At 32.6% G+C, this 60,948-nt stretch overlaps 2 protein-coding genes across 2 annotated transcripts; one reads left to right on the plus strand and one right to left on the minus strand.

The window, feature by feature from the left end:
* Window positions 1-15,826: 15,826 nt before the first annotated feature.
* LOC127717821 (uncharacterized) lies at window positions 15,827-60,388 on the minus strand. The gene is made up of 20 exons (XM_052223663.1): window positions 60,268-60,388; window positions 53,502-53,962; window positions 50,848-50,943; window positions 50,344-50,494; window positions 47,281-48,987; window positions 43,694-43,771; window positions 41,882-42,469; window positions 40,253-40,516; window positions 37,205-37,289; window positions 35,822-35,900; window positions 34,793-34,867; window positions 33,708-33,844; window positions 31,159-31,193; window positions 30,412-30,517; window positions 28,855-29,019; window positions 25,482-25,620; window positions 24,976-25,095; window positions 23,381-23,435; window positions 21,065-21,214; window positions 15,827-15,952 (listed from the first exon to the last, which is right to left on the minus strand). Exons 3-20 carry the CDS (start codon window positions 50,884-50,886, stop codon window positions 15,849-15,851), a joined length of 4,077 nt encoding a protein of 1,358 aa, XP_052079623.1. The 5' UTR covers window positions 50,887-50,943; window positions 53,502-53,962; window positions 60,268-60,388; the 3' UTR covers window positions 15,827-15,848.
* LOC127717836 (whirlin-like) lies at window positions 17,101-20,681 on the plus strand. The gene is made up of 3 exons (XM_052223703.1): window positions 17,101-17,549; window positions 18,380-18,529; window positions 19,697-20,681. The coding sequence occupies exons 1-3, from the start codon at window positions 17,457-17,459 to the stop codon at window positions 19,880-19,882; spliced, it is 429 nt and encodes a 142-aa protein (XP_052079663.1). The 5' UTR covers window positions 17,101-17,456; the 3' UTR covers window positions 19,883-20,681.
* Window positions 60,389-60,948: the final 560 nt, after the last annotated feature.

The raw sequence follows: 60,948 nt of genomic DNA on the forward strand, positions 1-60,948 counted from the left end.
TCGCTGGAATATTTATTAAAGGAGCTAAAGTTTTATAAAAATCAAAAGGGAGCTCATGTCGAATTTTAGATTTTACATTTCCGAGTTATGGGGTTTTATTCATTAAAATAGGGGGGATTTTCCAGTTTTTGGACAACTAAAAACAATTTCACCAATTTGCAAGAAACTTTGGTGAATTGTTTATTTCTATCGATATGAGCTCCCTTTTGACTTTTTTAAATTTTAGACTATATGTTTCCGATTTATGGGGGTTTTATTCATTACAAAAAGGGGGATTTTCCAGTTTTCGGACAATAACTCAAAAATGCTTTCAGCATCTTTTATGAAACTTTGGTAAATTGTTTATATCTATTGTTGTAAGCTCCCTTTTGATTTTTATAAATTGAAGATTTTACGTTTCCGAGTTATAAGATTTTATTCATAAAAAAAAGGGTTGATTTTTAAGTTTTTGGACAATATCCTTAAAGTGCTTAAAGCAGTTTTCATTAAACTTTGATGACTGATTTATATCTATTAAGATAACCTCCCTTTAGTTTTTTTTATAAATTTTTGATGTAACATTGAGAAATTATTGTTTGTTTATAGTCTGACAGCAGATTTACTAAGTATTGAGCAACAGCACTGTGTATTGCACAACAGCAAGAAATTTTTAATTGAATATAAATTCAATTCATATAACCAATTTCAAGTTCTTTGACTACATTTATTCAGAAACCTATAATATGTCAAATATTTAATTACAATCCAAATTCAGACCTGTATCAAGCTTGAATATTATTTCCATTTTTGCCCCAACTGTTCAGAGTTGGACCTCTGCGGGCGTATTCAGCTGCGCTCAGCGAAGCATTTTATTCAGATATTGTCTCATATATATTTGGTGTTAGCATAATAATTAATCATAAATTTGGCAAAAATGAAGTATCTACAAAAAATCTTTTTTTTTGGATTGTGAAAGATGTACCCAATGACAGTCGTGCATTAAGTCATTTGTGGAGACTTTGTCTCATTGGCAATCATATCAAGTCATCTTATTTTTAAGAAAAAAATTAATTTAAAAATACCATACCTGAATCTCTTTTTGTACAATCACATTTCCCATTATTGTCCTCAACGAGTTTAAGTTGGTATTGAAGACCGTACTGTGACCTATAATGGTTTACTTTTATAAATTTTGACTTGGATGGAGAGTTGTCTCATTGGCACTCATACCACATCTTCTTATATCTATTTGATACTCTTCATAAGACCCGCATTTCTGGAGCAGGATTTATGTCCATTTACCATAAGTGTCATAACACATGTCAGTAGGATAACTTGGAATAAACTGAAAACGAGGCTTGATGTTAATTTGTGTGTCACATTCATAACAAATTTGTGCTCATTATTGCAATTCTTGTATTTGAATTCAGTCTTTGTCAACCAAAAGTTGTTTGTATAATATTCAGGTAGTAAAATTATGAACTATCAAAGACATAGTTTTAATCAAACCAAGTCGTTTGTCATGTGTTGATTTCTAACAAACTTTATTAATAACGCGTTCTGACGTTTGCTATCTGTTTCAAAATAACATGCCTGTCAAAAGAATAGTATAAATTGATACAATATAAATAACGGAAATAAAAAAGCAGAAAAAAATTAAGGTTCCGTGGCCTTTTTTTTTAAATTTTAGATAGGTCTATGAGCCATTGAAAATTTGGAGGGAAATGATTCTCTCTAGATTATTCTTAAAAATACATTGGCACCATCTTTCTTTCAAAAACTATGAAAAAAGAACAATGTGTTTATTAGATTTCAAATATGTCTTTTTAAACTTCATGTTATAAATTTAGGAAAAGAAAAGTAAGGGTTAGCGGGCATAATATTTAATAACTTAAGATTTGTAGTATTTAATTCTATATAATTTACAACATGGCTTTTGCGACTAGTGGAGAAAGACCTGAGCACCCTTCAGAGGCACCATTAGATCCCATAATATATCAGTGACCGCTGTGGAATCATAGTTAACTTGGAATTGATAGTAAATAGCAAATACAAATCATTTCTAGTATATGTATGTTTATATTATACAGTAAAACGCGAAAATAATTGAAATTAATGGAAAACCAAAAAAATTACGGATTTTGGAAAAAAAGAGGGAGGTATAAAAACAATTGTCATGTCCCTTTGTACCTATGCTTAGGCATACTTTATGCTTATAAAAAGTGACATTTACCTTCAGTTACACTAGTGCAGGAACCAGGGGTGGGGAGGGGAGAAGGGAGGCAATCCCATCACAGTTGAAACTCGTACAATACCGATATTAGATTATAATAGATTTTTTCCCCTTCAATTTTAAAAGTTTGCTCCCCCTGTTTCCAGTCCACCCCTACACCATTGTGCTACATGAATACATTTAGTATTATGAAAATTGACCGAGGAAAAATTTCTTTGGAAAAAAAAATAAAAAACAAACTATCATACCTCATTTCGATCTGTTGATTCGGTACCTGGACTAGTTCTGATCAGTTTCTGTACATCTGTTTTGATGATATTTGGGCAATATATCAAGTTTGTTTATCACTATTGCCACGTATGCTCCTATGTTAACACGCAACCCTATCATTTTGGTAATGTAAGTTGAAATCAATCCGAAAAAGGAGAAAGTGAAAAAAAACAACATTAAAATAGCAACCTCGTTAAATTCTAGTATGTCCTCATATATATATACTGTCGAGATATGTATTTGAATGGCCAAAGAGAAAATAAGAATAAAGTCTAACAAATATATTTCACGTTGAAAGGACTTTTGGAATACTCCTAGCCGATCTAGCCGTTAGGCATCTGCGCACGAAGACAGTTCCGGCAGAAACAAATAATCAGACAGTCACACGAGGCAAACATATGCATCTTGAAGAGACTAATGCATATGATATAAAATAAATACCTGATCAACCATTTTTCACGGTTGGGTGGCTATAAAATATAAGTTTACTTTTCATAAACCATATATGGCATATTAAATTTTACGACCGAGTTCTGTTGAATTTAGCATATATACGCTAAAATCCATTTAAACTAAGCTAAACTAGAATAAAGCTTATGCTTAAATAAATACAACTTAAGGCAAACTATGAAAAATGATACTTTGGATTCATTTATGTGTGTGTCCTGTCCGCTCTACGTTGTTCCTATCATATTGGATGAAACATGTTCGCAACAACTGAAAATAGAACCGCGTGACTGTTATAAAACTGCCGGTTTTGGTCAATGTCTTGAAAACTCAGAAGCAGTTAGAGTAAAATCAGTGTTACCATTGTCAGTAGATCAAGATCTATAGATCTACCCATTAAGAAATTTTTGCCACATATATAGTTCTTATTCTAAAATGACGTTTATAATACATTTTTTGCGCTTTTCGCTTCAGATGATAATTTTATATGTCAAGCATCTCTAACTAGTTTGAATTTCGAATTGTTCTATATTATTTAAAATATGCCGTTTATTATACGACCGCAAAAAAATTTGCGGTCGTATATTGGTATCACGTCGTCGTCGGCGTCAGCGTCGTCCGAAGACATTTGGTTTCCGGACAATAACTTTAGTATCAGTAAATAGAAATCTATGAAATTTAGACACCAGGTTAGAAACCACAAAAGGAAGGTTGGGATTGATTTTGGGGGTTATGGTCCCAACAGTTTAGGAATTAGGGGCCAAAAAGGGGCCCAAAAAGCATTTTCCTAGTTTCCAGACAATAATTTGTGGAACAGTGTATGGATCTCTCTGAAATTATACCACAAGTTTCCATACCACAAAGGGATGATTAGGATTGACTTTGGGGGGTTATGGCTCAAACTGTTTAGGAATTACGGGCAAAAAGGGGGGGGGACAAGGGTTTCCTGGGTTATGGACAATTACTTAAGAATTGGTCTTTGGATCTCTATGAAATAGATAGTTGACCACTTAGCATTATATAAGGGATAGCAATCGATTGATTCATGATATTTTACAGTATATAGAAAGAGAACAATATTTTTGGATTTTGATTTTGAGAAAGCTTTGATTCTATATGTTGGGATTTTTTGCTACAAGTATTACAATTTTTCATGCTATAAGAATTACATTTTTTCTTATGCTGAATCTAACTGTGTATTTGGTTGTTGGGCCCATTTTCTAATTGGTCCAAATTTTGTTCCTAAGGCTATAACATTTGTTTTGTTTGATTTAATAAACATTAAATAACATTTAAAAGATAATAATTACAATGTTATATTTGAATTACCTCCCTTACATTGCTTTTAAATTATGTAAAGTCATGAAAGTTTTACCTCCCTTACAATGGTTTTGTTATAAAGAAATGTTGTATTGTCTTGAGGTGATTAGCTGTCAATTTATTTTTAGAAGTTACTATTAAATGCTGATGAAGGTATATTAATTTTAGCCATGGTTATGTATGTCATTTTCTATTTTAATACTTTTATAATGTATTTAAATGGGTTTTTATGGTTGCAAACTCCATTGGAAATTTGAATTGAGATTATGACCATATCTTGAGGGAAAGAATTTTTTTTTTGGAAAAAAAGGGGGAGAGGTTAAAAAAATTAATTTGGGGTGGGGGTGGGGGTGGGGGGGGGGGTATGAAAAATTGGGGGGATGGGGACAAATATCCTCAAGATTTCAAAAATTAAAAAGAAAATTTCTTTAAATATTTTTTTATTGGCAAAAAGGGGGTGGGGGTAAACAAAATAATTTTTTTTTGGGGGGGGGGGGGGTCAATATTTCATCAAGATTTAAGAAATTGTCAATTTTCCACAGAAAAATTGTGTGTCACAATTGCTAATTCTTTGTATATCCTCTAAAACAGATTTACTGAGTATTGTGCAACAACACAGTGTATTGCACAAAAGCAAGAATTGAATAAAATTCAAATCATATAACCAATTCTAAGTTCTTTGACAACAGTTATTCTGTGTCAGAAGCCTATTATGTGTCAAATATTTAATTACAATCCAAATTCAGACCTGTATCAAGCGCGGATATTGTGTTCATTTTTGCCCAAACTGTTCAGGCTTGGACCTCTGCGGTCGTATCCAGCTGCGCTTGGCGAAGCAATTGATATATAAATATAAAGAAACTCATGTTTCAACTCCCTCGGGCAAAGTTTCCCTTAGATGGATTTTGCTATTTTTAATGTCCCTTTTGGCCATACACCTCTTTAATTGTTTCGGTTCTTATATTCACTTGACTTTCAAATATTCAGCTTTGAGCGTTCCGGATGTAGGTAAATACAGAATAGCGCGTCGGACGTATGCAGTCAAGTGTTGTTTAAATTTTCATTGGATATTCCATTCACTTCAAATGTTATTGTCAGTGGGAAATAGTACATGGGCGGATTAGGGCTTTTTTACTGTAATCTTATTTATTGCGGGGAGTTCTCTTTTAGTAGAAAATTTGTTTTCATAATATGTTTTCCGATTTTTCATTGCTATTCCTTAGTTTTCTTATCCCTATTTTCAAAACTCATGAGTTCGCCTCTGTAATATGTATCAATCATTTTATTATTGACTGCAAATACAAAGTTAGCACGGGATGGAACAAATGGGCCGTTTTTTTAAAAGAAAATGTGAATACGAAAGAAGGCATTCTTTGCATTAAAAACTGTTTTTTTTTCTAGATTACAACTGTTATCTATAGTGAAGAACAAGATATTATATATTCCCATGAAGTCACAACACATATTTCAATATTGATCAAATTTAACCTTTTTCGATTTAATGTTAATTTTCTGTTCTGAAAATATTTTACAATAACCTTGAAGTGTTAAGATATATAAGAATCCTCTGGGTTCTTTTTAAAACATTCTTTAGAACCGAAGACAGGGGACTCCTAATCTTTTCAATTCTATCTCATGCTACCTTTGTTTTTACAGTCAATGATATTTCATGATTGATAAATTTTACAGTGGTGAACTTCTGAGTTTAAAAAAAAGGTGAAAGAAAACTAAGGAATAGCAGTTAAAAATTAGAAAAATTTAATATAAACACAAATATTCTACTTAAAGAGAACTCACCGCAAAAAATAAAATGACAGTAACAGAAACCTTAATCCGCCCATGTACTATTTCCCATTGACAATAACATTTGAATTGAATGGAATATCCAATAAAAAATTTAAACAACACTTGACTGCATGCGTCCGAAGCGCTTTTCTGTATTTACCTACATCCGGAACACTCAAAGCTGAATATTTGAAAGCCAAGTATATATTAAAACAGAAACAATTGAAGAGGTGTATGGCCAAAAGGGACAATACAATAGCAAAATCCATCTCAGTTCAACTTTGCCTGAGGGAATTGAAACCTAGGATTCTTAATAACTTATATATAAATGGCCTATTTTAAATGATTGATTATTGGTTACTAAACGTCCAGTTGCAAATATTTCATGCATGTTCAGGACGATAACAAATTAACAATAAATACAATAAGGTCCTGTAACAGAGTCCGTTCAGGATGAAAGTCGGCAAATTTTACATCACCACTGGAAAATGAGGGTATTTTTGATAGGGAAAGAAATTTTGACTTGCAACAGGCAACCAACGAGTTGTTACAGGGGGTTCTTAACGTGCAGAGAGCGTGGTACTCTCTATCTACACGCCCCATTCTGACTGGGCGTAGCTGCGTAATGGTACTTTGTTCAGAGTTGATTGTCGCAAAGATAACTTACAAATGCGCCAATAACAAATACGGAACTATCCCTTAATACAAAAATCAAATATCCCGTTTCCTTTTATTCGCTATTGAAAAACAGGCATATTTAGGGGGCAGGTGGGCCCTCCTTTATGGAGCTACATATATGATAAATTTATATCTTTTTTACAAGCATCAGTCCAAACGTTAGGTAACTAGGCCCCACCTTTTCAAATTCCTGGATCTGCACCTGAAAAATGTATCATTATTGAAGCTCCTTGTGGAGGTATCCAAGTCTAATATACAGACATACAAAAATGTATACTATTAATAACCACATTTAGAGCAGTAATCACAAAGTTGACAAGTAATTTCTACATTTTGTTCATTTATTTAGAGAATCAGCGTATGTCAAAATCAGGTCTTACTAATTAATTTTTCCGACTTAAAGAAACATATTTCTCATTTCCACCCTGTAGTTCCAACAAGTTAGCTTCTTGTTTTATATAAATTATATTTTGGTTTAGATAATATTGTTTTCGTTTTGATTTGTTTGGGAAATTTGATTTCGTTTCTTCCGTTCTTATTCCGTTTCGCACTTGTACATTTGTGTAACAGGTATCCACTTTTTAGTCCTTTCCCATTTCCTATGTTTTAATCAAAAATCAAAAAAATCAAACTTTCAAAAAGCGAAATGATCAAACTGTACGTTCAGTTTAGTAGTTTTAAAGTTTGCTTAAATCTCTAAACCATCAAATTTTAAATCAAAGTTTATAATTTTAAAATTTTAATTATTTGGTGAAATTTTCAAAATTTAAAAAAAAATAAAAAATTTGGAATTTTGATATTTTAAAACTTTGATCAAAAATCAAAAAAACTAAAATTTTAAAACTTTTTGAAATTTTGAATTGATAAGTGTTACACGGACCGAAAAATCCCCCTTTGTTATGAATAAAACCCTGCAATTCGGAAACGTAAAATCTAAAATTAATAAAAACCGAAAGGGAGCTCATGTCAATAGATCTAAACAATTCATCAAAATTTCTTGCAAGTTGGTGAAAGAGTTCTTGAGTTATTGTCCGAAAACTTGAAAATCCCACTTTTTCTAATGAACAAAACCCCATAACTCGGAAACGTAAAATCTAAAATTTATAAAAAACGAAAGGAAGCTCGCGGTCAACAGATATAAACAATTCACCAAAGTTTTATGCAAATTGGTTAAAGAGTTTTTGAATTAACGTCCGACATTTTGACGACGGACAGACGGACAGACGGACTGACCTACGGACAACGGTATACCATGATACATCCCGTAAACGGGCGTATACAAATGAATTTTCAACAATGTTTATTGTCATAAATAAATATATATTCAAATGTATTGCTAATATTACTGTATGTATGTTTGATGTGTTGTATTTCTTGTAATTCTTGAAAATAATAAAAATAAAAAAAAAATATTCACTCATATAATTGTGTACGCAGCAAAGCTTAATTTGTTCCTTTATTTTCTTACTGAGTCAATTTTAACTTGTTATCTTTGAGATACTGTATAGTAAGGGGTGATAAAATGCTACTACTTTAGTACTTATACATTAACTAGCTTGCCCACCTGTTTCAACGAAGGACTGATTGATTGATTAATGATGTTTTAACGCCACTTTTAAGCGCCACTTTTGGGCTATTTTGTGGCGGTCAGTTTTTATTGGTGGAGGAAGCCAAGAGAAAACCACCAACATCGGATAGGAAAACTGACAATCCTAGTCAATTAATATTGGAGTCAAGTACACCCACACCAGCGGGGTTCGAACTCACAACCTCAGTGTTAACTGGCTAGTGATTACCATGATTACAGTAGTAGAACTATTTAGACTACGTGGCCACTTAGGCCCTCCAACGAAGGACGGTGTCCACTTTTTAATATTGAACAAACCTTTATCTGGCTTTCTAATAGAAAAATAAATATTTTTTTTTTAAACATTTGGTGTCCAGACTAAATGGAATGTCTATTAACTATGGCTTGTCGAACCAATAGGGTGTCGGACTATTGGGGTGTCTGACGGAATAATGGGTTGTCAGACTATTGCGGTGTCAGACCACTGGGGTGTTGGAATATCGGGGATGCCCTTTGGTGTCATTTAAGACCAAAATATATATGATATATACCAGTCAAGGATATAACTCTATAGGGTTATTATAGAAAAATAACATACATTTGTTATTGTGGAATAAAAAATCAAAGAACTGTAATAACATATGTATGTTACATGTTTCAAAGGGACAATATACATCATTAGTTTTGTTTAAATGTATACAAGTTCTATTGATATTACTATTGTCTTTATGTATACTTAACTACAGAAAGATATAACAGTTCATAGTTTGCCAATCATGCATAGTACACCTATGTTATTACAGAAAAAAATATGCCTGTAATAACTAAAGGGTGTTATTACAGCTTCTCTGCATCACTCCGAAGCATTTGCTCAGACATACATCATGCTCAATTAAAATGTATTTTAATTTATAGTAAGAAATAATGATCAGAGCATGTAATGAGGTTCTGCGCAAGCTTCCCAGTAATTCCCAAGTGTTTCATATAATAAGTTTCATGCCTTTAATAACTAAAGCTTGTTATTACAGCTAAGTTTATCCCTAAAAGCCTTGTCTCATTGATTTACCATGGTTAATGAAAAATTTATTAATTTAATTCAAAAATTAGTTATCAAGGCTATGCATTTAGTTTCTGCGCAAAGTTTAAAGAGTTCCCTAGAGCCCACTAATAATTAAAATATTTATGATTTATTTTACAAATAACAAACATATGTTATTACAGATTTAGAAAATTAAAGGATTAAAGAGTAGACAACTCATGAAAGTATCTGTAATAACATATGCAAGATATTTTCTGTAATAACCCTATACCTTTATACCTTTATACCTTTATCTTCGGGTCATTAAATAAGCCAAAGGCTTCTACTGATCCCTCATCTTGGATTGTCGTAATGCAATTTCTCCTCTCGTAATAATCGCATAATAATATATTTATATATATTATACTTCTAAAAATAGAACTTATTTAGGTGTGCGCAGCTTAACAATTAACATGAACATATAAATTTATACGGGTTCCAATTCTCGCCATTTAACGCCGACTTAAAATTATTCAAAGTCTTTGCCGTCACTGTTAAATCTGACAGGTTATTCCACTGATCCACTTCTCTAATTGAAAAAGTATTTAGTCTGTGTGTCGTCTTACACTGTTTCTTAAAGAGTTTTAAGGAGTAACCTCTAGTATTATTAGATGGTGATAAAGTAAATAGGCTCATCCAGTTTATATCATCTATACCATGCAACGCTTTATACACTTGTATCATATCATTTCTATCACTACGATATTCCAAGGTTGGCAATCCCAATGAACGTAATCTATCTTCATAACTGAAATGATTTATATTCTTTACGAGTTTAGTGGCCCTTCTTTGGACAGATTCCAATTTACGAATATCTTTTTTAAGGTGCGGAGACCAAATACATGTAGCATATTCCAACAGTGGACGCACAATTGACTTATAAAGAGTAATAAACATATCCTGATCCATGTAGTCAAAGGAATGATGAATAAGAGATAAAACTCTCTGTGCTTTATTAACAATATTACTAATATTTTTTTCAAACTTTAAATTTGACTCGAAAGTTACCCCAAGATCCTTTTCTTCATTCACCTTAGATAACGCAATAAAATTTTCTGTATCATCCAACATGGTATAACGATATTGTTGATCATTGTCAGGATTAATATGTAATACTTTATAGCAGCATTAAATTTCAATTTCCACGTATTTGACCATTCGCATAAACTGTCCAAATTTTCCTGTAACTTACAGCGCTCATTATCTGACGAGACTTTAGAATATACTTTACAATCATCGGCAAAAATTTTCACTATGTCTTCTATTACATCAGGAAGGTCATTTATAAATGTTAAAAAAAGAACTGGTCCTAGAACACTCCCCTGAGGTACACCACTCACAACATCTGACCATGATGAAGTTGTATTATTTATACGAACGCATTGCTTACGCCCGGATAGAAAACTTTTTATCCAATCCAAAATGCATCCCTTTATTCCAAGTTTTTCAAGTTTCAAAAATAAGCGCTGATGAGGCACGGTATCAAATGCCTTGGAAAAATCAAGGTAAATTGAGTCCAGTGGAAAACCATTATCAATTAATTCTGACCACTCATCCAAAACCTCCAGGAGTTGAGTAACACATGACCTACCTGGTCGGAAGCCATATTGACTACTTGTAAAAAGATTGTTCATGAGAATATACTTCATAATATTGTCTCTAATAATGGATTCACAGATCTTACATACTACGGATGTTAAACAAACAGGTCTGTAATTACCAGGGCTCAGCTTCTTCCCTTTCTTAAATATTGGTGACACTATGGCGTTTTTCCAATCATCTGGAACTTTACCCTCTTTGATAGATCTAGACTTATCAAAACTTTTAAACAAGGGATAACAAATTGCATGTCTTACTTCATATAAAACTTTCGGATGTAGACCATCAGGTCCTGCAGATTTATCTGTCTTTAATTTATTAAGTTACTTTAGCACATCTTCCTGACAAATATTAATATCATCTAAAACATTGTTTGACTCTGAATTAGTATCATAATCTTTCAAGTCATCTGTATTGAGTAAACACACTAGTAAAAATCTGATTTAAAACTTCCACTTTAGTTTAAACATATTTTATTGTTCAAAATGACAAACTTCCACTTTATCAGCAGTACTGGACGCTAAAGTACCATCCGGTTTCTCAAGATTGCCTATTCCTGATCTAGTCTTGAGTTTACTGTTAACTTAATTCCAAAACGACTTAACATTAATCTTTGATTCTAAGGCCACTTTTTGCTCAAAACTAAGTTTAGCATTTCTAACAGCATTTGTACATTCGTTACGATCCTTCACATATTTTGCATATGACAAGTTATATCTTGAATATTTATATTTTTTCCATGATTTACGTTTCTTGACAATTGCAGACTTAGTAGCTCTATCCATCCACAACGGTGGGCTTATAAATTTACGGTAAGTCTTTTTCTTAGGAATAAATCTGTCAATATTTTCTGACATAACAGAAGAGAAACATTTCCACATTTCATCAACGTTTTTATTACTTAGCAAACCATCCCAGTCAAATTGAATGTTGTTTAAACCCTCATTAAAAAGCTCATAATTTCCTCTAAAATATGAAAAACGATCGCCAGAAGTTTTCTCATTATTCAAATAACAACAAAAATCAAAAATTTATCATGCAATGGTCATTCTTCCCCACTGCTGAATGAGTTTGTATTGAGTCTTTGGCTATCATATTTTCTTCATTTGTAAAAACCAGGTCAAGTAAAGTAGCATTTTGACCAGTACGAAAACGGGTTGGTGTACATTAATGTTGAAAGAGAAAATTGTTCTGCATACACTCATAAAATTTAAAAGGATCTGTGTTAATACCACTTGATACTTCAATATCAACCCACTTGATCTCAGGAAAATTAAAGTCTCCCATAATTAAATAATGGCTATACTTGACATATTAAATCGTTCAATTTCTTATTATTTGATGGTACAGACGACGGACTCCTATAAATACATCCTAATAAAAGTTTATCAGTTCCTTCTAACTTAACTTCACACCACACTGATTCATTAAAACCAGATTCAGATAAAATATCCACTTTAAAGCTATCAAAGACTTATGGATATAAATAACTACACCTCTATCACCCATCTTGTCAGATATATACTTTTCATAATCAGGTAGATTTAGCATGGATGCTATAGATTTATCCATATCTGTGTTTATGATATATTTCACATAAACCTATAATATGTGGCTTCTCAATTGACAAGTATGACTCAAACTCTGAACGCTTATTTGACAGGGTGTCTACATGCATTAGAAAACAAAACTCTCAAAGATTTCCGTTTATCCTCCGAAGTAAATTTCTTATCGTCACTAATTGACTGGTGATCAGAAACATCTTGCGAAATATTCAACTCATTTCTATTATCATTAACTGTAACTGAAACATAACTATTAACTGGAACAAAATTATCAACATTAACTGTTAACGTATTTACATTTGAAGTATCTGAATGATTGTTATCTTTACTTATCTGTGGCCTATGGAGGAATCCCAGATTTCGGCAATTCAACTATCTTCTCTCGACGAATGACCCAACTCCTATGGGGGGAATCCTTTTTCATCTGACCCAATTCAATACGTAAAGCATTATTGCTTTCTCTCTATTTTTTTGTGAGGTCTCTGCCTATACCTATTTTCTTGTGTACACCTATCTTGGTGTCTTTCAACTTATAAGCGTTGCGGAAGAGGTTATTCCGAGATGTATTATCTTTCACAATTAATCTAGTAAGTCTGTATTTCTTAGAGCCTTTCTTTGGCTTTGCACCCAACCGTGTAATCTCATCAATAGCAATGTTATCAATCCCTAATGAAAGAGGGACGAAAGATACCAGAGGGACAGTCAAACTCATAGATCGAAAACAAACTGACAACGCCATGGCCAAAAATAAAAAGACAAACAGACAAATAATAGTACAGATGACACAACATAGAAAACCAAAGACTAAGCAACACGAACCCCACCAAAAACTGGGGGTGATCTCATGTGCTCCGGTAGGGTAGGCATATCCTGCTCCACATCTGGCACCCGTCGTGTTGCTTATGTTATTACAAATCCGGTAAATAGTCTAACTCGGTAAGTCACATTCGTGAAAAGGGAGGGTATTGTAGTAATGAATCTCTACAAAGCCCCTGAATAAATTCAGTATCTTTAAATCTCGAATCCCCCTTCTCACTTTCAGGTATACCAAATATAATTATATTGGCTTCTCTTTTCTCTTCTTCTGACTTATCATCAATAATCTGATTTATTTGTTGCGATACTATCATGATAGGTAAATTTTCATTTAGCTCGGATATATTTTTATCCACAGAATTGATTCCTTCATTGCAATGTTTGAGACTCTTAGTGAGACCAACAACTTCTGTTTCTATCTTATCTTGCCTTGCGTGCATTAATGTTAACATTTTACAATTTTTTTTGGGATGCCCCTTTACAACCCTTGCATACCCACTGAATGCTGTCGTCAGATTTTTGTAAAAAGTCATAATCTGCTACTGGAAATCTTTCACACTTAATGTGAAACCATTTGTCACATATTGAACACGACAGAGCTCTGTCATTTGACACAACATCCTTGCTACAGTTGTTTCAAATGTCTTTTATTACTTTGGGCGCCATGTTGGATGCTGAGCTACCACGTGGTGATTAGAAATAAGGCCACAACTTAATCAAAAGTCTATATCATCACTTAAAAATTGTTTTAAAAAGTGTTTGTGTTTCTCGTAGCAAGTTCCCAACGAACTTTTGTGGGAACTTTGAATGGCAATTTGACAATGTTTTCAGCAGTTTTAATTTTACTAACTAGTATAACATTATATTCTTATAAAGGTTCAACATTGATATGAACATGATGAACCTTCGAAGCCTTATATTATAGGGATACACCTGCTTTTTAAACAGTAACACAGTCGATATGTGATATGTACAATGTATATATGTGTAGTACAATCATATTACATCTTCCTATTTTAATGTTAACTCCACTGTATTCATAAGGTTCTTGTCCCATTAAGGCATGAGCCTGCAGTACAGTGCATGTCGTTGGTTTGCGCATGTCTGTCATATTTCTTTTCGTATTATTGTTTTGTAAATTAAACTATTGTATTGATTTTTCTCATTTTTTTGTCGAAGGCCAATTGTTTACATCCACATCATTTGAACTCAGGTGGATAGTTGTTTACATCCACATCATTTCAACCCTGGTGGATAGTTGTTTACATCCACATCTTTTGAACTCTGGTGGATAGTTGTTTACATCCACATCATTTGAACCCTGGTGAATAGTTGTTTACATCCACATCATTTGAACTCTGGTGGATAGTTGTTTACATCCACATCATTTGAACCCTGGTGGATAGTTGTTTACATCCACATCATTTGAACTCTGGTGGATAGTTGTTTACATCCACATCATTTGAACTCTGGTGGATAGTTGTTTACATCCACATCATTTGAACCCTGGTGGATAGTTGTTTACATCCACATCATTTGAACTCTGGTGGATAGTTGTTTACATCCACATCATTTGAACTCTGGTGCTGGTGGATAGTTGTTTACATCCACATCATTTGAACCCTGGTGGATAGTTGTTTACATCCACATCATTTGAACTCTGGTGGATAGTTGTTTACATCCACATCATTTGAACTCTGGTGGATAGTTGTTTACATCCACATCATTTGAACCCTGGTGGATAGTTGTTTTCATCCACATCATTTGAACCCTGGTGGATAGTTGTTTACATCCACATCATTTGAACCCTGGTGGATAGTTGTTTACATCCACATCATTTGAACTCTGGTGGATAGTTGTTTACATCCACATCATTTGAACCCTGGTGGATAGTTGTTTACATCCACATCATTTGAAATCTGGTGGATAGTTGTTTACATCCACATCATTTGAACCCTGGTGGATAGTTGTTTACATCCACATCATTTGAACTCTGGTGGATAGTTGTTTTCATCCACATCATTTGAACTCTGGTGGATAGTTGTCTCATTGACAATAATACCGTAACTCCTTAGGTTTTTTTACATATAAAACGGTGATAAAAATGGGGGGGGGGTTAACTGGAAAACAAACTAAAAGAACAAATCGTTTTTTCAAATATTGGAACATGCAGGGTTAAAGTTTCTTCCAAACATAATGATCACTGTTAACATCAATCACTATATCTCAGTCAAGTCAATTTTTGAATTCGTGAATTATCTCCATGTCAGCAAGATCGATAGAAGTCGCTGTTTACGTACAGTTATCACATGCATCTCGATTATACTGCAAGAAGGTAAACACAACTTGTGTAACATGTAACTTCTATGTCATTTGGTCTCTGGCGGAGAGTTGTCTCTATGGCAATAATACCACATCTTCTTATTTTTATATCGTGTGTGTGTGTGTAATTCTTATAGGCTACAATATACATAAACAGAAAAAATGTCCAATATAAAACAAAATAATTTATTAAGAATTTCTACAAGTCTGACAGCATACACTCCTGAATCTAGAACATTGTCCAAGTGATTTTGCTCTTTGGCAGTCTGTACTCTTATCGCCGTAATCGCAATCTGAAAGGATCAAATAAGTTAATATATATAACAATTTGCTTAATAATTTATATTGGAAAAATTACATATACGTGTAAACTCTGAGCAATTTTTATAAGTTTTAACGTGCATTCATTATTTTTATCACTCTCCAATTGAAAAAGACCAATTGAACATTAACACATAACCCCACCCCCCAAACAAAAAAAAACAAAAACAAACAAAAACAAAAACCAAACAAACAAACAACAAAACAAAACAAAACAAAACAAACAACAACAAACAACAACAAACAAACAAACAAAGACAAACCACATTTGTTAATTACAAGGTAACTTGCACCCCCCCCCCCCAAAAAAAAAAACCCACACAAACAAAACAACAAAAACACAGTTATATTAAGGTATTAAAAACAGAATAAACACAAAATTGTTGATGCTACTTTATCAAAATGGCGTTATTTGAATTACTATCTGATAAGAAACTGTTATGAAAATTTTAATTTTTGATAGTATTTGATGGATTGCTGCCCAATAAATGTTAACGTACTTGATATTAGTTTGCTCGAGCAAGACTTTTATACGAAGCGTACTTGGTAATAAATTATACATTACAAGTATTTGATTTTCTTTGATGGATTGCTGTCTAATCAATGTTTATGGACTCAATGCTTCTATATTGAATTTATTGAGATGTTTGAGCAAGACATTTGTACGACGCGTACTTGGTCATAAACTGTCCATTACTTTGGGATCCTTAAGATGTTCTATTCAGACAATTTTCAATTATACATTTATTCAGTAGTTTGTTTCATCATTCCTTTCATTTTGGATTGCAATGTTGTCTCTGTTGGTCTCTTCTGTACCTTCAAACCTTTTTGTTAATGTTTTACCGCAGTGCAAGACAAAGTGTACCACCTAAATGAACATTACCCTCAACTTGAAGGCCTCAAGGGATTTCTACATAAGAATTTATATACAATAATAATTAGAGATTCAAACTTCGAGATTTGTTATTGATTTCTACCTGCAATTAGTATCAAATATACAATTATTATAATTATCTAGTTTTACCTATATTGGAAATATTAATGATCAATATCGGTATAATTCCATTTCCATGGCAACGATTTACAAAACGTATCCGATGACAGATGAAGTATGAATAAAAAGCGTTGTATCATCTTGTGTTAACGGAGAACAAACCATACGAACAAATCAATGTTTCATATAGTATTTGAAAGGATTAGGCAAAAATTTACAATTGCAAAATAGGAACAATCGTGAAAAATGGATATCATCTCGTGTTAACGGAGAACTAACCAAACGAACAAGTCAATGTTTCATATATCATTTGAAAGGTTTAGTAAAATGATAAGAATGGCAAAATAGGAACAAACGTGAAAAATGGATATCATCTTGTGTTAACGGAGAGCAAACCAAACGGACAATTAATGTTTCATATAGCATTTGAAAGGTTTAGGGGAAAATTAACTATAATTGCAAAAAAGGAACAAACGTGAAAAATGGATAGCTGTCTAGATCTCACTCCTATAAAGATACCCAGACCACAAATATACTCAGTGGTGGACTTAGCTATTATGAATTCTAAGAAAGAGGTAAGTGTGCATCATTTGTTTTATGAATTGTTGATGCCAATGTATTCAGTAATTATTTGTTTATGTGATATATCATTGATACATGTACATTGTATGTGTATGTTCATTTTTTATAAATAAACTGTAGAAAATGTTGAGTTATTTTCAACACGTACTCGGCGTAATTCACACAATTAGTCATGTTAACAGTCTATGTTTTTTTTAAATAAATAGTTAAACATCAAAATGCCGGCTGTTTTTTTTTTAAAAGGTGCAAAGCTTTGACGTTTTGTACAGAAGTAGGTTGAAATAATACAAAAAGACGTCGATTAATGCTACCATTACTAAACCAAACACCGTGCGTAACGTCAATACAGGTTTTAATGGACTTAGTCTTTGTATCTGATTTGGCCTTCGAACTGTTTTCAGTCGAGCGCCATTTACAAGTCGTATGTAGACGAAACGCGCGCCTGTCGTGCCAAGTTAGGATATAAAAATATTAAGATGTTCTATGATTGCCAATGAGTTACCTCTCCACCAGATACCAAACAACGATAAGTCGATCACCGTATGGCCTCTAAAATGAGCAACTACCATACCGTAGTAAGACGACCGACCGTAAATAATTTTAAAGACCCTTATGAGCAGTCAAGGTCGCTAAAACCACGCTCATCCATAGTAAGTATAAACCTGGTATCTTTGGTGACTTTTTTGTCTTGAAAGAATTCCACCATAACTGGAAATTTATTACTAAATCGATTTGCATTCCTTATATATTTGTAATGTTACACTTTTATTATGTATCCGACTATATATATATGAGTCTCATAATAGTTTATCTTTTATTTTAGTTGGAGATAAAGCTTAAAGATCTCAAAAAGAAGTATTTGGATGTCCATGTTGAAATAGTAACAATCTACAGAACGAAACCTACTTTTGGTGTGGCTGTACAAGGTGGGGCAGATACCCAACAAAAAACGCCTATTGTAGTTCATATTCAGGTACCTTAGTATTATACTTATAAGACGTTTGACCTCTTTGTTCTACCTCGCGAACCATATGCGGATGCAGATACGGATGCGGATGCAGGATTAAAAAAAAACAAAGGGAAAACCTCGCGAACTCTGGAGATACGAATCAAGGATTTTGAAAAAATGAGGGTCCAAAACTAAGATAACGAAAAGTCTATGCATTGACCATCATATGAAGCTCCATTAAAGGGGGTCTGGGGCTTTCTACCCATAATTGCGTATTTGCTCCGACTATGTTATAAACCTAGTAACCGGCTATCAGTATTGTAGATTCTATACATAGGATATGTATGTTTGGTTATTGTTTACAGTAGAGTTTTGTTTGCGTTTGCGTTTGTCGTTGCAACACAGTAGATTTGGCATTCGTGTTCAACAAATTTTGATTTTGGTCATTAAGATCAACCGATCAACGGTTCATTGGTGGCCTTCGGCTGTTATGTGCTCTTTGGTCGGGTTGTTGTCTCTTTGACGTATTCCCCATTTCAGTTCTCAATTGTATGAGTTTTCATAGCTAAACTAAATTCAAATTGCGTTCATTTCACATAAACTGCCTTCAAAAACTATCGTATAGAAGTTAATTATCTTATAACAGTATATATATATATTCTTAAGAAGACATGATGTCCAGACATTTAGCTTCGATGAAAGAATAATGCAATTGATTGGTTGGTTTGTTTTTGGTGTTAACGCCACTTTCAACACACTGGCTATTTTACAGTGGACATTTTTTAATGGTTGAAGAAGCTAGAGTGTCTGGAGGGAATCACTGACCTTCGGTAGGAAAACTGACATTCCTAGTCGGTTAAAATTGGTCCTTCGACTTACGGGCGCTCGAAATCACAACCTCAGTATTGGCAGGCTAGTAAAAGACTACATCGACCAGTTGGCAACCGAAGCCCTTAGAATAATGAGTCCAGGTGGTAAAATGTCTTCATGCGGAGTGTTAAACTGTGAAGTACTTAATTGAAGATCGAGAAGATTCAGCGAGTCGCGGTCAGGCTAGTTATAGAAGGATGTATTCGTATAATATGATATATATATATATGATCGCCCTGAATTTTCATGTAATATTTGCCACGGGAAAATATGTAGCTATTTATCATCTGAATTTTAATGACGGTTATATTTTTTTTACAGCCTGGTGGTTCGGCATTTGCCTCTGGAACGTTAAAGTGTGGACATGAAATTTTTGAAATCAACGGAACTTCAACTGAGAGGTTAACACATGATGAAATTGCAAATCTCATTGCTAGCGAATTTAAGACTGCAACTAACATACAACCCATGGAGTTAGTAGTTAAAAGTTTTGTGACTTGCTTATAGTTAATCGTTCCCTAAACAGTTAGATTGGGCAAATGGTTATCTTCGTTAGGCAAGGGTTACGACCCAGTCCCCTCCTCTAAATTGGATTAGAGGAAGGGACTGTATCGTAATCCTTGACTAACGAAGATGTCAAATGGTATACTCCACTTTTGTTGCACCATTCGAAATTTTGTGTAGTTCTGACCCATAAAAGCTATGTGTTCTATAAGCTCATTATCGGATGGGGGAAACCTGCATTCAGACAACAAAATAGTAGGGAAGTGGGATATGAGAGGAGCTTCATATTAATGTTAAAGAATCCTGACAAGTAGCAAAGGTGACATGATTCCTCAATTATTGGAGATCTTATTTTCAAAACTCGTGCAAAGGAGGGACCATCGGCAACGTCATTTACAAAGAAGCATAGACTGTGTAACGTCATTAAAAAGGACTGTGAAACTCCGTGTGAAACATCATTTGCAATGTCTCTAAAACTGTGCTTCTCAGAATTTTTAACGTCGTTGACAAGTGTGAAACTGTCTGTGGAATGTCAATTTCAAGAACGCTGCATGGAACTGCGTCACGTGATTAATATAGACAAAAAAAGTGTGCAACGTCATTTTCGATTATGAAATTTTATTTCTGAATGAATCCAGAATGGCTCACTATAAATAAAGTGACCCGAACTTTTTCACTTTATTTTTCAGAATTCACAATGAATCATTATCTAGACCATTGATCCTTAATTGCATTCTTTTATACTGGGATTTTAATCAATTTAGTCCTAAATTTCGTACTCAGTATTAAATGTCTGACTTGATCCTGTATGTTTGTGTTTTACTCAATTTTTAAATACTTAGTCTAGTATAGCCCCATTCGTCACAACTCGGCCTATTCCGTACATCGATAGATGGAGAGAAGCGGAGTCACCCGAGGCTTGCCGATTGAGTATAGTCCGTACATATTAACACTGATTAAGAAAATGTCCGACTCCTGAAAGGTTTATGTGATACTTTTAATAAATTAAAGCTTATATTTGTATCGGAAGATCAGTCCAATGACTTCCCTTGTCTATTGTAAGCATGCAAATATCAGATCATGCCAATTCGTCTGCTTCTTCTTCTTCTTCCACATACTGCTATGTATGCATCGCCTGCACACTTATACTATCTGCTATATATAAAAACTAAGTATTATACTTACTAGGAATTCCAGTTTTAACTTTCTCACAGCTTTCACAGCAGTTTTTCTTGATCGAATTGCTATAACATTGGAAAGGCTCTGCTCTCAGTAAATTGGTACACGTTTTCCCTCTTAATACAAGGCCTGGACTATCACCGAATGCACAGTCAGCTATTAAAACAAGTATGATGATTAACACAAGCAAGTCAAATCGATGTAATAGAAAGTTTCTACAACATTCTAATTTTGCTCATGTTGATGAATTAACCGTGATACATCCAAAAATTCAAAAATGGATGTACTTTTTTTTATCGATAAATAAATCGATTACCCATTATTTAATCGAGAATATATAGCAATGTAAAATTCAAAAAGGTATATTTCAATAAATTATAAAAATAAACAGGAGCTATCAAAAACTTTGGAAAGTACAACATACCACTCCAACCACAAACAGTTAGATAAGACATGGGCCTGTTCTGAGTTAAGAGCTTTTTTTCAGGGCTTATCGTTGGTTTTAGTTTATAACGATTTTATTTGCTCAAAGAGACAAATAGGACATAATATAACAATTACAATTATACAGAGTATGTAGAGTTGGGGAGATCTACCTTAAAGGTATTAGTAAAATGAGGCATTTGCACACGGTCTTCAAAAATCCAACACAATTTTTTAAAAAAAGAAAAGAAAATTGGAAAAACATATCTAAGTTTTTCTCTTCAGTTTTTAGCATAAATGTGGCCGCTTGTGTTTTCTCTTAAATTGTTTCACATTTTGTTATGCCGGGGCCTTTTTTCTAGTTTTGTCTAGTACTTCATTCATTTGGAAAATGAATTTCACATTCTTTTATTGATTAAATAATGTACAATAAGGCACATCTCGTTTATTTTATCAATAAAAGATGAACATCCGTTTTTTTCTAGTTGTTTTTTTAACTTTACGGTATTAGTTTTGCTCAGTGTTGAAGGCCGTACAGTGACCTACACTTGTTTACATCCTCGCCTTTTGGTCTTTTGGTCTTTGGTAGACAGTTGTCTCAATTGCAATTATATCACATTTTTTTATAAGCATATAGACAACAGAAGTCAGAGCCTGAATTTGTACATGCACAAAACAAGACGGGGTTGGACCAGTTTTTGCAAAAATGTAAATACACAATATCATTATGATTATGACATTTTCATTTCATGAACAGCCTACAAAATATATAATGGTCTGGTGGGGTTCAGCAGTGAAAATATAATTGTAATTTATGTCAGTGTAAAGAATGGGGCGAACATTTTAATTTTCTATTAAGTTGTAGATTACTATAAAAAAGAAGATGTGGTATGATTGCCAATGAGACAACTCTCCTCAAGAGACCAAATGACACAGAAATTAACAACTATAGGTCACCGTACGGCCTTCAACAATGAGCAAAGCCAATACCGCACAGTCAGCTATAAAAGGCCCCGAAATGACAATGTAAAACAATTCAAACGAGAAAACTAACGTCCTAATTTATGTACAAAAAATGACTAGACGACTAACGAAAACTCTTTTTGGATAAATTTTACTGTAACGGTGTAAATGTAATTAAAGTATGTTTAGTACAACAACAAAAAATACGGACTAGTTTAAAAATATACTGAAATCTATAAATGTAATAAATTCACTGGTAGGTCTTCTTGGTTAGTCTTTGCCTATCAGATTTTCTATAATAATAACTAAATGATGTTGTATAGCAATTGTAACATTCTTATCCTATTATATGCACAATTTATTTTTAAACTTTGTTTTATACTTTTATTCTTTGTAACAGATGTGTGTATAGTGAATGCAAAGACTAACATTGTATTGCCTTTTTTGTTTATCTCATGACAATTTATAGAAATCTTTAATTTTCCCAATGGGATGAAATACTAGACAAACCGTAGAATTATTATTTTTTTGTAGCATTATGTATCTATATTTTGTTACACTTTTGACAAAACAAAACAAGTTACATGAAATAAATAGCACAGATATAGATAAAAAGAAAAATATAGTATGTACAATATTCACAAATATAAATTGAATGATTCAGCCAGGAGAACAACCATATGAATTGAATTAATATGTCTTATAAACGTAGCATAGGTTTTATCAAATTTATGTTTTTGTCATATTCATCTAATCCTTAAAATTAATTGTATTTGGGTATATCAGAAAACCCGTAAATATTTGTTTTTTGAAGTCCTAGTGAAGACTATTTAATTTGTTTATCTAATGAATTAGCAAATATTACTTTTGATGGATTTGATAGACTTGGATGTAATGACATAAAACTTTTTGTTAAAATTACATTTGTTCTCATACCTGTTCCTCGACTCGGAGCTCTGGAATCAAATACACAGCTGCTTCCAATACACCACTACAAGTCACAAAAATACTCTAAAACTATGTTTAATATATTCGACGTAAAGCAATCGACAATTTATCATCAAAGTTGTTATTATACACTGCATTGAAACCTCAGAACTCAACTTTAGATCATTTTGAAAACGGTAGCATATCAGACCAATTCTTTGAATTTTCCTAATTACAAGGTATTTTCTACCCCTGGAATAGATTACCTTAGCTGCATTTGGAAAAAACCTTTCGGAATTTTGGGTCCTCAATGCTCTTCAACTTTCTACTGTATTTGGAAAGTGTACATGATAAAAAGCAAAAGATCCCACGACAGTAACAAATATTTTCAAGACAAAACCATGGATAATAAAACCTTAAAAAAAACCCAACAGTCTGCAAAACAGTTCACAGAAGCACGAACCCAATAAAAAACCGGAAGTTATCTCTGGTGCTCCGGAAGAGTGCGCAGATCCCGCTCCAATAGTGGCACCAGTCTAGTCGGAAGTAAGTCTCATTCGGTAATCTCATTATCGAGGAAAAGAGCGATGGCCGGTTGGGAACTACAAAAAAAAACAAAAAAACAAAAAAACAAAAAAACAGAGAAGATACCAAGGGAAAAACAGAAGTCCACAAAATATTACACAAAAAAAGATTGAATAACAAGAACCCCAGCTCAAACCAGTTCTTACAATACAAACTACTTTCTCATTATTATCTATCCATTTCTATACAGATTTTCAGTGGTTGTCGTTTGTTTATGTGGTTCATAAGTGTTTCTCGTTTCTCGTTTTTTATATGGATTAAACCGTTGGTTTCCCTGTTTGAATGATTTTACACAAGTCATTTTTGGGGCCCTTTATAGCTTGCTGTTCGGTGTGAGCCAAGGCTCCGTGTTGAAGGTCGTACTTTGACCTAGAATGGTTTAATTTTACAATTTGTGACTTGGATGGAGAGTTGTCTGATTGACACTCATACCACACCTTCTTATATCTAGATATATTTATAAGCATTCCTTAATATAAAAATAAGATGTGGTATGATTGCCAATGTGACAATTCTCCACCAGAGATCAAATGACGTAGAAGTTAGCAAAATAATATATATCTACAATCCAAATCGATATTTCAAATAACTTGTGCTTCCTGAAGTTTCTTTTTGGTATTTGATTTTTGTTTCAACTTTGGTTTGTTTCATGTTTTAATTGTTTGATTTTTGTATTCTTGGAAAAATATTTTGACAATCGAGCGAATGATAACTAATCAATCCACTTTGTCTTGCCCTCCAATCTCGATACTCAAATATATTTCAATTTCCCATAGTGCATTGTGCATTAGTATTGACAGAAGCGTTTGTTATAAGTATTATTTGTTCCCTTACATCTTTCACTGTTTAGAAGTATACGATTTGTGTTTTCCCCTGAATACTAATTTTTGATTTCCCTTATAGTGCGTTTTGTTCGACGTCTCCTCCTTCTTTATAGATAGTTTGGTAGCATTTCGACTTGATTATCTGTTCTAAAAAAGACATATTTTGCAAACATTACTTTGGTAGGAATGACATACTTTGTTAGGTCCACACGTTGTCCCCTCTGCAGGTAAGCCTAATATACATCGTGTAGAGGACATGTCAGCTGATTTACACCACAGTCCAGTGCACACATTCTCGCTGTTGCCTATAAAAGACTGTAAGATGTCTATAAGAGTCAATTTTCTAGAACGTTAGACGTGAAAGCATGGTTACTTGATTAGGAACACGACCAAACAGTCTTACCTTCTCTTATCATTTTGTGCAAAGAACAGTTAACAAAGTTCGTACATAACATTTTTATTTCAATTGCAAACTATCGATGTTATTCCTAATCCTTTTACATTTGTGTGGAAGAGATGGACAAGTATAGGTCCATGATTTTGATTTTTGCTGCAATACACATTATCTATAAAACTCTGTCGTTTGTGAAAATACTTTAATTTGAATGTTAGAAATTCACATCATGCATGTTGCTTCTGGGTACCGTCGTTTTTTTTTACCTCGGATAACAAACTTGTATTAGTTAATATCTATTACTTACTCTGCATGCATAAGAACCTTTTCCGATTATAAATTCACACTGTTTATCAACGTTGAATGTCTGACCTAGCTTTTTTACCGATCCAGCATTGAAATTTTTAGCACTAGGATGTGTCCGTTGCATACAATGAGAACCCTTTCTGAAATAACACACACAATTTAAGAAGATCATATCAGTCATTTTCTTATAAAGACAGTTTTAAATTGACATAATATGAATGGAGTTATTTCCCTTAGATCGTAGTGATGAATTATGCAACGATCCCGGTAAACTTATCGATCCTTTAAATAAACTAAAGGTTGCCAATTCAACACTGTAATTAAATCTTTGAATATTGTTTTTAGTGGTATTGGTTTTGTGATCAGTAAATTAAAATCAAACTAAATATTATTGTTATATGCACATTCATGGCTCTACAATCTGTCGATATCTATATTTGTCATTGCACAAGGTCATGTTTTTTCTCTGACTGTTTATGACGTCTTTAACTAAATCCATTGGATGTTGGATGTGTACCGATTGATAATTTAGTCTTAGATGCATGATTTTTTTATCAGTTGTTATTGGCTTTGAACTAGCTGTCAGTAACTACGAGTACTCTCAGATCTGTGTGTCTTTTTGTTGTTGGGATGTACAAGTACCCGTCCACGTCCACTTTATGTTTTTGTTGGATGTATTTCTATTTGTATCCATCTGATGAGTTCAGCTTTTTTCAACTGATTTTTATAGTTTGTTCTTATGTTGTACTGTTACACCACTGTTCCAGGTTAGGGGGAGGTTGGCGCCTTCAAACTAATTTAACCCCGCCACATTCTGTATGAGCCTGTCCCAAGTCAGGAACCTATAATTCAGTGGTTGTCGTTTGTTGCTGTGTTTCATATTTGTTTTTCGTTCACTATTTTGTACATAAATTAGGCCGTTTGTTTTCTCGTTTGAATTGTTTTACATTTGTCATTTCGGGGCTTTTTATAGCTGACTATGCGGTATGGGCTTTGCTCATTGTTGAAGGCCGTACGGTGACCTGTAGTTGTTAATTTCTGTGTCATTTGGTCTATTGTTGAGAGTTGTCTCATTGGCATTCATACCACATCTTCTTTTTATAAGGCTAAAAGAAATTTAAATTGCAACTTTTTTTTAAGTTAATAGCTGTTGATAAGCTGTATTTGGTTGATTTGTTGGCGGAATTTGAGCTCCAACGTGGTGGTAAAGGGAAATAACTTTAATTCGAATTACGACAAGTAAAAAATATCTTTACCACTATTGCAATCAAACAGTTGGACTAAAAAAGACTGACATAAACTAAGAATAATAAACATCTTTATTTAAACTTATGTATTTCTATATAGAAATACATTATTTAACATGTATTTCATTTTCAACAGTTAACATTGCTTTTCAAGTCGGGTTTTTAAAACACTTGTTTATGCTTGAAATACATAAATTACCCCTATGTAATAGTTTTAGTGCCTTATGTTTTAGGATTCGAACCAATGGCACTTGTATAAAATTGACACGGCTTACTGATGATGCCCCCGCCATATGTATTCGGTAAACATGCAATGGATGAGCGACGACAGTAAAAACGCATCACACAATAAAGCATGCTCATATAAACCTAGTATTAAATTTGAGGAAAGCTCTAATTTGTAGTTCGTTAAAACACTGTAACGAAAATTCCATGGGACGGACGGACAGATAGAATAACGGACAGAAGGAAGAACAGATAGGAATAAAAGAATATATCACTTTCTTCAAAGTGCGGTTATATGAGTCCAAAATTAAAGATACACTTTGCAAAATATCGGTACAATTTCGAAGACTCCAAGTGATTTCGCAAGACTTCATACTAGTTTATTTCATGAATAACTTGTGATTAAATCACTCACGAAACTATCGGTTTTAAATAATTGGTGTTTAACTTGCGATTGTATTGTATTCTCTGAATTACGCTATAGGCCAGGACATGACACTGATACATGTAACAAAAGGCTGCCATTAGTCTAGACCTTGTCAAACTGAGGTCGCCCGAATTTCAATGCTCACTAGAGCACGATATCACGCCTTATGAGAGATAAAATCCCATTTGATAAGATCAAAATCGCCCGTGAAGTGACGTGTCACGCATCACTTCTATAGCAAAATTCGGTATATCAGTCATGGCTTCAACCACTGCTGCTTATATCCAAGGTTTGCGGAGCATTTCAAATTTAAACAGTCCGTATCTGGCTTTGCCATTGTGAAATTCGGTAAAAAAAAACTCATATTAGACTGATTTTAAACAATGTACATATACGTGGTCGTATTCGTTCGTGTCATACGTTTAAGTTCTGAACTTTGAGGAACGGGCGTTTCATTCGGTTCATAGAAGCTTTTTCTTTTCCAAAGATGTCTTGCCAAACACGCGTATAGAGACGTCGAAATGAGCGTTTGAGCCTGCGTACGAAAAGTCGACAGTCAACCACAGAACTGACTAAGTGCATGTCTGAGGAATTAAATGATTCAATTATATATTGCGGCCATATATGCTTAATTCTATTGACAAACAAGGGGAGATGTTTCAGTAGGACAAATGTCGGTCTCTTACATGATAGGTAACCATGGTTTTCATGATAGGTAACCATGGATTACATGATAGGTATCCATGGATTACATGATAGGTAACCATGGATTTCATGATAGGTAACCATGGATTACATGATAGGTAACCATGGATTACATGATAGGTAACCATGGATTACATGATAGGTAACCATGGATTTCATGATAGGTAACCATGGATTTCATGATAGGTAACCATGGATTACATGATAGATAACCATGGATTTCATTATAGGTAACCATGGATTTCCTAACAAACTTTAATAACAGTACTTATGTTTTGCCATGGGAGACAAATCACCGAATTTAAATCTCAACCATGATCTTGGCAACACGAATGGCAAAGGATACCATAGGTACGAATACGAAATTTGATTCGATCCATGACAAGAAAGGCAGAACAGTGTAAATCGCACATGACGGTCACAATATAAACTGTCTTTAACTTTATCGGAAATTGACCGAAATTTTAGTTCAATATCCTGCATTCGTACGTGAAATATTTTAATTTATCTCAATACACCAAACCAAAGCGTTGTTGTAAAAATTAATCTTAAGCACACGAACAACACCGAATACAATTTTGAAAAAAAATGCGTTTCTTTATATTCTGAGTATATTATCATTTACGTAACAATGCCAAAGATTATTTTTTTACGTCATGAGGAATAATTAAATATATATGCGAAAAAAAACCTTTAAGACTAAATAAGGAAACACAACTTTATAAAGGTTAAGTTCAATTATTTTATACAGTAATTTTTTATATGCTTACTTATTTAACTCATCTAAGTATAAACCAATTTCCCTGGAAGTACAGGAAGAAAATTGCCATGGACTTTTTTGGTTAGGGGGTCTCAAAGCCTGACTGATGGACACCATAATGAATCCACTTGATGCTGAACACCTGTTGTTATCTCCGTCATGAACTGCGCCTAAACTGCAATAAACAAACATATGACGTCACTGAACTGGGTTTCACATTACATACACACCATTCGATAGAAGATCATAAATCATAAACTTAAATACAAGCAAGTGAATGAAAAAGTACCCCCTCAAAAAAACAAAACAAAAACAAACAAAAGAATAAATAAAAAACTGTGATGCCCAACAAGCAGCAGCGAGCTAAGGCGATCCCATGTAGTCGTTAGGATGCTATCAATTAAAGGCCAGCAATCTAGCAACGTGTTTTTTTTTTCTGAATTAGAAAGGTTTTTCGAAATAGTTTTTATTCAAGAGCAAAAATTAACAACGTCTTTATTTTGACAAGTTTAACATTATATAAATAACACATAGCTGAGAGGGTGATAGAGCAGATTGTTACCCCGAAAAAACATTGTCAACTGAGGCGAAGCCAAGGTTGACAATGTCTTTTCGAGGGGTAACAATCTGCTCTATCACCCTCTCAGATATGTGTTATTTAATTTATTATACTGAATGTTCTGTTATTACTGTTGATTAGATTTCAAATTCAAAGTAATAAACTATGACGTCTTGTACATAACAACCATCCGTATTTAATAAAGCGCACACTTGATCAAGCGTCTCCATGAAGGGTAATAGAGTAAATTAACACCTTCGTATCAGCCAATCAAAATATGGCATTTTAATGTGAAGTATAATAAATTCATATGATTTATACAATTCTGGAAATTGATTAGCTGATAACGAGATCCAAATCATAGGGAAATAATAAAATGGTCCAATCAAACGTCTTCGGATAATTTAAAGATTTAAAGAAATAGTGAGCTCTAACATTTGTTTACGTCTTTAAAAATCAGCTGTAAAGATCTCTATTATTAATCCAGACAGACTAACAATTGACAGCTGCTTATAAAAAAGTCCTGAGTAATTTCAAAACAATAAAAATATAACCATTTTAGTTAATATAGAAATGTAAATTTGCAAAAGGAAGACCTTTTCTCGAAAAAATCTTCTAAGATGAATGCACGACGGCAGTAATTAGGAAAACAAAAACCAGTTGTGCATAAACTCATTTAAACGTTGAGCAATAGGATATTTGTATGCATACATGTATACACTCTTTATATTTTATTTTTATATTCGACTAAGGTTAACCTTGCCTTAGGGAGTTCGATCAAGAACACATATATGTTTTGATAATATGCAAATGATCAATAAAGAGTTGATAATTACGAAAGCCTATTAGGGCACAAAAAAAATTTTTTTATCTCGTAATTAAGAGAAAACTATCGCGTAATTACGAGATAATAATTTTTTATCTCGTAATTACGAGATAAAAATATTTTTTTTGTGACCCTAATAGGCTTTCGTAGATAATAGAACACCAATAATTATATAAACATACGCATGTCCAATCTCATGAGCGGCAACTGTAGCTGCAATAAAATCAAACCTTTCTTCCACTATAGAGTTTGATCTAGTAGTACAAATGGAATTCAGGTAAGCAGTACCTGGAATAAACATAGGTTGAAAGGTATGGAATACCACTTCTGTGTATACTAACATACATGTACAGTATAGAAGGAAATCTGTGATGAATATATGTACAGACTTGTTCCTTTATTCGTATTTAACAGACTTCATACAGAATCTTTTAAAGAATAATGAAAATAGGCTAGTCTTAAAATCCTTGGATTTAACATTCTGCTATCTAAACGACGCTAGATATTTAAAAAAGTATGATTATATTCATAGCATCAACATTAAGGATGTATGTATGTAGTCAGGTAAAATTAAAAAATTCTGGAATTCAAAATTGATACTTTAAATCAGAAGATCACTACTTAAGGAACAAAATAAGCTAAAAATATTAATAGGTTATGGAACTCCTTTTCGAGATATTTAATTTCAATTTTTTGTTGTTGTTAAATGACCTTTTATGATCTATTGAAGTCTTATATGAAAAGAAAAGTGGGTGATATGGGGCAAAATAATTTACACTGTATCGTAGGAAAATACCCTTGGAGTCCGAACATCTGACAAAAATTCCTAAACCTGACACGACTACATCCTTAAGTCTCAATAATTACATGAGAAAAGAAATGTACTTTTTTACTGTTACCAAAATATTATGTACGTGATAATGTCTTACCTGACGTATCGAACGATCCACTGCGCATGTCATACCTTAAAAAAACAAACAGAGGAATTCTGGTTTTTGAACACATGTTTACCCAATTTGTTAGCCCAAAAGTAATAAATTCGATAACAATTAGAAATAGAACTACACAATAGACTTGTCAAACAATGGGATGTATAATCCCCAGGGACGAACATGGATTTTAAGTTAGGCGAAAAAAATTTTTGAGGTAAAATTATCGAAATATTCTTTATTAAGCTAAGGACGACCCATGCTTTGCAAATTTTAGGGGAGGGGGGAGGGGGGGCGCATACCCCCCACGCCCCCGCCTGAATCAGCCCCTGATCCCTTGGTATACACTTACGTAATACTAACAACGACATTTCATTTATTTTTAGTTTAAATCGTTAAGCGCTTTTCGATCAGTATTCTGGAGGAAATAGGAGATTCTATATTATGCATTGAACCGGTAACGTTCTAAAACATAACACATCTTTAATGAATGTTTACAGTAAAGAGGCTCACAGCACCAAAGTAATCATTTTATATATCTCAACTTGTTCGATTCGCTCGTGAATGTAACAACGTATTTGATTTTAACGAAAGAAATCTCTGTATTACTGAAAAATTATTACACCAGGGTTTTCGATATCACACACTAGTCAAAACATTTAATAAATTTTATCATCGGTACAATGAAATCATTAGTAAATATAAATCAGCATGCAGACATTTTATACGTTCAGGTATTTCACACCCAATTTTTTATGGTAATATTCTATACAAAGCACACAAATGTCGTCATTCACCTCTAAAGCTAACCAAACCTTTAAACAGACTTATTCAGAAGGGATATATTTACGATACTGTTGTCAGGTCATTAAAGATGGCATATTTTGGAATTAATATGGGGGGGGGGGGGGGGGGCTGGCATGTTAGTAACTGCTAGTAGTCCTTTGTTAATTTATGTATCATTGTCATTTTTCTTAGTTTCTTCTGTTACCTATTCTAACATCGGACTCAGACTTTTTTAAACTGAGTTTTACTGTGCGTATTGCTGTGTGTTTGTTTATTCTACATTGGCTAAAGGTATAGGGGAGGGTTGGGATCCCACAAAACATGTTTAAACCCGCCACAGTTTTCGCCTGTCCCAAGTCAGGATCCTCTGGCCTTTGTTAGTCTTGTATGTTTTTTTTTAATTTTAGTTCATTCATATGTTTCGGAGTTTAGTGTGCCGTCCATTTTCAATGAACTAGTACACATTTATGTTTAGGGGCCAGCTGAAGCCCGCCTCCGGGTGCTGGATTTTCTCGCTGTGTTGAAGACCCATTGGTGGCCTTGTGCTGTTTTCTGCTCTTTGGTCGGGTTGCTGTCTCTTTGACACATTCCCCTTTTTCATTCTCAATTCTATTTAATTTGTTTTATGGACCTCTTTGTAATGATAACTATTTAAACTTAAGATAAAACATGATTAATAGTATATGTTTCCTCCTTTTGAAGGTAAATAGATGATTGTGGCACTAAGGCACTGCTGAGGTCAAGCAAGATATTGGACAGCGTTAAACGTGTGCAATCATGAATATCAATTATATAAATATTTTACTGTATCGAAGTTCTTTCATATTCAGATATAATACTATAAAATTTCCATATTATTAGGCGACAAAAGTATAACATAAAACCGAACTCGAAGGTAAATTGAAAAAAGAAAAAGAGGAAGTCCTTAAAAAAACTGACAAAATCAAAAGTTAACAACCAACGGAAAGCAGTTCCGACATGAAACTAATGAGTGTTAACAGTATGCTATGTATTTTTTTATAATTCTGAAGTGTTGTATTTAAGATATTAACTCCCTACCTCTTTAAATTAGAAAAAAGACAACCTCTGATGAGGTTGTATATCATTTTATACTGCAACTAGTTGTGTTTATTTCCTAAATAAAGTAACAATTTTTGAAAGCTATATTTTGTGCAATGTCAATTTCATCATGGATCACTTTATTCACAATCAGGGGTTCATTTAAGGATGTTCGCTCCTCTTGTTTTTGAATTTTTGCCAGATATTCGGAATCCTCTAGTTTTATCCATGTAGTGCCATTAAAAATTTTTTGCACACTAACCCCTACTTTTTTTCCCATAATTTGATTACATATAGTTTAAAATGCCATCTTTGAAAATCTTATAAAATCCTTGTTATTTTTTCATAGTTTTTGAATGAAATAAAGGTACCAATGTTGAATGTATGAAAAATCTAGAGAATCATTTCCCGCCAAATTTTCAATGGCTTATATCTCAAAAACAAGCACACGGACCCTTCATTTTTTTCTGCTTTTTTAGTTCCTTTATGTATATAATATCAATATATAACAGTATTTTAAAAAGCTTGTTATTTTGAAACAGAGTAGCGAACATCCTTAAGGATGAAAATAAGTTTGAAATTTGTATTACAATTCAAATAGCTATCATTAAACCTCGCCCATCCCCAGTTTCTCAGCCTCATACAAAAAAGTTTATATTTTTCTGACATTGACCTAATATTGTATATATATTAAACCTACTCACCTTGTAAAAGTCATGATATGATCGTGCCTAGGTATTCCATTTGTCTGCACCCATTGCTTCATCGCAGAGAGAGCGGTATCAGCATTTAAAATGCCACTTGAAAGATGGTTCTGGATAAAACTAAGATCAGATGACCTCTGGAAAAGTATTACACAAGTTCAAATTTTGAAATTTTACTGAGAAAATACATCTTTGTTATAAATAATACATGCCATAACACTGCATATGGCAACAAAGTTAACACGTGGTGATGTTAAAAGGTTTCATATCCTTTTTTTAAATATAACTGAGATAAAACGCCTTCGTTATAAATTAAACATGATATAGCATTAGATAACACGTGGTCCTGTTACAAGGTTTCATTTCGTATATTAAAATGAATGTTTCACCACCGACAATCTGTAAACAGACAACTAAATAAACCGTTTTTGTTTAATACTACTTGATATTTGTTACTGTTAAAATGAAAAAAAAAAAAGAAACCGACGTAGCGCATATCTAACAGGCGGACACCCAGTAGAAATTAAACGAAAGAAATGGAACCATTTGTTAGAGAAGGTAAAAAAGCCAAATCGATATATTTGAATTGTTTACATCGGTTTCTATGGGCTTTAAAAGTTTAATAAAGGTGCATAATTTAGGATTTTATGCACCTAATAAACATGTTTACCTAAATTATAGAATGGAGCTTCGAGATATTTGTAAACTTTTAAATTATAGACAAATTTTCATAAAACAGTCGATTGTGGTAAGTGCTAATACAAGTGGATCTTTTTTGTGCATAAGCATAAATTATACTTTATTTTTTGTGTGTGCTATCTAAGGTTATTAGTCTCCAACCCCTGAAAATTTTTAGTCTTCCCTTCCACGAAACATTTAATTAGAATTATTTAAATGATTTTGAACTTTCTAAAATGATAAAATAAAAAATATGCTGGCGTAATGGGGAGATAATTTTGAATAAAGTACAACCCTGACTGTTAAGAAGGAATCGTTTTTGGGCAACATGCAAAGTGAGTTATCTTTCACATTTATATTACTTAAATCTGAAAAAATAGTGCTTTTATTTCGACATTATATCTCACCTTAGCTACATATATGCCTACTAGGTTTACTCCAATTCTGTAAGATGCACTCATTTTCTTAAATCTGTTATCTACCTTTCAAAAATAAGACAAAACTATTTTAAATTGGTGAGGAGAAAAATACAGAAGTAAGAAGTGTGAATTGTCATGTTAAAATACAAGAGTTATCTCCCTCAAGTAGCCAGTTCTCACATTCTGACCAATTTTTCGATGCATTCTTGTCCGAATTTTAATTTAAACAAATGTAATTGGTTTCAAACCAAGGTCGATGATTACCGTAGTTCTATGTTTGCCCTTTTGGTGTTTATACTCTTACATGTAAACGGTTTCAATTGTTATCTGTCGAGGCTATGGTCACAAGCGTACGTATTGAAATTTCTATAGAGTCGCCTATTATGCTCAAGATTTATTTAGTTTTACCAACTTGAAGGTTACTATAAAGGCGCTTATTTGCGATAAAATATCGTATCAAACGTTTTAATAATTCACAGTGCCATATACTACATTATTGAATGTAATTGCGACAATTAAACTATCGACTGACGGAATCAAAGCTTCAAATACAATACAGTTATCTCTAAATTGAATGAATTTCTGGTTTTATTATATTGTTTTAATAACTCATTTGATAATTAAATAGAAAAAAAACTCAACTATTTCCGAAGTTTGTCGAATCTTTAGTGTCATCAGCTTGAACTTCGATTATAGCATTTATATCCTTCTGGAGACCCTGAGATCACACCCGGTTTTTAGTGGGGTTCGTTTTGTTCAGTCATTAGTTTTTATGTTGTGTTTTGTATATTGTTGTTTGGTTTTATTTTTTGTCTTTTTACGGTTTTTTTTTTGCCATGGCGTTGTCAGTTTATGTTGGACATATGAGTTTGAATGTCCAGTTGTTATCTTTCGCATCTCTTTTATGGCAATTTGATCTACTTTTTTGTAAAAATTGTGTTGCTTGGGTTTCAATAATGTAAACCAACCTTTTCATACTGTAAAATTATGTGTATGTTTGTCCCATTGAATACTTACTCCTAACAACAAAAATGTGTAATACTCTCGGACTCGTTGTAGTGCTCTATCGCTATTAGAATTTTCTTCCCTCAGCCAGCTAAAGCACAAAATAAGCAATTAAAAAATGCGTCTTTTTTAAGAACAAACACTGCAATGAAGATTGACTGAACATTCTGTACATAAATTAGGCCGTTAGTTTTCTCGTTTGAATTGTTTTTACATTGTCATTTCGGGGCCTTTTATAGCTGACTGTGCGGTATGGGCTTTGCTCATTGTTGAAGGCCGTACGGTGACCTATAGTTGTTAATTTCTGTGTCATTTGGTCTCTTGTGGAGAGTTGTCTCATTGGCAATCATACCACATCTTCTTTGTTACATGTATTATTTATTTTGATAGTTATTTGTTTGTAACTCTACAGAAGTTTTATTTAATCGAACTGTCATTGGTGAACATGATAAATTCTTTTTCAAGAATGAGAATTTAAAATGGAAATTCAGTTATGATAATATCATTTTACTTGCACAAATCACAATATTAAAAATCAAATCTGATTAAAAACCAGCATGTTTTATCGACATTCCATTTCAGTTATTTTATATCCTTAATTTTCATAACTATAATACAAATTTACACACAAAAGTTTATCATGTTTGAATCATTTGACTAACACAAAACATCAACTTAAGGATGTATTCATGTCAGGTTTAGGATTTTTTGTCAGATGTTCGGACTCCTTGGGTTTTTTCTACGATACCGGGTAAAATATTTTGCCCCATATCATCCACTTTTGCTTTTATATAAGACTTCAATAGCTCATAAAAAGGTCATTATCAAAATTTAAGCAGATTCTAGATTTCTTTTCTTACGATTTAAGACCCAAATAATGCCAATGCTAAATATAAGGTAAAAAGCCCGAGTCAGCCTTTTCCCGCCATTTTTCAAAATTAAATATTTTGAAAAGGAGTTCCATAACCTATCAATGGTTTTAGCTTATTTTGTTCCTTAACTAATGCTCTTCTGATTTATAGTATCAATTTTGAATTCCAGATTTTTTTAATTTCACCTGACTTCATCCTTAAAAGCAATACATAACTCAAGTAATATAAGATTTTTTCTTTTTTCTTTTTCTTTGGAATGGTGCTCTTTGTTTTTCATCTTCCTTTGATATTAATTTTCTTGCAACATTGACAAACTAAGTGGACTTTAGTATGTCTCGGTTGTTTTATTCAGACCCATCCATTTTAGATGTTCAAAGACTTTTTTTTCTGTGTTTGCTTCCATAAATTTTGATTTGGGTAGTACCTGATGAAGGCTATTCAAGAAACACATGTTGTGATCACTAAATTGGTAGCACACGTTTCAATTCAAAGAGTTTAGCTTTTGGAAGTTATACTCACTTACAAGTTATATATTGGGAAGTCAATTATGACAAATACTTCCACATTGTAGCTTCCAGTGGCTCTTTTCCTTCTGTGATTAGACTGACCTGAAAATAAACTTTTATTTAATGAGAGGAGGAGATCTGATGAGAGCCTCTGAATTGAAAAAAAAGCTAAATTTTTCAATTCCTTGAGAAGGAGTATAGTCTTAGTACTTTGGATGAGTGAAAAGGAATTTATAAACTAGAGATATTAAAACAAAACTATAAGATATGATGTCACTTTGAAGTCAGAAACATGTTGAAATTGACAAACTTCATTTAAAATGGCAATTTTACAAGTATTTTTCAAAAACATCAGATTTGCGCGACTGCCTTACCTTAAAAGATATTTTACTTACACAGGCATCTTTGACATTGTTTTTTTTTTAGCACAAGATTTTCTATGTAACTCTTCATATCATAATATTAAAAACAAAATTTCAAAATGAGGCTATTTTGGTCCCTTTTTTTATTAAAAAAATTTGCATTTATTGCATGACGTTTGAAATCATTGCGCAAATATGGTAGACTCAATCAAAAATATGAATGCTGATATATGCAATTACTTTTATATCAATGATTTGTTAGATAAAAATACTTCTTGATTTTTATACCAAAAACTAATTGTAAGGTTCCCTCCGAAAAAAGGGAATTTGGTCTTACGTCAAACAGATACAAAAAATAAATAAAAATAAAACTGCATATTAAAAGGACATTTGATTTTGCTATAATTCAGGTCCTATATGGTTTGATCAGCATTTCAACGTTAATATTCGGTTTTGAATTCAAATATTTTAGGCCTTCACTGATCAGACATTAATCGTCGAAAAAAGAGGGACGGAAGATACCAGAGGGACAGTCAAACTCATAGATCGAAAACAAATGACAACGCCATGTCCTCCAAACGTAACAAATATGTTGTCAATCAAGAAATCAAGCATCTTGATAATGTCAGTTTCAGAGAATTTTTTGATTGAATCAGAGTGATTCTTTACAAAGTAGGATTTATCCCTCCCCAAGACAAGATACTTGTATCAACGTTCGCCATTCTTTTTAATGAAACAACGTAATACCAACTCTTTCAATTTGTCTTTTAGTTTGGAATGGGGAATACTTGTGTATAATGTAGAAAAGTCAAATGTTTTAATACTATTGCAAGATGAGAGAGTCTTAGATTGTATGTACTCTAAAAGATCTTTGGAATTTTTTAGTGTCCACATCTGATTCACGCCACCTCTAGAATAGGCAGTTTCACAATAACTTTGGAGCCCGGCTTTGATTGCTGATAAAATAGATGTTAATAATTTAGAAAGAGGTTTCATGGAGCACTTAGAAGACCCAGCAATATACCGTTGTTTGTAAGGACACTTGTGTAGTTTAGGTATCCAATACAGTGAAGGGAGATCCAGTTCTTCATCTTTGGTTGAAATTCCAAAGGAACATAGAACAGACCTATGATTATCCAGAATTTCCTCTTTGGTAAGTGTCGTGAGGGTATATGTTGAGTTTCCAAACGAATTGTCAATACCTAATGCATTTATCAAGCAGTTTATGTAATGATATTTACACACAAAAACGATGTTGTTTGGGAAATGTGCACCCGATTCAGTATAACTGGCACCGTTAATGATATTATTATTATCAATATTTGTGATTAAATTTGTTCGTTTAACTATATCTTAATATTGCTAAAACATGAAACTATTAGACTCTTTTACGTCAATAACTATCTTTGTAATAAACACAAACATTTTTCTAAGCATCAACATACTCTGGTGTACTTTTCTCAATACGGCTTTGTAAATTCTAGTGTATTCAATATTTTATCAACAGTAAATTTACAGGAAATGCACATATCAATGATATTTCATGTCAACACCTAAGTGTCGACTACTGGGCAAGTAATACCCTCGTGAACAAAACGTCGACAAGCAGTGACATCCATTTAGTGTTTGTAAAACTCGTCAAGGTAAACGACGCATAAGAGATGGATCTGAATATATGACATGCCAGTATTTGTTTTATCTTCATCATTTATCAGATATATAAGTGAGTGTAAGAACAATCGATTCCTGGTACTACTTATCAAAATTTTGACCTTCCTGGTCAAGTTTCAAATTGTACGGAACAAATCCGTGTTCTTTTTAAGAAAAGCTATCCACAAGTTACAATAAATAGCGTTCAATGACGATCTGTTACACTCTTAATATGTTTTCTTTTCGTCGTGGTCCGTTTTTTGTTATTGTCATGGCGTTGTCAGTTTCTCTTCAACTTATCTTTTCCTCTTGTTTGATAAACCTTTATTTACAAGCGACATTAATATGGCATGTACGTATGATGAATACAATGTATCTTTTTTTCAAATCCTTGGTAATTTTGTTGGGTCAAAGTTTTCATATTTCATGTTATTAGTATATACGAATCTATAAAATAAACCGACAAACCTAAATTTACAGCACTAAATCGGGCACAAAATTTATATGAATATTTTTTCGCATTAATTTGTGGATAATATTTTTTTCTGTCCATCTGTCTAACGAAACTAAATACTTGTTGGTTCAAAAATTTTAAGTATTGCAATTTTTTTTTAAAGATTTCACTAGGCATTAAATGACAAGAAATGTATACATACAATTCTAAAGATCGGCTAAAATGTAGTTAACATTTGAAATTCGACTTTTTACACACTGGGATAATAGGAATTTAAAAATGTTGTGTATTGTAATATGTTTCAAATATTTGTTCAAAATAGTTTTTTGGTATAATTTATCAGACTATTTCAGCAATGATTGATCTAAAAACAATATACATTATTTTGTGTTGATTGAATAATCATCTAAAAAGTTGTTACGGTTCAAAGTGTTTGTATAATAGGAAATAAACCAAAGGGTAACCTTACTCATGTTATTAAACTCTTTCAGTAAATAATTTGAGATACATATACACCGTATAAATAACAATTCTTACTGATCAACAAGTGAAGTTCATTACATTATTCAAAAGGTACCATAAGATATAAGTTACTGTACCGAGTATCGATGCTAGGCGATTTATCTTTGTATCGACTTGAGAAGCTCTTTCTGAATTCAATTCAGACTTAGATAACGAATCAGAATTTTCCAAGATGCCGCCATGCTCTCTGTCAAACGTATTTCCAGACCACATGGTATTTACAACATCTCTAAATTTTCCAAAATGATGAACTCCTTTTATTTTTGATTTTGGATAAAATGTTTTGTATTTTCTTTCTTCATTGCCAGATATCTGTTTGTCGATGATTGGCAAAGGTTTGTCTACAATATATCATCAGTATAATGTCATCTCAAAATGATATTCACGTACTTTTATTGCATTGAATTTGTCAAGAACCAGAAAAAAAATCTTCAAAGAAATCAGGCTTATTATTTTGTACGCCTGGTGCGTATTTCATCCACATAAGGCTCATCAATGTCGCTCGAATTTAAACACGTGGTATTAAAAAATCAATACAAATTATTTATGGTTCCATTGTTGCTTGTTTAATATTTCACAGTTTTTTGTTTGGGAATGTTATGCTGCTTTTTACTTGTATATAGATCTGTACTTCATGGGGTTTGTCTTCAGCTGTCCGTGTGATGTTGGTTAATGTTAATTATTGAAGGAATTTCCATGGTCTTGACTTGATTTAGTTTTGTCAACTTAATATACACGAAACTGGCATACTGATTATATAAAAGTCAAAATTATTTGAAGAGTATAGGAGTGAGAACTGTCGGAATAGTCTATACTCAAATGAGACTAGTTGTGGTGACACAATAAGCATTTCCTAATTTATGTGCAACACTTTTTAAACCATTGCACTTCCATTTGAAATTGTTAAAACCATATAATTGTTGAAGGAGGTGAGGGGACGATAAAAAAAAAACCCCAAAAAACAGAAGTCGAAAAAGACGCTAAAACAAGCTATATACTACACATAATACATAAGAACAAAATCCACAAACAACCGGGAGTGTTATCGGATGCGTCGAAAGAGTAAGCATATCCTACATCACCAGTCGCACCCGTCATGATGCTCGTGACATATTCAGTGGTAAGTTGGACGACAGCGAATCTATGGGATTTAAGAAATATGCTCTTATAAGTGATTTTTTTTACTAGGTACTTAATACACTTTACGTGCTTTGTAGATTTTTGTCGGGTCAATGAAAGACATTCCAAACGAGTCGCTTCTCCAATTTTAAATGCATTATAACTTATCACATATAGATGATTTACTATGTGTAACAGTGTTTCGTCGCTCCCTAATAATTCTAAACTGAAACTTTTGACAAGTTTGTGATGGTGACCAGAGAACTCGTCAGGCAATAATTATTGCAGTTTTTAATCCACAACAAAATTGTAGTAACCGAATAAATTATGTTTGCTTGGTGTATATTTGGTAAGTTTTTCACGCACTTCAGTCTGATACCGAGCAATATAATACTTTTAGTGCACAGTTATAGTCTAAACAACTGTAAAAAGGTACAGTGACCTGACGTTGTTTAGATCCTAGTCTTATTGACTTTGGTAGATAATTTTCCATATAAATTTTTTTATGAATTGGTACCATTAAATAGATATAAGACGACATACAGTATTTGATAATAATTTTACGTTAGTAAATAGAGGATACCTACCAAATGGTAATATTACATCATCAATCGGTATCTTTAAACCTGGAATACTGGCCCATGCTTTTGAATTTGGTTTTTCGAACTGTTCAGGTTGCGGAGTTTGTGTTGAAAGATTTGGTTCAGTAAACATATGATGTGGCTGTATTGTTTTGTTTTCCAAGAATGGTTTATTAATTTCTTGTAATTTATCCATTTCCTCGTTGTCATGGGACGTATTGGATTCATTCAGCAGCTGAGGAACTGCATTTTCTTTGTTTTTCTTAAGTCCTTGGGTTTCTTTTGAATGTTGCTCTCTTACTCCAGTTGTCACTAAATGATGTGTTGAAACATCTGCGTCATTTATTATGTTAGAGGTATCTTTTATTAGATGGTCTGCAGCTAAACTCCGATCGTTATTTATATTTTCTGATACTTTTGTAAATTGATGCTTCTTTCTTTTTCGTTTATTAATGGAAATATCAGGGTTTTGTGACAGTTGTTTTTTAAGTCTCTTCTGATTCTTTCTGAATGAAGATCGAGGTCTTTTATATTTAGTTGCAACATTCTTTGCAGAAATTCTTTTCTTTTTGGGCCTCTTTATGCGTCTTGGACCTATCAATAATATATATGCTTAGAAATTATCGAATACAAATATAATTCAACATCACAAAACTACAGATTTGACAAAAATCAACAAATCATCAAATACATGTTAATAGCATGAATTAAAAAAGATTACTGAAATATCACATAAAAATTAAAGTTGCTTCTTTACGCTTAGAAAACTACGTTTGTTTTTTTTCATTAAATTTGATACAGCATCAATATCAATTTGAAGAAAGCATATGTTAGCATGTGTGCTTTGAAATATCAATTGCGTTTATTTGACTATGTGTGATTTCATTAAATCCTTTGTCTAAGTTATCCGTTGCTGACGTTAATACCATTGGCGTTACATATATAATTGCATCAGATGCGCTTTTCGATAATTAATGTCTCTTCAGTGACGACGGAATCCAAAATATTAAAAACAATCAAATCAAAAACAATCAAATCTTAATGCAAACGTTAAAATGCTGATGCAACCAATACGAACCAAAAGTAAAGACAAAACCTGGACATGAAATTAAACCTACGCATGACAGAGAAACGATCCTTAATTCTAGCGAATTTTCAAAATTACATTGCAACAAATTTTAATAAAACTATAATGGTTGACGTAATTTCATGCCAATACCCAAGTACTGGCTACTAGGCTGGAGAGAACCCCTGAAATTAACAGTCCATCAACACCGGTTTCTACCCAGTAGTAGTCATAAAATTTACAATATCAATTTTTATTCCAATAAGGACAGGGAATCAAACATATGCTTGATAAACGAGTAGAAAAGGTAGAAGGGGCGATTTTGGTCTTTACACTAAGGCACAGAATAATTTTCAATTACATGGAGGCGACAACATGGCGCCTTTATATATTTTTCCGCAATTTTTGTTCTTTTTATTCTTTTTTTATTTCGTTACACATTACACGGTATCATACTAATTCTCGCAAATGTGTATATCTGATTACAGAAACATAAGAAACGTATAATGATAAGTAAACCAGACATGTACCAATAACCTTCTGGTTCTCATCCGGTAATACATGTTTCAAATTATCAACCACAGCAACGTTTTAGGATACAACATTTTTAATGTACAGGTAATAAAGTGACATATTAGAAAGGATTAATAAAGTATAAAATACAGTGTCCCCTTCTTTGGAGATAATTAATACAATATAGCTATTACCACAGAGTATATATTTATCCAATTAATTATGAATTGCTTATATACCTGCTTTGATTTTTCTGAACTTTCTACGTCTATGTTTTCGGGTAAAATGCGTAGGTGATGATATAGTTTCTGACATGTCTGAAAGCCAATAATGATATGAATATAAGGAAGTTTTATTATTAGTCAATTTAATAGTAACCTACCAAAAATAACACAAACACAGAACAACTAAGATATCATGACATCTATAGTTAAACACAAGGCCTTCAACAAAGAGGGTGAACCAATCCCTCCAATTTTTGATACATTTTATCAGTCTATTGCTAATTACCGATTTGATTCTGTTATTACACACTTTTAACACCAACTGCTACCCTTTGTAGACTGGTTTTATACCAGACAATTTTGGCCTCTGCTCACGCAAACCATGATAAGTCGAAAGTGATATATCGGCGTTTCTACCAATTTTCAGTGACAGATACATCAAACTGCTGGTATCAAATTTTTTAAGTTAAACAAAAATTTAAGCGTTATTAAAAGATTTGAAATACTTAAAAGTTACATACATTACGCACTGATAATTATTCTCTTTCCGCTAGCTCACCATTGTCAATTAAAATTTATGTCCCTCCTAAGGGAGACAAATAAAAGATCTTATTACATTCGTATGATGTGTTCAGCTTTTAATTTTTATATTTGATAAGGGACTTTCTTTTTTGAATTTCCTTGGAGTTCGGTATTTTTGTAATTTTACTTAGGCAAATAGACTACCTTCCAGAGTACCCTACACTTCCCTTTTTAAAATACTTGGACTTCATCGCTTTAAACGATACATTTAAACATTACCTCCATCTCTAAAAGTTTGATCAATGTCTTAAAATCACTGACACTGTTGACCATTCTCAGGAATAACCAGTCATAGTCGGTAGGTGGCCTGTTGCAAGGCAATTTTTTTGTAATTATCCAATATACCTCCTTCTCCAGTGGCAGTCCAAATTTCCCCGATTTTCATCCCGGACGGCCTCTATTAAAGGACCTACCTATTGTATTTATTGTTAATTTGTTCTCGTCTTGAACATGCATGAAATATTTTTGACTGGACGTAACGCAAACATCAATCAATCATTCATAGTAATAAGTTAGATGTTTGCTCAATATGATTTCCTATTTGCTTATAATATTTCTACATTTTCTAAAATATGTTGATTAAATACTAGAAATATAAATATTACTTTTACATAAGGAAACATTTCGTAAACAATATCAAACAATCAGTATGAGCAGATATATATATATATTTTCTGTGGCAATTTAACGCTTTCCTTTTTAAATTGATTTTTTTGGTCCTCGCCGCGATATAGCTTTTGTGCTGATGAGGCGTAAAGCAATTACCAATCATTCAATTCAAATTGATTTGATAATCATTAGAGAAACAGATTCAGATTCTTACATAGTTACTCGTGGATTATCGGATTTATCCAATCTCGTTAGTTAAATTATCAATTTTAAAGTCCTCGCCGATAAATCCGATAACCCACTGGTACCATTGTAAGAAAATGTCTTACTAATTTGCTTTTCGCCATTTTCTTTTTTTTATATTAAAGGAAATAATACAAAACTGCTTAATAAAAAGTAAAATAACAAAAATACCGAACTCCAAATGAAATTCAAAATTGAAAGTCCATTAACAAATGGCAAAATCGAAAGCTCAAATACATCAAACGAATGGAAACAACTGTCATATTACTGACTTGGTACAAGCATTTCCTTATGTCAAAAATGGTGGATTAAACCTGGTTTTATAGCTAGCTAAACCTCTCACTTGTACGACAGTCTCAAAGAATATCATTATATTTACAACAATGTGTGAGCAAAACAAATAGACCTAATAGGTAAAAATGTCAAAAATTGGATTACAGCAGTCAACATTGTAATATAATCTTAATCAGTATAAAAACAAATAACTATTTCCACAAAGAAACACAAAATGGCATATAGACACTCTATAGACAAAGTACAGAAGCAGATAATAGCCATATTTAAGGATTATTATATTATCAATATATGAGCAATAACCTATAATAAAGAAAGAAATTATTTAAGCAAAAATGCTGATGTGAGGTAATATCTTTTATGAATTATATTTCTTTACCTGAAAAATATGTTTTTGAATTGGCAAGTGAAGGTCAAATATGCAAATGTTGTCGTGTTTATGAGGTTAATGTGGCATAACATTTCCACACAAAAGTTATTAGATAAAACTGATAATCAAATTCTAAAAAATAATACCTAGTTTAATACGTGTGGTATGAAAGTTCATTAAAAAATACTTTTTTTTGTAATTTATAAGTTAAAGTGTTACTGTAAATACAGTTTTTTTTATATCATTTATTTTGCGAATTTGGAGAATGGACAAAATGTCGAGACTTATTATTGCGATTCAAGTCAATACTTCATACGTTTAATGCTATCAAAGTTTAAAATGCAACTTTTTATTGTTTTGGATAATTATATTGGGGACAAAATAAACACATTGCAAAATTTTCATAATTTACAGCAAACACAACTGCTGACAAAGAGGAAAACAACTTATTACTTAATAATGATTGGTTTTAATGGAAGAAGATTAAAGAACTAGGAATCTGAACCTTCTATATAAAACTTAATGTCTCCAGATTTCTACCGATTTCAATTCCTAACTGAACAGTAAAATCGAATAACAAATCGAGTTTTGTTTCGACGTGGTTGTTGTTTCAGAGATATTTTATCGAGCTCGGTTTCGCGTGCAACATCTGTTAACCGATTTCGAAAAATCACAATTCGTCCAATCCTACCATCAGAACAAGTAGCAATGAATACAATATAATCATTCTGATCTTTATTAATCATATTATGAATATTTAAGTAATTTATAAAAGAGATGTAATGCATGGGTTATATTGAAATGAAAAAAACGATGTTTAATTTATATGACGAACGTATTACGTCTGTAGTGTAATGGTTTAATTAAGACAAAATATTCGTCACTGAGTGGTAGTTTTCAATTTTATGACATGTGTATGCGTACAAAACTCGTTAAACTTAATATTAATAAATGAGATATAAAGCTTTTTTACAGCAGAGAATAAAACAAACATTAACTTGTTGACAGTTCCTCGATAATATGATTTAAGAGTTAGCTGATTCTAGAATTTCATTATTGTTTTTAACAGTAAGTCAGTAGATTGAAAATACGTTGCAGTACTGATAATACATATTTATATTTATTATACTTCATGTCAAAATGACAGATTTTGATTGGTTAATACGAGGGAGACAATTTACTCTATTCCATAGCAAATACTATATTACCCTTCCCGGAGACGCTTGCTCAAGTGTGCGCTTTAATAAATACGGATGATTGTTATGTACAAGACGACATACTTTATTACTTTGGATTTGAAATTTAATAGACAGTAATAACAGAACATTCAGAATAATGAATTAAATAACACATATCTGAGTGGATGATAGAGCAGGTTGTTACCCCTCAAAAGACATTGTCAACCTTGGCTTCGCGTCAGTTGACAATGTTTTCTCAGGGTAACAATCTGCTCTATCACCCTCTCAGCTATGCGTTATTTATATTTACTTTATCTATATGTTACCTGCTTTCGGCTTGAATGTACGGTTTCTGTGTAGACCTTTGGTGGTTTTTGATGGAAACTTAGATGGACGTCTTCTCTCTGGTATTGATTTAATGTTGTCAGAAGTAGAGCTTTTCTTTACTTGTATTTGTATAATGTCATCAGGTGAAGGATTTTCGCTCTTCTTTGATGTAATTTCCTTCGAAGCTTGACTTTTCTTCTTGGGTTTTACTGGTGTAATTTTCTTAGGAGTGTTGTGTTTTTCATTTGCTGGTATTAATGTTATTTTCTTTGCTGGTATTGGTGTGATTTTCTTTGGTGTTGGTTGTTTCTTTTTCATTGTTATTAATGCATTTTTTAAAACTGGACGTTTTTTCTTTGCTGGTAAAGATGTACGTCTTTTGGGAGTGGGATGTGTCTCTTTTTCTGATAAAGATGAGATTTTCATAGTAGTGCGGTGTTTCCTTTTCGCGGTTATTGATTTAATGTTTGCAGGTGGGCGTTTTGTCTTAGCTAGTCCTGATGTAATGTTGTCAGGAGTGCTGTGTTTTTTCTTTGTTTGTAATGATGTGATTTCCTTAGGGATAGGGTCTTTCTTTTTCAAAGGTACTGATTTAATCTTTAAGGCTGGATTTGTCTTTTTAGCTTGTTTTGGTGTAATTTTCGTATAAGTGCTGTGTTTGTTCTTTGCTGGTATTGCTGTGATTTCCTTAGGTGTAGGATATTTCTTTTTCGTTGGTATTGATTTATTTTGTGGAGCTGGACGTCTCTTCTCATCTTGTTCTGATGTAATTTTCTTATGAGCGCTTTGTTGTTTCTTTGCTGGTATCGATGTGATTTTCTTAGGTGTAGGGATTTTATTTTTCACGCGTATTGATTTAATTTGGGGGGCTGGACGTTTCTTCTTAGTTTGTAATGATGGAATTTTCTTTGGAGTACGATGGTTTGTCTTTTCTGATATCGATGTGATTTTCTTAAGTGTCAGAAGTTTCTTTTTCATTCGTATTGATTTGATTTTTGGAGCTAGACTTTTTTTCTTATCTTTTTCTGATGTAGTTTTCTTTGGAGTGCTGTGTTTTTTCTTTGCTGGCTTTGATGTGATTTTCTTAGCTGTACGGTGTTTCTTTTTCATTGGTATTGATTTAAATTTTGGAGCTGTACGTTTCTTCTTATTTTTTTCTGATGTAATTGTTTTTGGAGTGCTTTGTTTTGTCTTTGCTGGTATGGATGTGATTTTCTTAGGTGTAGGGATTTTATTTTTCACTGGTAGTGATTTACTTTTTGGACGTTTATTCTTTGCTGGTATGGATGTAATTTTCTTAGGAATGGGGTGTTTTGCTTGTATTGGTGCCCTTTCCTTAGGTGATGCAATTTTCTTTTCTGCCGGCACAGATTTAATTTTCATAGAACCTCTATGTTTTTTCTTCGCTGGTGCAATTTTAATATTGTGTGGTGAATGTTTCCTGTTTGTCGGTAAAGATGTAATTGCCATAGGAGTGTGATGTTCATTGTTTGTCGTTATTTTGGTAATGTTCGTAGGAGTTGAATGGTTATTATTGGCTTGTGTTGACATAATGGTCGCAGGAGCTGAGTGGTTTTTAGGCGCTGGTGTTGACGCAATGTTTATAGCCGTTGAGTTGTCCTTATTCGACGGTATTGTCACAATGTTCGTAGGAGCTGAGTGATTCATATTTGCTGGTAATGACGTTGGTGCTATGTTGTTCTTAACTTGGTAAAGAAAACATAAGATCAGTTCATATTTGAAGGATATATCATCGTAGAATAGTAAAACATGATCTGTACAATATTGAGAAAGCGAACTAAGAGATGACGAAAAGCAATAAAAGCGCTGTTCCTTTGCTTTTTGTGTCTTTTGTTGTGCATATACTGACCTATTGTCATGGATTAATACCCCATATTTTTCTTTTCTATTAAGAAAACGGAGTTAAGGGATACATTTTGTGTTCTTTTGAAGAATGAAATATATGTAATACTACTGCAGTGAAAGCAGCGTTCGAAGCAACTCTTCATGTGACAGTTGCAATTAATGTTTTAACAGAATTTATCACCCGAGAATTTATGAAAATTGACATAATTAATGGTGTCCATTGTAAAAACACCACCGTCTGAGTTGACGATATTAAATTTTATCGACTTAAACGTGTCTCCAATTCATGATTCTTGCATATTTTGAAAAAATGTTCTATGCTTTTAATCATAATTTTAAAATATTTGTATATATTTTAAAACAGTATAAAAACATTAACGGTTACGAAAACTTTGAATACGGAACGTAATTGGATGAAGTTACATTATATTTTATAAAAGATATAATATATTTTTTTAAATCACCAAAACCTTGACATTTTTTAATAGACAAATGCATATCGCTATAACATTAATCCTTTTTGAAATCATAATACTTCGTCAGTTATTTCCTACCAAATTTTACCAGATCGGGCATGACCTGAATGGCTATGTAAGATAGGGACAATCAAGGGGACAATCAACTTGACCCCTATCTACAATTCGCCTTTTCAGAATCTAAAGGACTATGGGTAATATCATTGTTCGTTCACCAAAATGAAAACACCGTTACGTCATTGGTTGAATATTCATTTTTTAGAACGTTTTAAACCAATCACAAAGTTTTGGTGTACAATTTTGAAAATATTACCCAGAATGCACTAGATTCTGAAACGGCAAATTATATATCGTAATTTCAAAGAAGATTTGTTTTTTTTTGTTGATACAAAGGAGATGCACCTTTGTTAAGGAACATTACTCTTAAAACCACTAGTGCGTGTGTGTCAACCTTTCACATCAATATATTTCAAGCTTCTAGGTAACACAGATTATTCTAGTTCTGTATCACACGAATGATTAGAGACACCGATGAAACGGTATTGAACTGATTATTACACACGCTTTACTTATTTAAAGGGTATCGCCCTTAAACCAGGTCTACAACGTAATTAGGTACTTATAAACTAGTTTCAACACTTAATTTCTTGAATAGATTTTCCTTTATAAACACATAACCGTTCACGCTTTGCTTAATTAGTTAATATTAGAACATTTTACCTCCAGTCAAAGGTAGGTGGTCGAGTTTTACCCCATCGATATGATCCGTTTTTACAACACGATGAAGATGTTCGCATTCATCACCAAGGTCAATTGGTTGAACTTTTGGTTCTATCAGGTGCATGTCAGAGTTATGCTCAAATGATCCAAACTGAAGAAAAATGAATATGCATATATGAATAACATATTTTCTAATGTGTTCTACGATATTAACGAATTATTGCAATTGTATTCATGTTATCTAATTGTTTTATTGTTAAAGAAAACATTTAAAATATTTAGTCATATGCTGTGCAAATAAAAAGTAAATGAATGAATATATTTAATAACAAAACTATTTGTTAAATTTCATCTGTAGATATAATTACGGGGTGTTCAAATATAGCTTAGACGTAATGTATCATTTAATGAAAGTTTTGTAGATGGATATGGATAAATATTGATTTTTTCAATAAGGGATCAATTAATAGATTTTAATAGAGGTCACAGTAAAGGAGTACATACAAGTCTATAGTGTGTACATGTGCTGCTTGAATTGGACATACATTCAAGATGTACATTATGCGTGTGATCTTTGTCTGTATAATATGAACCAACATGCTGAAAAAGAAAATTATATCATATTTGTATTGTAAAATATACGCTACGAATGAAAATACAGTAAGTCATGTACATTTCAGAATAACTTACGATAAATTTAAGTCGTACGATTTTTTGTGAAAAGAGCCCCAGATACGTGAGTAAGCTATATAGTTTATTGATTGTGACATTAACATAAAGAGTACCTCTACCTCTCTATTCAACTACAGATTGAAGTAATCATTTATATGTATGGATATACACGTATTATGAAATATCATATATTTACTAGATCTTCAGTCTGGATATTTTTTTAAAAGAACTTTAAAAAAGTCTTAAAAGCTTTAGTTTACTAGCGTGTTTCTATATGGATAAAGCTGATATTTTAAAACTTATAACTGTCTATGTAATTGATATGTAGCAACATTCCTGCAGCGTCGCCAAATGGCTTATATAATTACAATTTGATACAATACTCCTTGATAAAGGGTTGCTGAAGTTATGTTATTCAAATGGTTCCAATAGGTAAAGTGTTAGCTATCCTTTTGTAAATTTGACGGACGCCATTATAATTTAGTTGACCGTTATAGTATATCTATGTCACAGATGACCACGAATATTTCCACTTTTCCTCGGTTGAGACTTATCACAGAAATTTTGATTACATGAACATTAGGACGTGTAACACATGAAGAGGATGAACTGACTAACCTGCCGAAGCAGCTGAGTGTAATTCTGGGTTTTGGTGATAGTTTGAGTTGCTCAATCTTTAGAGTTCTGTGTAATGTTTTGTTGTTGTTGTTCATTTTCCCGTCATTTTTGGTGTCTCCTCTCTTTGTTTTTTGATATTTAATATGAACGAGTTGATAATATCAACTGAATTCATTTTCCAAGCATATTTAGCTTTTAGTAACACTAAGTAATGTCTGTTAAGTGATGTATATAGTAAGTAGATAAACTCGAGTAACATAATTCATTTATTCGTTTTTTAGTCTCGAAATTGTCTTGGTTTTGCTTAGACTCAACTGAAATGTTGATAAATACGTATATACAAAACACGTTTAGTGCTAAAAGATCCCTTTAGAAATGTTAGAGTAGATCTGCTTTTTTTACATTCCCAACCATTCCCATGGCTAGAACTGTATGTTTTTCTTTTTTTTCTACGACAACACCACCAAGCATTGCGCAACCGCCTTATGTCAGTGCAATACTTTCGATTGGTATGCTATTGAGGTTCTGAAAATTAGTTTACTTTGTTCTTATATTCGTAAAAGTACAACTTCCTTTGATTTACGTCATAACATATGCCGTTATATTTTCTTATACAAACTCATAAAAACTTCAGGATTACAATGTGGTACGCGTGTCGTCCATTTGGTTTGCATAAAACTCATCATTCACACTCCAATCAAAACGGGTTGAAGGCCAAAACAATCAGAGCATTGCAAAATAAGATATTGAAAAGTTGTGCCAAATACGACTTAGGTCATCTGTGACTGGGGGTTAAAACAGCAAGTATTTCAAATACTAGAATTCAAACATTTTATACACATTGAATTTATAGAAAATAACGTTATCAAAACATTTAATATCAACACAGCAGTGCTGACAACTAGGTTGGTGATACCATAGGGAACAAAACATCGCAAATGTAAATGACCAAGTGGTTATAAACAGTCATCATATATACACGAGTGTTCATTTTGATGAATGAGAAAATTGTCAGGAAAACGTTTTTCAAGAAATGAAAACACGGCATATTATTTATCGCGATAAAAGTTGAAAAATTACAATGAGGATGCAATATTCGATAACCTCCCCTTTTGACTTTCTCATGTCTTTCTCTCTTTTTCTCAACATAATGTGCTGACGTGATTCGAGGAAAGAAAATTCACCAAAGTTATCATACAAAACAGCAAAAACAAAAAGTAAAAACAAAACCAAAAAAACGGTATTTATAAGTATCGATTATCAGGTTGTCTGCATATTGATATTGTAAAATATCAGCTGCGAGTCTCAATATAAAACTTTTTGTCGAGTGACTTCATATTGTGTCGAACAACTGATATTTTACAATATCAATATGCAGACAACCAGATAATCGATTTAATCAAGTGTTTTCTTTGTTTCACCAGCAAACCGGAAGCTGATTCGATAAGTTCGGGTCAAACATATCAACTTCGGTTCATTCATTATGACGTCGGTGATATGTCCGGGTCAAAGTTATTAATGCCGAGTCAACGTATTTGACGTCACAAAGCCTTGATATGCAATTTTATTAAGAACTGAGCAGAGTGATACAGACAGTGGGACGACCGATAAATTTATATTTATATTGTTTACACAACATAATATCACATTGTGAACGTGTTTTTTATTGCTGTTTTTGTGATAACTTTAATAAAATTTCATTCTTTGAATCATGTCAACAAAGGTTTTGCTTCTTTTTTGTAGTTATCACTGTTTATTTGTAAACACTATCAATATACATCAGTTCATACCGTTATATGGTATAGGGGAAACAATCTAATATCTTTATCTGGAGACATTTGTACTTAAACTCTTTATAATGTTAGTACCTTAACTGCTGAGAGCCCATGCTGAACGATACTGCCATCCGAGAACTTGGTGAACACAGGAACTATATTTTTGCCAAATTGTTTATTTTTTATCAAATCTAGATGAACTGTATCATTGCCAAGAATAAAACTAACACGGAGTTCATTAGGAAGGAGATATGAACCTATAGGATTTCGTGGAACTGTGGAACTAGCTGGAACTACAGGTGATCCTGAACTAGGTTGATTTGTCGTTGCTCCTTTCGTATTAAGCCCTGTGGGTGTCCCTTGTCCATTGGAACTGATGGGCTGTCCAGAACTTGGAGATCCTGTGTGATTTGATGCGCCCACTGAATTAACTGGTGGTTCGGAATTTAAAAATTTTGATTGATTCCCTTGTCCTATTGTACTATTACGAGGGTTTGAGCGTTTGTATCGAGCTCCTATAGAGGTATATGTGGTTATTGTAAGTTTGACAAACTCTGAAAAATGAATGTGGTAAAACATGATATTAGGTAATATCAAGGTAATATACCGGAATCAGTTTAAACATTAGTCCACGTGTTACAAAATTAAAACAGATAGCAAGGGGGCTATAAACATTAGAATTTAAAAAAGACATACGTCGCCACGACCACAACAAAGTTCAAACACAAACAGAAAACTATTATGCCCAAAAACACAACAAAGTCGATTGAGTACCACGAACCCTACCAAATATTGGGGTTTAAATCTGATGCCACTGTTGGTTCTAAAGTCCTGTTGCACTCGTGGTATTAGTTGTGTTGCAAATTTTAGGAAAATCATATCATTCGGTGTCATCGGGCAAGGAAAAGAGAACGGGATCATGGACGGACAGAGGAGAAAATAATTGAAAACGTATTGGTAGAACAGGTGCGATGAAGTTATATTCATATACATAAAAAAATATTTGTGATCCCTTTCCAATACACTGCACTTATAAAACTTATAAATAATGCAACAATTGACAAGAAAAGAAACAATTACAAACATTTTTTGATTCGGTTGATAATATTAATGTTCGCTTTGGTGATAATATAAACTGTAGTATGTAATTTTCCCGTGAGGATTTATATAGACAATAACTGTTTAGTGTCTTTAGATATCAGCTGTATTTGTACGAGGCTATGAAACAGGTGTAATGCGAGCTTCAGCGAGCTATTACTCCTGTTTCTTTCGAGCCGAGTACAAATACAGCTGATATTTAAAGACACTAAACACTTATTGTCTTTATCCTGCAATTAATTTTGTACATTGTTTTTGATTTGAAAGACAAAAAAACTCACATTTATTGCATTTATTTTCGATTTTCGATTTATTAGTTTTTGTTTATTTTACCTTTGAGGCCTGCGTAGTAATATTAAAAAAAATCACACAATCAGCTGATGACCGGTACGCCGAAAAGAATCTCGCATAGTCACCAATAATACATCGTTCAAAGTTAATAAATATTTATTATAACATAACAACTAATTTCAACAGTAAAAAGAAATAACAAAACATTGTCCGATTTAAGACAAAAGTGTATGATTTGTCCTACGATTCAGAATTTCGAACTGACCGTGACATTCACTGAATTTTGACATTGTTGCATGGTTTGATTTTGTGTGTTACACATGAAATGCATTTATGACATATAGAATATAAAATTAAAAGAATGGAAGACAAAATATTTTCATTTCTATTTCATATTTCTCTAAATAATGGTTGAAAACAAACAGAACGTAAATTAATCTATTGTTCACATAAGGTCAAGCAATACGTCATTGGAATGCGACTGCAATATACACATCCTGAGGTCAAGAAAGTTCATACAACACTCGTCAACAGCAATACCCAAAAGTTGTACGGCAGTGGGCGGAGCTTTAAAGCGATATCTGTATAGTATACAAATACAGGCTAGCGATATCTCTTGGGCTGTTAATGTTTGATAAGACACCCAATTGCAGTATAAAAATGAATAAATAATCATTTTATTTTATATGATACACAATGTATTGTTAAAGACCCAATTGAAATAACACTTGAAGGTATATTTTTTTACAATGCCTGCAGATAATGAGATGATACATTCTCTGTTATCAATTCATATTTTCTTAAATATACAGATTAACAGTTATATACCTAAATTCACTGTTACTCAATCCAAAATATTGAACCGATTTTATTTTTAATGCTGTAAATGATATTACATTTGTTTCATTTGAATCTTCATGGCAAAAATGATACACCTCTACTTGTCTTTGAATATAAGAGCCATCGAATTGCTGTGTCATGGACGTGTATATCTGCAATTAAGTTCTTTTCTATTTATTAGAACCATTATATCAAAAGGAGAACAAAAATTCTAAAAAAACATGTAAGACGCAAATCACTAATCACAAACACCCGACGCATCCAAGAAACGTTTATAAGAGACGTTTATAGAATAACGATGACAATCAACACATGGTCCAGATACCCTGGTTAATGCACACAGACACTGTGGTCATGTTAGACCATTATTTATGCACATAAACCTTTCCCTTGAACTATTCAAATAAACACACAATAAAAGCCTGCTCAGAATAGTTACCAAAAGGATGTTTACTTAATCAAACAGGAAAATAAAAGACGGCACATAATTTTGAATGCAAGATAACATTTGGGATCGCTATTGCAGGATGCCAGCTGAGGTAATCACGCGCTTTTAAACAAGTTAAAGTCTGAAATTGCCACTATTTTCGCTTGACTGTTACAGTACTGGTTTATATTTGACCATTCTGAATTGGTCAAAATTGTAATTGATTTCATACTTGATTTTATTCCACCTTGAGTAAACCAAATATGAACCATAATCGACCATAAACTGATACTTAGAGGAAGCTAAAGGATTATGATAAACATGTATATAAATTATGCAGGGGTGATATTTTTTTTAAAACAATAGCTCTTCAAATTAATTAGTATCAAATTTTATCAGACAATTATTAACTTTATGCAAATTACAATATAAATGTTGAAATTCATGCTTACGTTATACAGGATATGATTGCTGTTTTTAAACCTTAGTCAGTCAATCACAAATGTGTCCAATACAATACTGTAGATTCATTCATTTTCGTAGGTACCAATTATTGTGGATTGAGGAAAAATTGTATTTTCGTGGATATTTGATTTCGTGGTTTTGTTAAAGTCTGCATATTAGCTTATAGAAATGTGTACTTTGTCAAACATTGAAATTCGTGCTTTACCTTTACCCATGAAATCCACGAAAATTGGTATTCCACGAATGATAATGAATCCACAGTATCATATTTTATAATCTTTTCAATCATTTAAAACCTACACAACGTCATTGCTGGGTGAGTTAAATAATGCCATCTGTTGGGCGTAAGTTGTTCATCTAGCTGACTGTGTAGTTAACTGTCAAATGTGGATATTGATGCTTCATATTTGTGCTGCAAAGCTTAATCTTTGTTTTAACATTGGTTAGGAAGAAACAGTAATACATGCAGTTGAAATTAATCGCTTTTGCATAAAAAATGAAATCAACACGTTATAAATTTCATGCGTCGCTTTTCTGGATTTACCTTAACCAGGAACGAATATTTGAAAGTCAAGGATATATAAGAATCGAAACAGTTGAAGAGCTGTATGACCAAAAAGGACCTAAAAAAAGCCAAATCTTCATAATTTCAAAATTTATTAACGGACAATTTTAGAAAGTTTTGTTATAAATCATGTCAGTACCGAAGTACTGACTACTATGCTGATGATACCCTCGGGGACTGATAGTCCACCAACAGAGGTATCGACCCAGTGCTGTAAAAAATGAAAACAACACGTTATAAATTTCATGCGTCAGAAGGGCTTTTCTGGATTTACCTTCATCAGGAACGCTCAAAGCCGAATATTTGAATATGTAGAAACATCATGAACATTATAATCAATTTGATCCATAGATATACTTGCTTGTTATTGCTAACTTAAGATAAGACATATATCAAACAAACTATATTGATGGAGCGATGAATAGATTAGAGTAAGTTACAAGTTCGCGGTTATTCAACCAGTAATAAACTAGTTGAGTATGAATAAGAATGGGTCCAGTATGGTTCAGACTGTTGAAATTATATTGAGATATGGTTTAGTAAAGGTTTGGTACAGGTGAAATATAGATAAAATAACTACGTGTGGTCTACACAAGGGTCGAATACAAGACAGTCGAATATCGTCAAGTATATTGAGAAAAATTAGACTAGTTCAGAATGGTCGCGTATAAATCAATACAGTCTTGTACTGCCAATTCTAGTATTTTACTGGCTTTTTATAGGTGAATATACAGTCTTCGTTCTGCTCAGTGTTAAGCGGCCGTACGGTAATCTATAGTTGCTAACATCCAATTCATTCGGAATTTTATTGAGAGAGGTATCATTGGCAATCCTACCACGTCATTTGTTTGTTTTGTTGAGACAGCTATTATTTGAAACTGTCGCTCAACAGGTTTCATGAAATGTCCTTAAATTGACAGTGTTTGTGAGAGGCCTGTTAGTTTTCAATACTCTGAAACCATCGAAATAATGAACCATCTAAACGGAATAAATTAGGATATCACACTTGTAGCACTTGCAGTTTGGATGTCAGAACTAGTTTTAAATATTATATTTCTATGTTTAGGCCTTTTCACGATATAAAATACCCTTTTTTTTCTAAATTAATTTTAATTATAAAATAAGCTGTTGATGAGGATTGTGGTTTTGTATTCGAAAGTCTGTTTATCTATAACTCTGTAAAGTTTCTGTTGTGTTAAGGCAAGATAACGCACATAAAAGTCAGCTTCGTCAGAATATATTTTGAGTACTAGCCTGAAAAAACTGCATACCTTGTATGCTGCAAGAGTAACTTTACAATTTAAAAAATGGTAGTTTGTGATTGCAAAGTTGAAATCGTCATTTATCATATATACTAGTTTCAATTCTGCAATTTGTAAGCCAAAACAATTAAATATTGACACCAATTACTTTTAAAATATGTTTAATTTAGCTGAAGCTCTAATATCCAGAGAACATTAAAAACTCATAAGTCAAAGCAAAACTGACAACGTTATGGCAAAAATAATCAATAGGCGATGAAAAGGTAAACAAGGTCAACAAACAATTTATAAAAAACGTAATCCCATGAAACACGAACCACACAAAAACTCGATACTTTGGTAGCATACAATCTTCCAATAACGAACACAAATATTATAGAGCAAAAGAGCTAGATAGGCGAAGGATACCAAAGGGACATTCAAACTCATAAGTCGAAAATAAACTGACAACGCCATAGCTAAATAGAAAAATACAAACCGACAAACAACAGTACACAAATCAACATAAAAAAACCAAAGACTGAGCAGCACGAACCCCACCAAAAAGTGTGGGTGATCTCAGCTGCTCGCTGTGCATGTCATAACAATAGTTTCACATCTTGTATGACTAAAGAAAGTCCATGACATGATTTATCAAAAGTTCATTTTATTATTTTGCGTAGTTCATTTTTTTATCACATTACGTAATTCTTATGACACAACTGTTGCAATATTTCTATTTGGGATAAAAATTACATTGTTTGTATTACATTTCATACATAAATACTTATGAGGAAATTAATACATAAATAAATAAATACTGTTTCGACCTTGTCGAAAAATTCCTGTCAGAGTATATTTGGTTCAAGGCACCCACAAATAAAGAATTGCATGATTTCAGGAATACTTTTCAGATATTTGAAACATAAAAATGTGCAAGAATTGTTCAAAGGGACAAAAAGATAAATTGGTTCAAAAATCAAGTTAACAAAATATTACCGACTTTTTTTAATAAAATGTATACACCGGTATACTACTGTTGCCTTTATAGAAACATTCTATAATGGCTGAATTGAACAATTAAGGTGACAGTAGCTTACCTCATTAATCGATAAAGAATAGATAAATAATGACAACACACAAACACAGAAGGAATCACATGGTCTCTAAAAGGAGTGAAACCAGGTCAGTCGACAGGAAACAAGCCAATTAGTAGGTGGTTTTGTACTGTGCTGATACCTTTGACAAGACTATTTCAAATTTTCAAACATCTCAGACTTTTCAGCATTTGCATAAATGTACATAATTTAGGCAGAGGTAAATTACCTATGTTCAAATCTTTTAAATCGATTCAAAAAGTAATATTAAATCAAGGTAACAAGCTAATACTGAGGGAATAGAGTGAACTACAAAAGGAGTGAGACCAGTTGAGTCGACAGGGTGAGCGTTTCCTGAAACGCATGAAACACCCGCCATGCGGATCGAAATCCGGTCAAAAAGTCACAATCAACCTGAACATCTTTTCAAATTCCAATTTCCTTGTAACATAGGATTGCTTGAAGAATCTTATAAGATTAATTAAGTGACAACTGTTTTACAGGAAGTCTCAATTAATATCATATAACACATATGCATAAAGTGCAAACTTGTATGTAAAGAAATTTTAAAACGTTATTGCTAAAAATCAAGATTGCATGTTTTGCATGAAAAGTCAGTACTTATAACAAAAAGAAGAGAACACAGATACACAAGTACAAACAAACGCTTCTTTCGTGGACCTATAGAAGAACAAAAACATTTAAATTTAAATGAGTTGGGGCATACTATTGAATTGCATATTTGAAATTTCTAGTATTTTGATAGGGTACTTAAATGTCATTGTTATCCAGTGTAAAAGTAGTTGTCAAATAAACTAAGTAATTAACCACTTACCTTCACTAACAACAGGCACAACGGAAGGAATTTTCAACGTTGATGAAACAGTTGTCCATTGATAAGAATTTATAATCAAAAGTATTATTTTACATTTGAAAAGTATATAAAAAGGTCTCTCCATTAATATACTCAATTTCATGATGTTGATCCGTTTAAGGTACTCATTTAGTACTGTAAGAAGATGATTTTAAAAAAAATTACTAGTGAGTGTCAAATTTGTAAATTACTGAAAAACAGCCAGTACCAAAAAGTAACGTCCAACTATTTGTCGAATGTAACACCCTAAGATAAATGTCAATATAATCCTTGATGTATAATAATGAATATGTTTTTCATTCAAATTCAAATAACATATGTTATTTTAGAGAATAGGTAAATATTAATTTGTCGGCAGATTTTCATTTCTAGATCTTCATGCTTCTTGTTATTAAAAAGTGTATTGACCTTCTCTCGAACCTAGAACATTACAAAAGGACAATAGTATAACCAGACAGATCATGTACAGAACTTGTTGGTGTTTTGTATGTTAACAGTTGTGTTAACGTTTATAACATGGATCCTGCATATCTAAAAATGCTATCTTTTTTTAAAAGAGAGCGAAAGATATCAAAGGAACATTGACACTCGTTAGTCGAACACAAACTGACAATTTGGTGGATAGTTGTCTCATTTGCAATC

This window comes from Mytilus californianus, unplaced genomic scaffold, assembly GCF_021869535.1.
Source record: "Mytilus californianus isolate M0D057914Y unplaced genomic scaffold, xbMytCali1.0.p SCAF_10, whole genome shotgun sequence".
Classification (NCBI taxonomy): Eukaryota; Metazoa; Mollusca; class Bivalvia; order Mytilida; family Mytilidae; genus Mytilus; species Mytilus californianus.

What these genes read in the sequence shown, in the direction of transcription:
- LOC127717836 (XM_052223703.1), top strand. Translation starts at nt 17,457, where the DNA reads ATGGATAGCTGTCTAGATCTCACTCCTATAAAGATACCCAGACCACAA. An exon ending in TTATGAATTCTAAGAAAGAG is followed by an intron (nt 17,550 to 18,379) that starts GTAAGTGTGCAT and finishes CTTTTATTTTAG; the next exon opens with TTGGAGATAAAGCTTAAAGA. An exon ending in CTATTGTAGTTCATATTCAG is followed by an intron (nt 18,530 to 19,696) that starts GTACCTTAGTAT and finishes TTTTTTTTACAG; the next exon opens with CCTGGTGGTTCGGCATTTGC.
- LOC127717821 (XM_052223663.1), bottom strand. Translation starts at nt 50,886, where the DNA reads ATGTCCAATTCAAGCAGCACATGTACACACTATAGACTT. An exon ending in ACACATTTTTGTTGTTAGGA is followed by an intron (nt 34,868 to 35,821) that starts GTAAGTATTCAA and finishes TATTTTTGAAAG; the next exon opens with GTAGATAACAGATTTAAGAA. An exon ending in AGCTCCGAGTCGAGGAACAG is followed by an intron (nt 21,215 to 23,380) that starts GTATGAGAACAA and finishes TTGTTTTAATAG; the next exon opens with CTGACTGTGCATTCGGTGAT.